The 72,089-nt window shown below is 35.7% G+C and overlaps 3 protein-coding genes across 4 annotated transcripts; 1 reads left to right on the top strand and 2 right to left on the bottom strand.

The window, feature by feature from the left end:
- Positions 1 to 13,352: 13,352 nt before the first annotated feature.
- Smp_186700 (arp2/3 complex subunit 41-related) lies at positions 13,353 to 19,726 on the bottom strand (the record flags this gene model as incomplete). Its single annotated transcript, XM_018800151.1, has 4 exons — positions 13,353 to 13,874; positions 15,786 to 15,916; positions 17,321 to 17,568; positions 19,645 to 19,726. The coding sequence occupies 4 exons, from the start codon at positions 19,724 to 19,726 to the stop codon at positions 13,745 to 13,747; spliced, it is 591 nt and encodes a 196-aa protein (XP_018653994.1). The 3' UTR covers positions 13,353 to 13,744.
- Positions 19,727 to 27,874: 8,148 nt separating this feature from the next.
- Smp_134400 (arp2/3 complex subunit 41-related) lies at positions 27,875 to 28,819 on the bottom strand (the record flags this gene model as incomplete). The annotated part of the gene is made up of 3 exons (XM_018800150.1): positions 28,465 to 28,819; positions 28,100 to 28,415; positions 27,875 to 27,930 (listed from the first exon to the last, which is right to left on the bottom strand). Exons 1-3 carry the CDS (start codon positions 28,759 to 28,761, stop codon positions 27,875 to 27,877), a joined length of 669 nt encoding a protein of 222 aa, XP_018653993.1. The 5' UTR covers positions 28,762 to 28,819.
- A 16,026-nt stretch (positions 28,820 to 44,845) lies between these two features.
- Positions 44,846 to 63,027, top strand: Smp_134410.1 (putative monocarboxylate transporter; the record flags this gene model as incomplete). Of its 2 annotated transcripts, none has more annotated exons than XM_018800148.1 (4): positions 44,846 to 46,040; positions 46,488 to 47,186; positions 49,983 to 50,129; positions 62,800 to 63,027. In XM_018800148.1, the coding sequence occupies 4 exons, from the start codon at positions 44,846 to 44,848 to the stop codon at positions 62,979 to 62,981; spliced, it is 2,223 nt and encodes a 740-aa protein (XP_018653991.1). In that variant the 3' UTR covers positions 62,982 to 63,027. The 2 variants fall into 2 exon arrangements, with proteins under 2 accessions (XP_018653991.1, XP_018653992.1); XM_018800149.1 differs by lacking the exon at positions 62,800 to 63,027 and adding an exon at positions 53,592 to 53,834.
- Positions 63,028 to 72,089: the final 9,062 nt, after the last annotated feature.

The raw sequence follows: 72,089 nt of genomic DNA, 5'->3' as shown, positions 1-72,089 counted from the left end.
CTTAGCTTTACAGTAGACTTCTCGAATTTTCTTCAGGAAGCTGCGACCTATGGAACACTGAGTTGTAAAATAAATCGACTGAGTTCAAAAATCTGGACGACCAGACTTCAAAATAGTAACCAAACTTTGTCATCCTGGCTGCCAGATCTGAAATTTTCAGCTTCGATCCTGTGTGAGTCCACTGGTACAGACCCCTGGGGAGTCGTATACAAGGACGAGTCATCTGACTACTGCTCCTTGGTTGTCCAAATGGTGTCGTTTCATGAGTAAATTCACCTTAGTATGCGTCCTCTGATCTATTCAAATTGCAACTGTTCTGTTCGAGCTATTCACACACATTTAGCAACCACATTTTGATAAAATGAATAATTACTCACAAACTGATGAAAAAAGACTTACTAAGCTTTCTTTTCATCACTTATTAAACATTTCATGTTAAAAGAACTCAGCTTGAAACGATCGCGACGAATTTTAGTCATCTATCAGCTTTTATGAATAAATAGCTCGTAGGAAAAGAACAATAGTATAACAAAGGGTAAAATCTTTTTACATGAATGATGAATCTGTTAATGTTTTCTATATATTGTTTTATTTGTAAATCGAAAAAATAAGGAAATATATAATCTGACTTTAAAAATCTGCATTACGTTAAAACACTGACATATGAACGAAGGATATTCTTTTCAATAACATTTCTTCATGTTCTACAGTCGCATATTCAGATTAATAATCCCAAAAGTGGCAATGTTTCAGGAAAATAAATTGTCTAAAATTATTGCATGTAAATTTAAGACCGTTTCTGGAATAAAATAACATTGTTAGTGTTGAAATGACTGATATGCAGTGGTAACTTGAACAAGCCCATACGTTAAATAAAATTGTGGAATTAATGATCAATATATATATAGGTAACATAAGTTAGGAGAAATAATAATGCAATCACAAATCGGATCAAATGTCTAGTCAAATATTATATCATGTATAAAGTTATGAATTAAATATGAAATAATAAAGCGCGTTGAGTGCTAATTAAACTACTCATGCGTTCATACGATTAATAGTAGTACTGAACCAGTAATAATAATACAAAGATATTTGATTAAAAATAACTAGGACAATAATACTAAGCATCCACAGTCCCGAGCGCATAATCGAACCCGAGACCACCTAGTTTAACCTCATATCATACGACAATTTTATGAATGTTAAATGGACTACATTCTCATGATGAAACTGATAATTAACCAAGCTAAGTAAATTACAATTGGTCTAGATTTTATTTGAATTTAAATACTTCAGTTAATGGAATTAATTTTTTTCAAATCATAAAATTTAAAGGACCTGAGTGATACGTTGAAATCGTACTTCTTAAATTATTCGTTACTAAACTACTTAATAAGAATGTCTTCTCATTAGATTTTCATACTGATGAAAATTTGTTTAGAATATAAATTAACAATAATTTTCTATTCACACAAAGTTTTCTTTAAACAAACTAATTACGGAAGCTGTGTCCTCCTTTTCTGCTCCAAATCCCCTACTTAATGAATAAGACATTATAACTCGATATTACCATACGAGTAAACGTTTTAAAATATTTTTTGTCGCTTTGCTAATATAGTTAGTTAAGGAAATTCATTCATTAGTGCTGTTGCGAATAAAGTTAACAGTTAAAAAGGGACTTAAACCCATTCAAAATAGCCAATATACATAGCACTTGTATTGTCTTCTAACCTGCATCATTCTGTCACCTTCCCAGTATCACCTTTCTTGATTTAAATACTGATGTATTTCATGTGTAAAAGTGCCAATTTTTAAACAGAAAATAGATAGACGAACTAAACTACTCGATAATATCTTTCCCTAAAGTCACGGATTCACTAACTGAAACATGTTAATTTATATCAATGTTGGATGCACTATGCACCTGGTGTTATGCATTTAGGCTACTGCTTAATAAATTCTACGGTTGAGATTTCTGCCGCTAGTCTCAAGTCTGTATTTACTTCTCTTATGTGCAATCACAAAATGGAAAACTGTTTTGTTATTGTTTAAAAATTTAGTTCAAACTCATCAATTATCGAACTGACGTCCTGTTATCATATAATAATTCATAATTTCAACTATGCACATAAAACAAATATCTAGAAAATATTGGATCCTAAAAAGATTTCTATCCCCTGGATCTGTGCTGTTTGACTATAATAATTATCGGAGTTTTATCTTGTTTGACCGTTTAAAAAATTTGCTCAACTTAAAAGACATGGACAAATATTAAATAGTAAATAACACTTGACATCTGTTTTAGTCTAATAGTAAGTGAGTTTGAACAGTGTGAATAATTGGATTCTGATTCAGTGAGTGAATTCTATTGTGCTGGTCTAGTGATTTGATGGTTTCGTTCATAGTTGTAGGCTAGAACCCGTAAACAGCTGTTCAGTACTTAGTGTAAACAAACCCATAATAAAAAGTAATCTCCCCAATATATATATATATATATATATATATATATATATATATTTAACAATCTCAGTCAAAAACCTAACAATCTCCACAACCTTACTCTGATAATAATCACCAATGTGCTCACTAGTGACTAACTCCAAGATGATTTCCTGGAGTTCTGATGAGAAGCCATGACCAGTGGAGTCCACTTCGTGTGTGGCAGAGACAGGTATCTACCTCAGAAAATGGATGAATGGTTTCACAGTCATTCATGGATCGATGGAAGTTAGACACATCGTCCTGGGTTCGAATCCCGCCTTTGGGAACGTGGATACGCACTGCTGAGGAGTTCAATTCTAGGACGAGATGGGCATCCAGTGCTTAGAGGTTTTCAATAGTGGTCTAACACCAGTCGATTCATGATCTCAATCAAAAACCTAAAAACAACAAAAAGCCGTTTTAAAACCTTCGTAAAATCCATTAATTCTGCATCATTTTCAACTTTTTCACTAAGAATTAATAGCTTAATCTATGTATTACTCAACCTAAATATTTTAAGTCAGTATGCATTATTCAATAGCTTTATTAGACACATCAAAAATATTATAATCTGTTTGATTAAGAGTTCTGCTGACCTATGTAAAATGGTTAAATCAATTAAAGCTGAGTAATAGGTCAGATAAATAGGTCAAAGAGGTTGGATGCTGTCAATTATTCATGATTCGATATATATGTATATACAAACTTAGTGACATACATAATAAACTTTAATTGCCACCAGTCATTAGTAAGTACGAACCCTTTCAAATATATAATGTGCTACTAAGCTAATCAAATTTACTGGAATATGATTAAGCATGTTTCTAATTAAACGTTGTACGTACTCCAATTTTATTCAAAACGCATTTCATTTAATTCTAGGTAGTTTATTTACATAACTTGAATATACATGTAGGCAATTGTCCTATTTCTTTTCCGTTTTAGAAAAGAAACTTGTTGAAATACTTTGTTCTGAGAATTCTATATTGTACTAAGTGTATAATATTGAATAAAACCATTGATAATAATAATAATAATAATAATAATAGACCGGTATAAAATATCTTCAACACAATATAACGAGACAACTTAATAAACAGTCAATTCTTTCAGTCTAAAATTAATGTTGATGACGTTTGGAAAAGCAATCAATGTTTCACTATAAAACTATTTAGCTTCAAGAAAACAACACATGTAACGGTATAAAGTTTTCTTAAAATTCGGATTATCGGAGAATCTTAGAATTTTTGAATAAATATTTCTTTTCTCCTGTATACACAAGGTGAAATGTGACTCTTCATTGTAATTATTAAAGTTCTTATCGCTAAATGATTCTATACTATTATTCGGCTAACTAATCGACTTATTCACAGTTCAAATACTGGTATTCGGGTAATCGCTTGGATAAGTTTTATGTCGGATAGCAAAAGGTAGTAAATCGGATGCTCTGGAAGTATTTTGCGCTAGTCAGCATTTATCAACAGGGCATATCTGCAATCTTTAGGGAACTTATTATCTCTAAATGACCCAAAACACCGTTGTCTAGTATCACAACCAGAGACTCTGCTACTGAGCTATCCAAGTAGCGAATAACCTACAGTATGATTGAGAAATTTACGTTCATTAATCATTACGTAGCAACCCTCAAATACCCTGGTTTTGTGGGGAGATTCAGCTCTCCCTCTCGAAATGCACTTACATGGCCACGCGTATACAGCCACTGCCATGGAAGTCCTATTCACTGCCTTCTCGCGGCGAGGGTGCTGGTTAACGAGCTTGAGAGGACGAAAAACGAATGGTCGGCGTTTTTAACAGCTTGGTGTATATGGAGAATCCACCTTGGGGGGTTAAAGAACCCTTTTTCGAAACCAATGGTTCACATGGGCTCCGGGATCTTAAGGGAACAAATGGCATATCACCTTATTGTCGGTTACTGGCTGCCATGGAAACTGCAACTGAATTTGCTCCACTGCCTTGTGGACTAGACCTTTAGATTAAGGTTGGAGGAGTGTCCCCTCTAAGAAAACCATTTGCTTCGGTTTGTGTGCTCGAGAAGTATCCCAGCTCTCACACAACTCCGATGATTTGTGCAGTGCATGTATATTCGGTGCTTCCTTGTGCCAATATTTGTTTTTAAATAAATAACTAGAATCATACTTATCTAGTCCTTAGTATTTATCAGATAATATGAACCAAGCTTTCAATAGGGTTGGAAATTGTTTTATTTGACCAATGATAACCAATTTTTCCAGTTTACCTATTAAATAAACCAGTGGCCTCATAGCAAATTTAGAAGCTGTTATATCGAAATAATTATTTAATGCCAAACGATAATCTCAATTGTCCGAATACTTGAACTTCTACTGAATTTAATAACTAGACAGTAATTAGACATGTGAGATGCTGACAAAGACGACGAAATATATAGACCAGGATTTTCTATTTTAGAAATAAAAACTGATGTTAAGAGATAAACAAAGAATCCACGCCAAGCAACGGAAGCTACATTTATGGACGTTATGTCACTCAACTCAAAGCTTATAAAATACAAACCTTTAAATTTTCCCTTATTTATTCCATCAATCTTAGGCTCTCGTTTGATGTATGATTTACTGTCATATCCTTTTCTGATCAAAAGCTATTGTAATGTGAACGTAACATTTTGTACACCACTTTTCTGACCTAATGCCCAGTTTACGCATAACTGCATTTTTCTACTCGTTTTCTAAATAAAGTAAACCAGAGGGACTAGTCAAGGACAAAATGGCAAGCAAATCACTGAGATTCAAGACCAGCGGAACAGATGGGTAGAATATTTTGAGGAATACTTCGATAGGTCAGCTCCATTGAATCCACCGGACATCGAATAATCACACACAGACCTTCCTATAAATGTCACTCCACCAACGATCGAAGAAATCAGGATGGCCATCAAACAAATCAAGAGTGGGAAAGCAATAAGACCTGACAATATACCAGTCGAAGCACTAAGGTCTGAGATAGAAGTAAATGCTCCACACTCTACTCAGGAAGATTTGGGAGGAAGAACAAGTGCCGATGGACTGAAAAGAAGGATACCTCACCAAGATACCACAGAAAGATCTGAGCAGATGTGAGAACTACAGAGGAATCACACTATTCTCAGTGACAAGCAAATTTTCCAACAGTGTTACTAAACCGAGTAAAAGATTCGGTAGACGCCTAGCTTCGAGATCATCCGGTCGGATTCCGTAAACATCGGTCGTGCACAGACCGAATCGCGACATTACGGATCATTGTTGAACAATTAATTAAGTGGAATCCGTCACTATACATTAACTTTCTTGATTATGAGAAAACGTTTGACAGTGTGGACAGGACATTATGGAAACTTCTTCGACACTCTGGAGTTCCTGAGAAGATCGTCAACATTATCCGGAACTCATACGATGAACTACGCTGCGAAGTCATGCATAGAGGACAGCTGACAGACGCATTCTAAATAAAGACCGGAGTCAGACAAGACTGTCTGCTCACCCCTTTTCTCTTCCTTCTGGTGGTTGATTGGATTATGAAAACCTTGGCATCTGACGGGAAGCACGGAATAAAATGCACAGGTTGGATGCAACTAGACGATTTGGACTTCGCAGTTGACCTGGCCCTTCTATCCTGTACACATCAACGACTGCAAGTAAAGACAGCCAATGTACCTGCTTCAGTTTGGGCATCTGGGCAGTATCACAGCCCTCACACAAATCAAATGAGATTTGTGCGGCGCATATGTATTCGGTATCCCTTTGTACTAATATTTATGTGTTCAAATAGATAAATAATAAATAATAAAGACAGCCAATGTAGCAGCAGCAGCCTCTGAGTCAGTAGGTCACAATATTCAAAACGGGAAAAGTACAATCATGAAAGACAACACAGTCAGCACTAACTCAGTAACACTTGATGGAGAATTCTGGAACAGGTGGAAAATTTTACGTACCTGGACAACATAATCGATAAACGAGGAGAATCTGATACAGATGTAAAGGCATAGATTGGAGAAGCAAGTACAATATTCCTACAATTGAATAATTTGAGGGACTCAAAACAACTGTCAACCAACCAAAGTCAGAATCCTCAATACGAATGTCAAGACAGTTCTACTTTACGAAGCTGGAACTTGGAGAACTACCACGACCATCATCAAAATCGTACAAGTACTTATAAACAATTGTGTACACAAGAAACTCAGTGTCTGTTGACCGGATACCATCAACAACAATCTATTGTGAGCGAGAACAAACCACCTTTCAACTGAAGAGGAAATTAGGAAAAGACGTTGGAGGTGGACAGAACGTGTATTGGGGAAATCACCAAATTGCATCACGAGTCGAGCGCTAACTTGGAATCCTGAATGGAAACAGAAAAGGGGGAGACCAAAGAACACATTGCACCGGGAATCGGAACCAGACATCAAAAGGATGAATAGTAACTGGAATCAACTGGAAAGGTGAGTTGATGACAGAGTTGGTTGGTGAATCATTTCGGGTAGACTGTACTTTTCGAGGTGTAACACGCGTGAATAAGTGATTCTTTGTGCGTCGTCGTCGTGTTATTCATTTATTTATTCATGTATCTATCTACTCCCATCCTAATTGAGAATCAGGAATAAATAGAGTAGTGTTGCAGTTGATTCGTCTTCTCTCGCTTGTCAACCAACCAGGTGATAGAAGTCTTCGTCTATCTTCCCAAGGTCGTTACTCTCAATTCGGACTCACGCGTTTCTATCTTCAAGGTTAAACCAGTTAGCCTATCGTGTCACGTTATTAATGTATATCGAGTCGATTTCTCTCTTGTATGTTATTGGATAGGAAGGTAAAGGGCGTAACAAAAACTTTGTCTTTTTAAAAAATTAGGTGATACATCTCATAAAGGAAAGAAAAGCATAATATAGATTCGACAAGTGCTATTGGCTAGGATACCATAACATTCTAGTGTAGAGAATCGTACATAACAAAGCATCATATTTTGTGTCAAATTCATACATAAATTTGAAAATACTATTAGTATTCTGCCTAAAAATAAATTGAATTTCATTTCCAAATAAAAAAGTATGAGTTTGAAATTTGATAAGAGTTAATGTGAGGAACTGGATTTAACCGAACGTTATTTAAATTTACTGAAAAGAGATACGGGTAATAACTAAAAAAGTGAATAATATCGTTTACAACTGCTTGACTTATCACATCTTTAAGCTAGATACTTTGCTAGTGATTGAACACTGTTTACTAAAAAACATTTTATTTACCCACCCTTGCATAGTGTGAAACTCTGGTTCAGAGAAGAGTTGTTTTTTCGAGGAATTTATTTTCAAAGCTGTATAATCGTAAATACATGCCTACTTTTCAAAATGGTACTAATTACAAGAATATGGATTATAAAATTCTGTTAAACATCGCAACAGTGATGTAGAATAAATAAAAGCATAAAAATTGAGATGAACTGTAATCATGAGGGTCATAGAAGCAGAAGTCCCATGGAAAAGATAGAGGGAAGCAGATGGCTATGAAGGACGAAATTTATTAAGAATAAAGAAAATTGTGAGAGATTAAGGCCATGATAGAAGAAGAGGTTGTACCAGTTTCTTTTGTGCATATGATTCTGGTTTTTCCAAATGTATAGCCAGTACCTCTGCAATGCTAAAAAGATGGATTATAACTGCCTTTGGCAGCCTTCTAATAACCTCGTAGATGACGCTGGACACAGAATCGGTTTCGATTGAGTGATCTGTGCTCACAAGGCGTTCGATTATCGAACTTCACATTGAGGCATTTCTGCCTCTTTTCAGCCAAGTCGGATAGTTTCCTCGAATTCTTTCCGATAAATACTCATCGAACAACCTGTATACCTGGCTTCACATGAACAGGTAAATTGATAAAAGCACATAGAGTTGACCAAATAAGATTACTGGTGAACATTGATCGGGTGTGGAGCACTAGTCACAAAGTCGCTGCGAAGAACGTTCGAGTGAGAGTCGGAAATTCTCTTATTCAGGACGTCTGTAACTACATCACTTTCAAAACAGATGTTCATATAAAGTGTTTTCTTTTCTACATAGGTTGTTTGTCCTGTAGGCGGTTTGAGTTTTATATTCTTGTCAATAAATATTGATGGACACCCGCCTTAGATATGCATTTCCCTAAGGAGGCTCATTTCGTTATCCATTAGCTTAGGACTACAAATTTTTCTTATTCGCGTAGCGGGATATGATTAAATTTCGCCTTTGATTAGTGGAGACCCAGTCGTAAAAACTTGATAGCTGGTCACTCCATAGGGGAGTCCTGTAGATGGATCTTCTTAGAGTCCCATCGTGTTTTCTTGTCACTTCGATATCAAGAAAGTAAATGCTTTGTTTTCAAACCCAAATGTGAAATTTATTGCTGAGTGGCAGTTATTATTTTATCACAAATGATAAAAATGTTATCCATGTACCTTTTATTTATGTTGTTTTAAGTTGATTGTTTTCTAGACTTTCCATGAAATAATCTGCTAGTAATGCACCAATATGGGATTCAATTGCTATGCCATCCTTTTGCTTATGAATTACGTCGCTGAATGTAAATTATACAAGTGTATAGTAATAGTAGTTCCTTTATATAAGCTTACGGTATTCCAACATTAGTCTAATTGTTATTTATTTCTTTGCAGCTGAAACTGATATTCTCTGTGGAACATTAATGAGTAGTGATTCGATATCAAGGGGAAGGATAAGTTCATCATTTACATTCACTTCTTTTATGTAATTAATGCATTTAAAGATATCATGTGAGGAATGTATACAAACACGTCTTCCTACGGGTTCCGGATCTGCGAAGCACTTTGTCATTGAGTGATCAGGGGATCTAAACATCTCAAGAATTGGTCGGAGGTAGGTCAGGTTTGTGTATTTCAGGTAAACCATATAGTCGTTGCTTTTATGCGCTCGTAAATATCTCCGTTCACTCCATGATCATTTGTCATTCTCTTAATAACTCCATTCAGTTGCTTTTCGAACATTTTGGTCTTGTTCTTCTCATCGATACATTTGAAGAACTTGGTGTCAACTGATAAGTTTGTCATTTTGTAGAAATATATCTTACGGTCTGACAGCACTAAACCTGTACGTTTATCTGTACGTGAAATTAACAGGTCATAGTTGCTGATTTCTATGTTCTTTCGTTAGAAGACTTTTACCTGTTACTTTTGTGCAAGTATACTGGCTGCAGCTATCGAGATTAGTATATTCAAAACGTTGAAGTTCCTTGTCAGAGACATTAGTTTACGAGAAGTTTATAAGAATATCGATAATTTATTGAGCGTTGTTAGAACAAACGTCTGTTTCTGTCATTGAGAGTTCAACAATAAGCCATAGAAATTATATAATGGTTGTATTGTTTTCATCTATACAAGACATTGTATAAACATTTTTATACCACAATATTTTAAGTAAATTATACAGGGAAGACTACTTTACATAAATTCGACAACTTATTAATTGGTTTGTTAAGTTCCCATTCTTTCGAAAGTTGGTGTAGATAAATTGTTAAGTGCAAAACAGATATCACCTAGGCAGATCTGTGATTAATTTAATATATTAATTGAAAATCTGTACTTATATAACTAGGTGTACCTATGTTCTAAAATTCATTGACAGATACATAAGCCAGAATCAAATGGATTGAGTTGCACGACCAAAATCAAGACTTCTTAGCTCATCTCAAGTCCCCTGTTTTCTCAGCCACAGTGAAGTGTCGAATTATTGTAAAGATGAAAAGATACTAGACACAATGTTATATATCACGAGATTTGTTATTTTTTATGAGCCGAGATTATCATCAGTCGATATCCGTCAGAGTAAACAGTACCAACCACAAAAATTAGAGTAACTCATCATTTAACATGCTACTACTGGATTATAGCACCTATCCGACAACTAAGTTTACTTATGGTTAACTTTACCAAGCCTTCCAACTAACTTATTTAACAGTGTTGTTCGAACAGTAACTGTATCTATTTCTTCGTATTATTATTACTACCATTATGTCGACTCTGAACTCACTTTCCGCTCAAATTTGCTTGTAGCTTTGTGATATGTGCTCTCTAATGATAAACTGTAGTCGGCGCTTCGTGTTGCCTTCTGAATTCATACACCGTTTGGATTTATTTATTAACGGTTATCAAGGAGATTGATATACAAAGACTACGAAAATATTTCGAAGCCAAGACACTACAAAATAGCTATCGTCAGTGCATTAGATTCTAGAAATCTTCGATCAAAATAAGTTACATCCATTTCAACTTCTCAAAGCGTTGGAGGCTCAGTGTCATTCATTCAACCAAGTGCCATATATGGATAGGTAGATTATTTGAACGTCAATTTAACTGTTCATCTAATTTACTAATTGTTCACAACTTCTGATTTGAGAGTAGATCACTGACACGTTTTCAAAGTAAGCCTCACCAACGATTGATTTTCAAAACTTGTTTACTTTATGAGTCTCAGCAAACGGTTCTTATGGCGCACTCCTTACTGAATCCAGGAGGTTTACTGAAGGTTCAAAGGCCAAAGTAAACATACAACTCATAGCAAAAAACCTGTTGATGAGCGATATAAAAGCATTAGAAGATATCAACAGCACAATTGACAGATACTTCCATCGAAATACTTTATACTAACACTACTAGGATACGGTTTCTCTTTATCTTCAGAATACAATAACGCGACAGATTTAAGCTTTGCCATCTACTTTGGTAGGGCCATTACAAACTCCATAAAAACTGAATGGACAGCTTCAATTTAGTACTAAAATCTCCTGGACTTTGTACGAATAGTTCGTACTCCATTAGTAAAAACTAACAACTATGAACCGTTTAGCTATATCATGCGAACAACAGATAACGACCTATGCATTTCAAATGTCAATGACAATATTAAGATGAGTTCTACGTAAACACACACTTAAGTTATCTAACAATAAACAAGACTAGATTACAATTATTGTAAAAAATTAAATGGGTCATCTTGATAAAATTTGACGTCAGTGATATGAATGTTAACTTATATTGTATGATGGAAATATCTAATTTCATTGGCAGTGAATTATTTATTATGAATAAATAAATAAAATTTCTAAAACCAATGTGCAAACTCGTTTGGAAATCTAGTGAAATAAAGATTCACGTGATATCAAAAACCAATGAAATAAATACTTGGATATATTTATTCACAATTCGGTCGACTTCACAGCTACTTCAATATTATAAATAAACAAATGATGACAGTTGATTTATGCGAACACTGGTCAATATTTGAATAAATAGTAGGACAGAAGTTAAGATCAGAGTATATAGAAGACATTATTTTCGAAAACTATACTTAAAATAATCGGAGATAAAAAAGACGACGGCTTGTGGGAAGACATTTAACTACGCCTGCAGCACCCTTGGATTGCTGACAACTTTAAACCTTAATAAAGGAGGAAGGCTAATTGCAGGCTCAATAACCACACCTCGTAAAAGTAACCCAATCAACCCACTTAACCTTAGTCATGGAAGTTCAAGGGTTTTCCGATACAACAGTTATTCACGCCTCATGATGAAAGCACACATTCTTCGGCAACCATCAACCCCATATCTCCTACGACAAAAAACAAAACCCAAAATTAATATACATACATGGAATGTCGAAGACTGATAGAGATTGGGACAACCATTCAAGTAACAGTGAAAATGAGTTGACGCAACCTGAATGTGTTTGGAATAAGTAAAACCCACTAAACACAATCTGAACAAAAAGACTAACTTCCACAGACCACTCATTGTGTTTCGTTCAGAAACAGAAAAATTCAATACGCACAACGAGTCGCACTCACACTATCCGAAGAACCACGATAAGCGCTTATAGGATGAGAAACACAAGGCTACAGGACCATTTAAGCATCAATCAAGACAAAGAAACGAACGACTACGATCAACGCCATCCTGTACAACGCACTTGCCAGTCACTACGGAGAACATCATAAATACCAGTTTTACGAACGGCTCCAACTCACCCTGAACAAATGTTGAAGGAAAACACTGTTTATCCTGACGTGGAACCTGGAAATCAAAGTCAGGACAGACAATACCGAACACTAACGCATCACGGGACGACATAGACTAGGAGAGGGTAACGAGAATGGTGTCTGACTGGAGAATGGATGTGCTATCAACAACATGATGGTTATAGACGGCAGCATTTCTCATGGCAAATCTATACACAAAGCACTGAAGTTTGATACAATGTTAACTACAAAGATGTTTCACGTCCTCTCCATCAAGATTTGGGAAGAATAACAAGTACATACAGACTGGGAAGAAGGATGACTCACCAATACACCGAAGAAGGGAGGTCTTAGTAATTGTACAAACTACAGAAGTAACACATTAATCTCAGTGACAAGCATAGATTCCAACAGTGTTACTAAACTGAGTAAAAGATTCGGCAGATGTTTAACGTCAAATTCAACATGTTGAATCTCTTAAGGTTCGATCATATTTTGTCCAAATCACGACACTACGGATCATTGTTGATTAATTAGTTGAATAGAACTAATTATTTCTCTGTATACATGACTTTATGATGAACATGTACCAAAACGTTAGTGTAAGTGGTTCCAATGCATTCGGTAAAAAAATATTAGCGTCAAGAAACTTAATTTATATATATATATGTATATATATATACGCAAAAACAAAGCATAAAGTAGTCAAACGTTACGATAGCGAGTGCAAGATGGAACTTGTACTCTCCAAGCCATGATAATTAAACGAATAAACAAGAGAAATCAAAGATATCCGACTAACATTAATGATCCCGCACATAGTAAAACTATTGGTTTTCGAAAAATGAATGAAAGCAACATGAGGAAAAAAGTAATGCCAAATAACTATAATTTTCTCAGTCCAATCCTCAATAGAATACTGTCATATGGAGGCGTAACGTTCACTCTCTTTTAATGTGTTCTTTACATTTACATGAAAATCAACACAAATTCACATACCCCCATGATCGAAAGAGAGAAAAACTATTTCTGAATAATTAAGTAAAAAGATTACAAAATATTTAGTTTACACACAAATTATGAAAATCATTAGTAAAAAAAAGATGACGGTAATTATGTTGTCATTTGCAGTAATCACAATATAAATTGTATAACAGAGCTTAACATGAACATCCAAATCTCCTGACTAAGGAAATTATTGAGACACATCAAACTATCTTCAAATCCGCAATTTGTTCATACAATGTTGGGAAGTTCCACAATACGAGATTACCATCTCGACCGACTGAACTGAGTTCTGTCGCCATTGAACGATCACCTTTAAGAATTCGAATTTCACTGAAGTTTCGAGTAGACAAAAAAACAAAAGTTTAATGAGACATAAAAAAGTTTTGAAACCAATGTAAACTAGGTGTGAAATTTAGGTGACAAGTTATAAATGTAAAAACTTATATTTGATTAAAATGAGAAAATGAAAAGCTTTTCATAAAACTAAACGAGACATAGCACTGTCTTCGTGGCATCTATAAGTTCTAGTTCGAATAGTCTTGAAAAAATGAAAGCTCAAAAGAATGTGAAATTAAAATAACATACATGAGCAACTAAAAATCTTTATCAGTCCCAACCAGTTCAGACTGGGGAGTTTACTTGAGTCAGTTTATTTACTATTACTTGATTATTCATTCTGACTAAAAAGCATACGAATCTCTGATCTATTTCAACTGCAGATAAAAAAATGAGTGCTATTCATTTCCCCCTTACTAGCCTTAAATCAACCTGCTTACAAAAATTTCTAGAAACACTTAAATGTTTAGTCTTCCCTACTGCATTATTTCGATTCCTCTGCTATTTAACTCGTTAATTTTATTTTGTTGTGCTAATATGGTGCTGGGCCCACGTTGATTATGACCGACTGAAAAAGTGGAAAGTTTAGGAGTTTCTAAAGCCTTGGTGTCCACCGATTACTTATTCTGAATAGAGAAAGTGGGACGATTAGACATGGTCAGAATTTTTGCCTGAGTGAAAAGATTACTTCATGGGAAGTGACAGTTAGTCAAACATTAAGACTAAAGAGTAAAACCAAACTGATATTTACCTGATGTGAACAAATAAAAAAGCCATGACAAACAACAGGAGCTACTTTTTGGGGACGTCATTTCACTTATTTCCATGCTTGTAAAATACCAACATTCAGTTTTGTCCCTAGTTCATTCTACAAGCCATAAGCTTTCGTCTGATGTATGATTTACTGTCGTACCTTTTTTGTTCCAAAGTTATTATAATTTAAAAGTAACCTTTAGTACTCTATTTTTCTACCCTAATGCCTAGTTTTGGACATATATGTATTTTCTAATTGTTTGTGCGTTGTGGTCATGTTAGTCATCTATATTATTTATATACCTGAACCGGAGTGTGAATCAGAATCGGTAAACTGAGTAGTGTTCCAATAGACTCGTTTTTTCTCGCTTATCAGTTAATCAGGTGATAAGATAGTTTTCGTCTCTCTACTCAAGGCAGTTAGTCACACTTACAACTCACGCGATTCTAGCCTCAATGTTGAACCAGTCAGCCTGTCGTATCAAGCCCTAATCTAGATTGAAACAAGTTATCTTCTGTATATTAGTGGGTAAACAGACCAAGGATGTAACACTACTACTATGCAAACTTCAAGCGATCAATTATATGCAACATGGAACCTAGCATATATGTGAATCTGTTTGAGTTGCCACACTAAGTTAGCACAGTGAAGTAAAATTATCAAGATAAATCCCAGAAAAGTGGAAGTATTGACAGTACCAGTAGTAGTATACAAGACCAGGAGTAGAATACATGGTTCTGGGGGAAATTTCGGGTTTATGTAACGAAAGAAAATCATAGGATAACTTAGAAAGCTAAGACCTAAGGAAAAATAACGAGTGAATCCACATTCCACATTGGATAAAATTCTGATTCACGTCGCCCAGTTTCAAATCACTGGTTACAAAATCCGAGTGAACCCCAACCAGGTTGTATGCACCTAAATATATGACTCAGTTCAATTGCTAATGACCTCATGGACTGATGTTACACCCTAGCTCGGCTGCCCCTAACTTTCTACTAGCCTATTACTACACTAGACATTATAACCCATCGAATTATGCGGTGGTTGCACATGGTGACATGACTGTATGTACAACACTATGCTAATGTTCACTCAAACGTAACCTTAGCATAAAATAAAAATGAAGAACAACGATCAGCTGAACTTACTTAATGCAATTTTGATGAATTGTGGGCAAACGAGAGCTAGTATTATCAGCTGTAGCCATGCGATCAATATCTTGAAATTTCTTCATAGCTGTTACCTTTCCACCATAACGAGATTCACTTTTAGTATCCAACTAGGTTGGGGAACAAAGATAATTCAGATACTGCCATGAACAACAAATATAGAAATTTACAAAACAAATATTATCCTTTTCACTAGCAATCACCATTCATTTTACGGCATTCCGATAAAATTGTTTAATTACCAGTTTACTCTGTCACTTATGAATCACAACAGTTAAAAATATAACTTACGAGACATAATCCAAGTTTTATGCAAACACTTGATGATATACTCATACAACGAAACCAATTACCAGGTTATACTTCTATTTAAGATGTGCATTATTCAATATTTTATTGACTTGCAACCATATCTAAAAGGTAGGCGATCAAACACATTTCCAAGCATTCGATAGAAACTCATTTTACCTGACTACTTTTCTATCTAGACGGTACAAATGTTAATCATGCACACAATGAGCGTAGCTTTTTCTAAAAAGTAAGGTGAAGTCATAAGTCCCCACCAGTTTCCTTTTATAAAATTTATCTAGAAAAAAAGAGTGGTTCGTTTTCAAAGAAAGTACTTCAGGTAAGAAATACGAAGAAATACCTTTTCGATAAACCTTGATTAGTTGAGAAGAATGTTTGACAGATAGCGAAAATTACGGTTCGTTTTTGTGTATATGCGCTTATGTGAGATGTCCTACGGTTCAGCGCTTATCTATGTTTGATTCAGCATTTACTTAAAGAGCTAAGAGAATCATTACTAATAGACCATAAATATAGTTTGTTTTGTTTCAAAAAGACATAAAGAACTCAATGTGAAAGGACATAACACGAAATACACCAATTCAAGTTGTAGAGCTTCACATTAGCACAGAAAGGGGGAATAAGAAGATATACTAAAAGATATATATGTATATTGAGAGCTGGAACACAAATATTAAGGATGCGTGACGTGATAATACGTAATGGTAGCACTATTAAATTATAATACAGTTTACAGTATTATAACCATTTACTTGGGTTATGCAACCAAACTATACTATGGGTTCAAAAAATTTATATCAAGCGAATTATCTTGATGGATAAATCCCAATCATTTACAATACTACATGCTTACATTTTGATTACACAGAAGTACTTATGGAGTAAAACCTAGTTGTTATTGCACAATATTATAAGTGAGACCTATTCCGAATAATAACAGTAGTACATATTTATATACATTAACATGGAACGACTCTGTTTGTATTTAGTGAATCGACAGTGACTACTTACCCTTCCTGACTGAACTAAAATATAACCATGTATTAAAATACGGAAGTGCATTTTTAAACAAGTCATACATACTACTTAAAAGTAGTTAGTCACTGAAGTCACTTAACAACATAGGACTTAGTACAGATATACACCAGTTCAAGTTGTTATAATACACATCAACCAATGGATATTTAACAATAGAATAGACGTACCTGATGAACAAAAGTGATTGATTGGTCATTATATCTAAATAGCATAGGACAACAGTCGTAACCACCTGCTACAAAGGTTGATGGTCCAATCCAAATACAACTGACGAAAGGTAAGAAATCAGTTCGTAAACGTGTAACAGTAGGTGTGGCACTAATACTTGCATCAGCTACAAAAATTGTTGAATTATGCTTAGTCCATGCTAATTTATTTCCATCTGCTGAAAATGAAACGCTTAGAACCCAGCCACCTAAAATGTAAACACATGAATATATCTTGAAACATATATGGAAAATATGAGTATCAATAAAGATGACAAAAGCCAATAATAATATTTCGTTTAGTTATAATAAAAAGGATGTTGAAAATCAATACATTTTTGCTACATTACTTCATGAACTTTGAATGCATTTTCACTGTGATTTATGTTCAGTGTCAGTTACTCTTTTTTTATGAACCGGCAAGTGTAACAGAATAATTTCGTAAACCTTAAGATATCGATTTAAGGACAGCGTTAAAATTCTGAAAAAAATGATTTTGTGTAATTAGTTAAAGTATTGGTATGTATACTATAAACCAGTGTAGATATCATTTTTTTAATTTAAAACACGTAGGTTATGGTTCACCACATTTAAAAAATGCGCTATACAAAGAAGTGGTAATATTGTGAAGAAATAAAGAGAAGGATGGCAGAATAAATAAATAGTTGAGGAGGGATGGTATTCGGTACCGTTCAGCTAAGAATGTAGCCAAGAAAGTCTTCTAGTTAACGGAGTTTATCTCATTTTTCTCAAACATTCACCAGAAAACTACATCAACACAGCCGCTGCTTTCTATTTCAAATCATATCTGATAGCATCAAAAACTACTGAGTTGAACTATATCTATAACCTTAGTCAGAGAACCGTGATGGCCAATGGATGTCATCCCTAAGCAGAAATATTTAATGCAAGGGCACCATGTCAGAAACTAATCACTTCCTCACTTTTTTCGTCCAGTCCCAGATTTGTCAGATAATGAACGATGTGGAAATCAATGAGATGACAATCGTGACACATGCCCAAGCCACCGACGTCGATGTTTCAAGATGATAATCTGAACTGAATTATTGCCACTGGGCTTGGACATAAAGTGTTGAACCTTAACATTACTAACATAGTGTTGACAATGGATATAGGCAATCCTTTTGGAGACAATGATTGCTAAATAAAGTCGCCAAACGCTAGTTTTCACAAGCTAAGCAGAAAAGCTCTTACCCACGTGTCGTAAACCCGGTTATATACAGCCAAACTAATATCACAACGTTCCCAAAGACTTTACAGATTGGTATGAGCCATTCTGGCTTTCACTATACGTAATTCATTTTCAGTTGTCATACCACCACCATCCCTCTTATGACCCAACACAAATACATGAACTTCCCGAATATTTCTAACGAGTTACCCCAAAAAGAATGAGTGCAGCACAGGTTCTTGTCAATCTTTCTAAAGTAATTTGCATTTCAAAGATGCACAGTACATGATGTACATACGTATAAGGGTATGAGTAAGCCGACAGGGACAGATGAGTCTCCACACATGTTGTACATCATGATACGCAAATTTGGTGTTACTAGGTAGTAAAAGATACTAACAAACAGCTAGGGGATACACATAAATTATAAAGCAATTGCTGTTAAGATCATCTAACTCATAGAGAGGGAAAATATATGATGGTATAAAATTTAGAGTAAGTTCACTAAAAATAACGAACAAACTTATATAGACTTTCAGAGTTTGTGATTTTGGCTTATTTAGATTAACCAATCCATAAACATCTCAGTTTGGTAATAGAAGGCAAGTAAACAATTAACGATAAGATCAATAATAATTACGGCACAAAGTGTAACAATTTGGTGTCATTTACTTTTCTAAAAAATTTTACACCTAAATACCAATTCCTTCATTTAACCCGAAAAGAACGGACAGATTTTTTTTACTAAATTTCACCTAAACATATATAGTTTCGTATGACTTTGAGAGGGTTGAGACAAAAGCTAATACTTCTCTTTTATTTGTAAGCACATATCTAACCAAAACCAAAACTCTGAAAAAACAGATTACCGTAGTAATTATCTAGACAACTTCGCACGACATGATCATTACGAGAAGTCTCACACAATATAACACAACACCAAAATCATAAAGCTTAAAACAAGGAATAATAGTCATGATTAAAAACAGGTAAACCAAACAAGATAAGTTTGAAGTCTTCATTCCCATTTAATGGTATTGACAGGAAAAGAAAGCGCGTCTGGCGCCAGCTTCAATTTGATTTTATAGCCTACTTTTCTTTGTGATTTCTGAGTTGGTATGATGAGGCATGTGATAACCCTGATAGTTGGAGAGTGAATGGCCTATACTTTTCATATTCTCCAATTATTTACTTATTAAATGGCTTTTAAACATATTTATTCTTTTGTTTAATATTCCGTATATGTGTTATTTTGGGAGGTTTTTGGGTTATAACTGTAGTGATAAGGTTAATTTACATGTTTCAGTCCGATTTGACAGGGATGACGGTTATTTCAGAAACAATTTTGACTAATCCAGATTGCAAGTTGATGTCTTACCAGGATATGAAACTGACAGCTGTGACAGAGAGACTACATTCTATAACACTGAATCAGGCTGCTGAGTCCTGAACTACATCGGCAACAGAACAAATCGTTAATAAATCTCTGATTTTTTTGTTATTACTCCCGGTACCACAGAACATGAAAAGTACTCAAACTTGATATTGCTACACTGGACAAGTGTTCACAATCTTAAAGACACATGAAAGAAATTGGATTAGATTTCTAGAAACTAGTCTTCACTTTAATACGAGATATTAATAGTATTGATAAGACGGAAAACTGAAGACCTTATCACCTACGCAGGCACTGTTAAAAGATAATATGAACGCTTCAAGTGTTTCATTTTTGTCTGTGGAATGAAATCTCCAAGAGATGAAGATACCCACAGGTTTGAAATTAAGTAAGACCTCTTGATAACGCTACAGTTAGTTAATACGGAATGTCAACGATTGATAAACCCCAAACATTGCACAGTGATGTTGTAGTAACCAAGACAATCCAGTACATTATACATGGTTACAAATTCAAAGCATTTACCCAGTCAACCCCCTATAAACCAACACCAGGAAAACATTTCCATAAACATGTTGAGACTGTCAGGAATGTCGCTGAAGCAAGAAACATTGTTGCTAACAATGCAATTGATTTTAAACAGAGATGAGTATTGCGTATAACGTCCTAACACCACCAGATCGATAGCAAAACGTAGAAAGTCCTACACGTCCAAATCTCACATGCATTCAAAAAGCCTGTTCATAGCATTCGTAGTTGATAGTAATGCTTACAAGTAAACGGATAGACAACACGTCTGTAGTTAAATACTACGTCCAAGACTATGACCATATTAACCAAATTATATAGACACATAACCATGCCCGAACTCCAGAAAACGCCCCAGACTGTAGTGAATTGTGGTAGAATATAGTTGTTACATTGTAATATTTTGTACCAAATTAACACTATCTCTGACTCATGCTACACTGTTAAAGAAAACTTTAAGGTACTTGGACATGATTCATTCAGTACACATGGTTCGTATTTGCAATCACTAAGAAGCACTTCTCAAGTACAGAAGACTCCAATGGTAAAATAAACAAATAGAATAATTTCTGAATTATGAAGCAAAGGTTGATGCAACAACCAAGAGTAAGGTGAAATATAAGACATGACAGTTCTTGTGGACTGGCAGGTGTAGGAATAGCACTAAGTACGAGGGCAGGACAAGCACTACTAGAGTGAATCTCCGTTAACAGTCGTTTGTGTGCTGTCCGGCTAAATGGCTCTGTGAGAACTCGGAAGGATAGGGACACACGTCGTTGCCTTTTCATCGTTCCAGGAACAACTGAGGTCACACTTAGACAGTTTGGAAAAGGAGGCTGACTCAGATGTTGCTTGGAAAGATAAACGAATAGCTGTGGAAACAGCAGTAACATTTATTAGTAAATTAAACCAAAAGCTTACAAAAAACCAATGAATTTCTACTAAGACTATTGCACTAATGGGTTCTCGTAAACTCATCTCATCAGCATCTGAATACAATGAAGAGCGAAAGCAAACCAGATCTAGGTTAACCGAATATCTAAGGAACGACTGTGAGCAGTGGTGGGAGACGAAAGCAAAAGAGATGAAAAAGGCAGAAGATGAAAATAACACCATACAACTCTTCGGACTAATAAAAGAAACCGGCATTAAGAAGTCAATTGTAAGCGAGACAATCTCGGTAAAAGATGAGACTCTCATCTGCTCTCAGCCCAGACGTTTAGAACGATGGGCGGAACACTTCAGGGAGCAGTTCGGCTGACCTTCAGCTACCCACCACTCCCAAACAGTCTGAATGGAACATTGAAAGTCAAAAACCCATAGCTAATCTGAAACGAGGAAGAGCAGCTGGTCCAGATGGATTAGCTCCACAGGTCTTTAAATATAGTGGTCCAATTTTAGCGATTAAGTTGACGAATATTTCAGCTAAAATCTGGGAGTTGGATGTAATCCAATTTGACTGGTCGCAATCACTGATTGTCCCAATATATAAGAAGAGATCGAAATCATCCTGTGATAGCCATAGAGGGATTAGTTCGACCAACATAGCATTCAAAATACTATCCTCAATAAGTATCGGGCGCCTAACAAAGACTCGTCAATTGCAAACACGAGAAAATCAAGCTGGCTTCAGACCTTGTCGTGGTTGCATCGACGACACATTCACCAGTCGTCAGATTTTAGAACACACGCATGCTTACCGACGTCAGACGATGATAGTTTTTCTTGACTTAAAAGCAGCATTTGACTCTGTAGACCGAGAGGTTCTGTTACAGTGTCTGTCATTGAAAAGTGTACCTCAGAAGTACATAAACCTTGTGAAGGTTCTTTACTAGAATATTACTAGTCGATTCAGAGCTTATGGCGGACTGTCATCTGATTTTACAACATCAAGTGGTGTCCGACAAGGCTGTCCACTATCTCCATTTTTGTTTAACTTCATCATAGACCTATTGCCAGAAACAACGCTCTCGTCGACTGAAATTTCGGGCATTGATCTACCAGGAGGTCCACTTATCGACTTAGAATACGCAGTCTTGTTTGGTGAAGACGCTGACAAAATGAAGTCTTTTGGTAACACTGAGTAACAATGCCAGGATGTTTGGGATGAGCTTTTCCCCCTCTAAATGTCAATTGTTACTCCAGGACTGGCCTGCGTCAATACCTGAACTAAGGATAGATAATGAGGTAGTCGAACGCGTCGACAACTTCACTTATCTCGGAAGTCTGATCAGCAATAAAGAGTTGGTTCCCGACGAAATCTCAGCACGGATTCAAAAAGCTCGTTTGGCTTTTGCCACCTTACGTCACCTATGGCGAAGATGAGATATCCGTCTATCAATTAAGGGACGAGTATACTGCGCAGCAGTTCGTTCTGTTCTACTATACGGCTGCTAAACGTGGCCAATAAGAGTAGAAGATACTCGTAAGTTACTAGTATTTGACCACAGATGTCTTAGAAATATTGCTCGCATTTGCTGGTATCACCAGGTAAGTAATGGTGAGTGAGGTTAGACCCAGGGTATTAGGGAATGATGGTAAATCAGCTGATGAGGTTGCGAATCTATATAGACTGGAATGTTTGGGCCACGTATTACGCATGCCCAACCACCAGCTACCAAAATGGGCAATGTTGACTAGTGTTGGAGACGGATGGAAGAAAGTTAGGGACGCCCAAACCAAAACGCGGCATTAGTTTGGGCACCCGGTTAGTATCCTAACCCATACACAACGATAAAGATAATTATCAATGACGAAAACACTTATACCAACCCTAGATGCCTAGATAAACGATTACTGCAACTCCTTAATTACATACAAACCCATATTACGATTTTTTATAATCCTATTCCGTAACATTTTCATTCTATGTTTACTTTTATTCTCTGACCAACACAAAAGCTCGCCTACGGTGTAAATTCTGTCTTATCTAAACGACCTTATGTTAGTAGCTAGAAGAAAGTTGAAAGCTACCACCGACTACAATTTCTGAACCACCCTCTCTGAAAGCATGTATACCATTCAAACTAACCTCTTCTAAAATCTAGGGTTCTCTCTCATCAACTGAAGCCTGAACCAAGGTTGACTACACCGCGATCAGCTACCATTAGCGTGGTTGTGTATAAAACTACCGTTCTTTTTGAAGTGCTTATCTAGACTCTGATCATGCCATCCTTTGCGTTGTTATCGTAAGTCTTAGAGGTCAACAACTTTATCGACCTAAACGGATCGATGTAGGTAAACTGATTGCCCCCAAATGCCCTGGTACGGCCGAGAGTGGGGAGAGTCCGCTCTCCCTCTCAAAATGCTCTCATATGGCCACACGTATATAGCCTCTGTCAGGGAAGTCCTACTCACTGTCTTCTCGTGGCGGAGGTGTTGATTACAAAATTGAGAGGACGAAAGGCGAATGTCCGGCGCTTTAACCGGGTTGGTGGGCACGGAAAGTCCACCTAGGGGAGTTGGAGAACCCTCATTCCAAACCAATGGTGCACATGGGCTCCAGTATCCTGAGGAAACAAATGGCGTATGAACCTATTGTTGGTCACCTACTACCATGGGACTGCATCTCCTCACGATGCTCCACTGCCTTGTGGATCAGACCTTTAGGTCAAAGGCCCCGGGTGTGGCCCCCTAAGAAAACCACCTGCTTCGGTTTGGGCATCTGGGCAGTATCACAGCCCTCACACAAATCAAATGAGATTTGTGTGGCACATATGTATTCGGTGCCCCTTTGTACCAATATTTATGTGTTCAAATAAAATAAAATAAATGAAACTGACTGTAGCTTCCTTTCAAACCAAATATTAAACCGAGCTTGATTCATGGCTAGCCATCAACCTACCAAAAAGTATAGATGAGCACTAGAAATGAAAATAGGGAGGAACGTCGTCAGTAGCTTCGCAAAACGTCCCACTTATAGGCACTGGGTTCCTACAGGCTCCTTACAGTTTACTGAAGCGCCTCGGTCTACTGGAGCAAATCGCGAGTATGACCATAAACGAAGATGCTTACTACGAAAAACTGGGCAATGTTTACGTAAGAACCGAAAAACCTGATGGTTGGAGCGTGCTAACATGTTGAAAGCAGCAGCTGTATATGGAAGTTGCCAATAGCCCTTATAACTCATCCCAGCTACTGGCTGTAAGAAACCTAGTGTGAGTGAAACAATCTATGAAATTGGAGGGACGCCGATCAACAACACCCACCAGCATATTAGACAATAAGTAGAGTTCTTTAGACAAGCAGTCCAACTAGTCTGCTGCTTTGGCCATATTGATCAGGCTGTTTTTTACTGAGTGCTCAGTGACAACTGATCCGCCTAAAGAGGCGGAAGTCCGCAAACTTCAACTTCTGAAGCACAACAAATCATCAGGCCCAGAAGACTCACCCAAAACCCTTTTTAGAGATAATGATGACGGTCCGACGAGGAATTGACTGAGTTTTTCACAAATGTCTTGAAACTAAAAAGTGTTTCAACATCCTGGGATAAGGCGATAGTCGTTCCTGTCTTTGAAAATGGTTGAACCTACCCATGGAACAACTCCGCCTGTAGCTCTTCTAGGACTGCTGCCGGTCCCGAGCCCAGGTAAAGGAAGAGGGTTGGGCATGGGGTTGGCAACCCGATCCCGTGGAAAACAACCTTGTTAAATAACGCTAACCATAATAAACAAATTAAACCATTTAAACTCTTCCCTAGGAGTTGAAGGAAGATCTATGACATCTCGTGATGAAAGCCGAGATTATTCGAAAGTCATGAGGCCGATGACACTTCTAACAACCAGAGTAACAATTAATATAGGTACATGGAACGTCCGGGCAATGTGGGAGATCGGGAAGACCAGTCAAATAGCAACGGAAATGAGGAGATACAAATTAGCAGTATTTGGAATCAGCGAAACTCATTGTACCCAAGCTGAACAGCAAAGGCTAGATACGGGAGAGATGCTGCTGTACTCTGGTTACGAGGAGGAAAATACTCCACACACTCAGGGACTTGCTCTAATGCTGTCCAGAGAAGCACGAAATGCACTTATTGGGTGGGAATCTCATGAATTCAGGATCATTAAGGCATCCGTCAAAACAAAGGAGGGAGTCAAAAAGAATGTTATCGTGTTATGCACCCACCAGTGATAGCAACGACGACAATAAAAATCAGTTTTACGAGAGGCTGCAATCAATTATGGAGTGCACAGGAAACAACCTGACCATCATGATGGGAGATCTAAACGCCAAAGTCGGAATGGACAACACCGGATATGAAGATATCATGGGACGACATGGACTGACTGGGAGAAAGGAACGAGAACGGTGAGAGATCTGCAAATCTAGGTTCATTCAACGAAATCGTTACAGACGGCACAATATTCCTTCACAAACACGCACACAAAGCTGCATGCGTTCACCGGATCACACTACAAAGAACTAGATCGAAAAAAGCTGGAAGAGAAGGAAATATCAGACAACTATCTGACACGACGAAGAAACTGACAGGGAAATATTGTCAACTAGAGTGATTAGTCAAGGACAAAATGGCAAGCAAATCACTGAGATTCAAGACCAGCGGAACAGATGGGTAGAATATTTTGAGGAATACTTCGATAGGTCAGCTCCATTGAATCCACCGGACATCGAATAATCACACACAGACCTTCCTATAAATGTCACTCCACCAACGATCGAAGAAATCAGGATGGCCATCAAACAAATCAAGAGTGGGAAAGCAATAAGACCTGACAATATACCAGTCGAAGCACTAAGGTCTGAGATAGAAGTAAATGCTCCACACTCTACTCAGGAAGATTTGGGAGGAAGAACAAGTGCCGATGGACTGAAAAGAAGGATACCTCACCAAGATACCACAGAAAGATCTGAGCAGATGTGAGAACTACAGAGGAATCACACTATTCTCAGTGACAAGCAAATTTTCCAACAGTGTTACTAAACCGAGTAAAAGATTCGGTAGACGCCTAGCTTCGAGATCATCCGGTCGGATTCCGTAAACATCGGTCGTGCACAGACCGAATCGCGACATTACGGATCATTGTTGAACAATTAATTAAGTGGAATCCGTCACTATACATTAACTTTCTTGATTATGAGAAAACGTTTGACAGTGTGGACAGGACATTATGGAAACTTCTTCGACACTCTGGAGTTCCTGAGAAGATCGTCAACATTATCCGGAACTCATACGATGAACTACGCTGCGAAGTCATGCATAGAGGACAGCTGACAGACGCATTCTAAATAAAGACCGGAGTCAGACAAGACTGTCTGCTCACCCCTTTTCTCTTCCTTCTGGTGGTTGATTGGATTATGAAAACCTTGGCATCTGACGGGAAGCACGGAATAAAATGCACAGGTTGGATGCAACTAGACGATTTGGACTTCGCAGTTGACCTGGCCCTTCTATCCTGTACACATCAACGACTGCAAGTAAAGACAGCCAATGTACCTGCTTCAGTTTGGGCATCTGGGCAGTATCACAGCCCTCACACAAATCAAATGAGATTTGTGCGGCGCATATGTATTCGGTATCCCTTTGTACTAATATTTGTGTTCAAATAGATAAATAATAAATAATAAAGACAGCCAATGTAGCAGCAGCAGCCTCTGAGTCAGTAGGTCACAATATTCAAAACGGGAAAAGTACAATCATGAAAGACAACACAGTCAGCACTAACTCAGTAACACTTGATGGAGAATTCTGGAACAGGTGGAAAATTTTACGTACCTGGACAACATAATCGATAAACGAGGAGAATCTGATACAGATGTAAAGGCATAGATTGGAGAAGCAAGTACAATATTCCTACAATTGAATAATTTGAGGGACTCAAAACAACTGTCAACCAACCAAAGTCAGAATCCTCAATACGAACGTCAAGACAGTTTTATTGCACAGAGCTGAGACTGAAACCATTATCAAACAGTACAGGTACTGATTAACAGCTAACTACGCAATATACTCAACACCCGTTTATGAAAATCTATGGGGTAAGATGAGGTGCACTATTTTTAGGGCTGATCCTTGCTAAACCCCTCCTTTCTTTATGAGGCGGCATTATTGCAGATACTGGTTGTTTAAGAGAAACACCTTACTACTGCCACATCTATCTACACCAGTAGTGCGATATTGCTCTCAAACTTTGTTGCTTTTAGTCTTGCTGTTCTACAACCAGCTTGCTTAGTATGATAGGACCTAAAACAACGTGCCCCAATATAGTTTGGTCGCGCTATTGCGGTAGGCAAGCCCGACTACTGTGTCTGAGTAGCAGTTACGGTTGTCTCATGCTGTCACAAGGGCGAAAAAGAACACAACCATCATATGATTAAATGATACTCATGATTGTCACGAGGTAACGTCCCGTCTATTTGGTAGCCTCTATCATCGAAGCTATGTTTGTGTAATACTAAGAGATTTTACGTCCCACATAACACGTGAACCCGCGACTAAAATTGGACCAAAGATGACGACGATAAACTTATCAGTAAACATGACTTGTGTTCCAAACATTATCGTTTGCTTCCCAAGCATTTTACATTAAAATGAGGCAACTACATTAGTTGGGAAGTACTCAAAAAATGTACATAGATTCCAAATATATAAAACACCACTCACCTTCCCCATCCGAATGATCAAATAGCATGGCACCCAAAGGAGAGTGTTTGCCCCACACTGATTCCGAAGAGTCTGAGCTTGTGAAGGTCGAAAATATTCTCGTGTGAAAATCGCTTGACCCACAAGCTAGAAGAACATTATTTGGATGCCAGTCAATACATGTGACGGTAGATCTTATAGGTTTTTTAATCTTTTTGCCAATCCACCAATCACTTTCCTCGTCAAACCAACACACTGCCAAAAGTTTTGAACCACTGCCCACAGCAAAACGGTCCTCTAATGGAGACCACTTTACGCACACTGCGGCTCTATCGATCTTGAGAATAAATTGGACGGAAATACAGAACTTGGTAGATACAACGTACCATGAGCAAAACCAGTGTTGGCTTCCATTTATTATCGGACTGCTTATTCCATACGTAGGCATTACGATCAGCAGAACATGAAACAATCCTATTTGTCTGCGGTGCCCAGTCTATACTTGTAACTAAAGCACTATGCTCCCGTAGGACATCGATAACCTGAAACCTTCCACTGGGTGATTCTGGAACACTCAACAAGTAAACGTCACTAGTATTGACAGAAAGGGCGAGCTCTGTGCCATCTCTATTGAAGGCATGACTAACAAGTGAGTCAGTCCCTAAAGTATGCGAAATGGCCATCTGAACAAAATCAGGCTTGTTTAGATTTCCCTCTCTTTTGTTTCAATGTCCTTCAAATGGTTCAAATGGTTGTGGACGGAATAGAAGAAGCTTTCGCTTAACAGGCTTCCGTGTCTAGTAGCAGTGGATCACCAATACCTACAAGCAAGAACCTAGGTATATTAACGATAACAGAGGAAAAAAGAAACTGGTTTATTATGATAATACTAATAATGAAGTACACCATAATTCTACATTGGTAAGCCCGGCTAAAGAAACTCAGCCTATTATTAATCCTCATTTTCTCTAACCTTCTGTCAGTCCTCTAAATAATGCTCACGTGTATTATCGTATTGTTATTTTGATTAGTACTCATAACTCACTAGTTCAGTCGATACTGATAACAGCTCATCCATATTAATTATTAATTACGATGGTTGATTGACAAGCTTTAATATAATTTACATGCTTCAGCGAAATAAACTTGTTAAAGCATCAAGCTCTAGAGAATATTTCCATTAAATGCCTTAAATAGACATTAGCTAACAACGTGAGCAAGGACTGGACGGTTATCTAGACCTAACTCTTCATATCGTTTCTTCACTTAACGTTTCGCTCTGTTTTAAACTATAGATTATCCTGTATTATATTTTCTTCTGACCACTACCTGACTAATTTCCAATCTTCCAGTTCCATCGCCAAACAATAAAGACAATACTTCGGAAACATACGGTGAGTTTAAGCTCTAAATTTTCTGCAGGCGCAAGGTTATTCTAGATGGTTCATACAGTGACGGCCACATAATTATCTGGACTCTTTCATTTGTTCTGACTCGAGCGGGCGACAAAAATTTTAACAACACCAAGCGCCCTGGAATTAGTTGCAAAGCTGTGTGTTCAATCTGGTCGCGTTGGGATCATTACTACCTGTCACAACTAGTCTTATATAGGTCAAATTTATTAGGTGATCTAATTCCGAAAATGACTCAGGCGATTTTAAATATTTTGCTGGACGATTTACTGTTTTTGCACCTAGCATGTATATATTGTAGCTGTAAATAATTCCGCAAAATCAATAGCTCTTTAAGTGTTCGACATTGGATGCTGACCACATTATTTTAATTGGACTTGTTTAACTGAAGGCTTTCGGTCATGCATACGCACCAGATCACGTTACGACTCAGCGTGGGAAGCAGCTCCTACGTTTCTTTAGCCAGATTAGAGTAACCTCTTCTCGATATATTGATAACATATCAAATATATCTTTCCTACCTCTTCTCATCTGACTTCTGATTTCAACCCAGTGGGGAACGCTTCGAATATAGGTGTTACTGGTTGATAGTTGTCAAACTAGAATGCTGGTCGTATCTTCAATATTTTCGCTTAGACTAGCCATATATATTTCATACGAACCACTCCCGAAGCGCTTCTGGCATAAGATATATTTAGTAGCCTTATAATACAACATACTACTATGAAGTAGTGTGTTGTTTACAGACGAAGCATATTATATTAAAAATTGTTTGACATTTCTTAGTTCTAATTGTCTTTGACATGTTCAAAAACGTCACCAAGCTAACTACAGTAATTTCTTATGAAAATTTTGTATTATAACTCGTCATATTCCTAACTGTGGTCACTCAAGTCGCCTAAACTTAAAATTTTTTTGACCAAGTTCATTATTTTTAAATCGTTATATTCCTCACTGACCAGCATGTTAACCTGGCCTGTACATGAGTCGCATCATATCTCTATGCCTTTTTAATTTAACAGTCATTTGAATCGCCTTCAACATTTTACACCAAACCCCTAATAGTCGTCATTGCTACACGTATTTGTGTTAATGAATTGGGCTATCATAGTTGCCTAAAAGGATGTTGAACGTAGTTCAGATAATAATGGATTATTTTTTCTTGGAAGCACGGGAGATAACTGAATTCTGAACATTTAACATTTAAACTGAGAATTTCATGCTATATGATAAGATCTGAGCTTAACTTATTCATGGTATATATGGTCATATTCATTCAGTAGTTCATGATCAAATACATATTCATTTCGGCTATACAGTCAAACCATGCTCTGTCATTTTTAAAACCATATATAATCATATTCGACGAAGAATTGCATTTCACATTTGTATTCCATACCTTATATCGTGTTTAGGTGCCATAACCCACGTGCTTTATATATTTTCGGGATCTATTCAGACCTCTACCTAATATTAAGAAATGTATAGTCGTGTATGATAAAGCGCTGTCCTCACTACTTTATATGCTATCATTTAAATTGTATTTGGATACCATAACTCAGTTTATATATTTACCACATTCTGTATCGACTTTGATTGTTTGTTGCTAACTATTGACGTCCCTAAATTAATTTATTATACAAGGCTATCTCTCAGTGTAATATATATGTTAAAACTTACACAACGTACTCCTTTATGCTCTATTTTGCCTCCACACATTTACTGGCATACATGCTACATCTCCACTACTATCTTTCTGCTATTCTCATCTCTTGTTTTTGACACCTTCACTTATCCTCACGATATATTCACTCTCGTCTTAAACATAGGTTTTGATTTCTAGTCTTGAGCCCCCAGCATTGACTTTTTCGCCTATTTCTACTTCCAACATTTTGTTCGATCCATCTGCTATACGTCACTTTCTTATCATGCCACAAAATAAAATGAAGGCGCCTGCTCCTAGGCGTGCAGCCAAACGTAGGAAAACGACGCAATCTAACACTACTACTGGCGCGATATCCGACAGTCTCAAGGAGACGAGCTACACCGTTCATCCGGAAGCAGACAAGCTTGTTTCCATTCCAGACATGTTAAAAACTCTGTTGGTAAACAGTGATGATAATCACAACTGCAACCATAGGGATGATACAAAAAAGTTGCAAGTTGACTTGAACGTTCTCAATCCGCTTAAACATATCGTCAACCCCAACCTCACAGAGACTCCAGATCAAATGAATGACATAAATAACTTCCTAGTTCATGTTGCATCTGAGGTATTTGAAAGAATAAGACGATCTAGCAATGCAATTGTGTTTAATATAATGGACATGTATGCCCTTAAAAATATCAAATCTAATCTGCTTAGAGCCAGTAATACGACACACGCACCATGCGTATGCACAAGATTAAGAAGTCATCCTGGCATGCACTCACCTATCTTGTTCAAATCCAACTTATCAGTAGACGCCAGTGAGACTTGAATTCGACTCTATGTATTTGTGATGATGAATTCGATAACGCAGTCCAAATCACAGTTACTGCAACAACCAGTTACAGTAACTGTGCAACGGATAATAGGAAAACTAGTCATAACAATTATATAACTGACCACACACTTGACGTCGATATATTTGAACCTTGAAAAACATCGCAAGTCTGTTTGACAACACACGATTCCCTCCAAATTACGAAGGAGCCAAAATTAACAACAAACCTTGTAAATAAACGTCTAGAACATGTAACATATACGTCTTGTACAAATAGTAATCGGAATTGTATATCGCCACTTGGTCGCACACATAGACGTCATAACCTTCTTGGTCCGGCCCCCAATATGTACATTATGCCTTTATCGGATGTTATATCCAATAGCAATGAGGAGACTTATTTTGTGATTCCGCCGGCTTTTCTGCCGGCAACGGTAAACATATTTCAAGTGATGACAAAGTTGTTGAATCTATTTCCTCTCGCAAAACAACTCTTACCTTAGTCAATCCTACGAGTATTAACGGGACTACCAATTGTGATTTATACTTTAACCTGCTTCAGCATGATAACTTTCAATTTCTTATTCTTTCGTCAAATGCCCGTTCTCTGTCCAATAAAATTACTTATCTTAATACCCTTCTATTCCTTGTAAATCCAACCATTGTACTTATTACGAAAACGTCGTGCAATTCACCTATATCCGATCACTCCTTGCATGTCGATAACTACGTTTTCTTCAGAATCGATGAATGTTATGGATTAGGGGGGGTACAATTATCTATGTCCTTTCGGACATTCAGGAAGGCAAATTTGAGGATAAAGCTCTTGATGCTGTAGACGACTGCACGTGGGTTACTGTAAACTGTGGATCCCAAAATTATCTGTGGTAAGATGCATATACAGACAATGCGGATACTAAGTTTGATGGATTACTAACAAGCACCCCTTCCATTGTTTCGCACCAACCGTATACATTTAAAATCATCGGAGGTGATTTTAGTCTGCCAAACATTACATGGGGTTTAACTCCAGTACCAGGTCGATATTAAAAGTTAGCTGAAACACTAGAACTTTGTGGATGGGTCCAACAGATCCGAAAACCGACTAGAAGGAATAATAATATAATTGATTTATCGTTTACAGCCAACATAAACTCTATCTCATTCCATATCAGTAGCGAGTTTTTTATTGGTGACCATAGATTTTTATTGAGTATTATTTATTCTTTCAACGCCATGATGTACCAGAGTAGACACTTTGGTCAACAAACCTGGAAACGAACCGAAACTCTTAATCGTTCTTTACCACAGGAAACTTGTTTTACCACAAATAATATTGACATTGCGCTTTCTGATCTACACCACAATCTGATATATTGTCTTGACTGAACTGCTCCAATTATTGGCCATGTGGCTGATGACGCTAATTGGGGCAAGAATACTTTTAAAACTTTTAAAAGAAAGCTGAGGACATTAAAGCGCCACTACCACGAACATAATGACTTGTATGTACTTCAGACTATACTTAACTTCATCGACAGAAGTGCTTCATCTAAACGCAAGTATTTTATGAATATAGAAAATAAAGCACTAGGTAGTAAAAGCCCAGAATTATCAAGACTTCAGCTTTTTAAATTCCATATGAAGTCTAATTTTCTTGGCACGACCAAATTCTTAATAGTTAACGGGAGCATTGTTGAAGACCCTGATATTATTTGCTAACAATTCAGCCAGCATTTCTCGCAATGCTACAACACTGGAACTGAAAGCTATACCAATACATTTCCAATGCTGACATCCAGACACCTATCGAAAATCGATTTCATGCCCTCCGAAACCATGCTCTGAAAAAGTCTTATGACGATGGACCTGACGGGATTCCCTCATCATTTGTAAAATATGGTAGTAGAGAATTCGCATTATTTTGTTTAAAACGTTCCAACCTATCTATGGAATATGGGACCTAACCATCTGTGTGGAAAACATTTCTCATCACCCCCAGATTTAAAACAGGATCAAGTAGTGTTATTGTTAACTGTAGACCAATTATTTGACATCCGTAATTTCAATAACCATGGATAAAATCATCCACAAATAGCTATTATCATTTTTACTTTCGGTTGGTCTGATTAGCCCATCCCAAAACGGGTTTATGACTAAACGCTAATACTCCACATCGCACCTAGATTTTTATTAAATTACCCAGAGAAGAGATATTGGTCAGTCCATGATAAATTTGTACTTCGATTTTAGCAACGCTTTCGAAAGTGTCTCACACAAACTTCTTCTTAACCTCTCTTCACTTGGCATACAGAATCGCCTTTTATCTTGGCTCAAATCATTGTTAGAAGAACGTGGTCAAACCGTCCGCTTCGGATCTTGCTACTCTAAACCTGCGAATGTAACCAGTGGGGTTATACAAGAAAGTGATCGGCTCATTACTCTTTCTCCTTTTTATCCATGACGTGTGTCCCTTCTTTCAGTATGGTAAACCTTTTCTTCCTGCCGATGACCTAAATGTGGTTTATTCATTCACTTCTCCCACCAGAGAAAGCTATATTTCAGCGGTAATCCAGGAAGAAATAAGCAAGTTATACGAATGGGCTGTTTCGTGGAACTTGCCACCGAATGTTGACTGAAGCAGATTTATCCACATTGACAGCTGCCTTAATCTAAATCTAGATATACACAAACATACACTGAAACCTCTCAACACTGTTCGTGACTTAGGTTTAAGATAAAGCAACAGTTTGAACTTTTCCCAGCACATTGCACCTCAAGTATCTAAAGCTAGAAAGCTCATCGGATAAACTTCAAAAATATCTAATCCAGATTATTATTATTATTATTATTATACAAAAACTATATCTTACCCATTCTTGAATATGGTATCTTAGTTTGCAGTTATTGCAAACATATTGACCTGATTAAAAATGAAGATGTTCAAAGGAGGTTCACCAAAGCTGTCTTGGGGTATTCTGACAACAAAGACTATCACCAAAGACATCAACAACTCAACTTAGAACCTATCTGAATCAGGCGTATCAAATTAAACCTTATCTAACGGCTTATTAACGGTATTTCCTACTCTTCTGTATCCACCCCTTCGCCCCCTATGATATCCCACAATTTACGCGATAAAGAAAATATTACAGCGATTCCAAGAACCCACACAAACTTACACCAGAATTTTTTTCATCACTCGCTACTCAACCACATGAAATATACTACCAGTGAACCTCTGTTGTAGTGAAACTACAACCCGGTTCCGAAGTATCCTTGATAATTTTCTTTCCGAAAGTGGACCCTGTCACCTGCTGAACATCGACGTGTTTAACAATGATTTATACAAATGTCCGTCAACTATCCAATTGACTGAAAAGCGAAGTGAAACCTTTGAAACTTTTCACATCTATTTTATTTTATTTTTATTCATTTTAACATACGAAGTCTGCTTATGTTTGTATGTATAATTGTTACTGTTATTAATATCATTATTGGTCCCTCGACACGTTAGATATTCTTTTCATTTCTTCTTGTCTTATTGTCATATCTTACCGCAATAATAAGTTATTTACTTAATAATTTATTTTTTGTTTTATTTTTATTGCTCATTTGGCGACACGTACATAGTTGTTTATTCTTGTTCTGTGTTCATAAACACGCTTAATAAACCGTTTGCGTATTTCGCGTCTTCTTTATTTCCATTACCCCTAGTTTCTTCACTTCCTTTTTTAAAATCAATTCAATATTCTTCTCAGTTGCACAAAACCTGATTCGTTATTATTATTATTCTATTATTAACACTTTCTTTTTTTCTTTCTTTTCTCTTTTTCAAATATGGCAAATATAATGCTGACATTATTGAAACTTGTGTATTATTGCATTTTCGAAGAAACACGAGATAGTTTTTTCACAACACCTATGTACCCATAAGATGCTTGTGAACGATAATAATAATAATGGATAAACTATCACATAGTCAAGCAACATTCAAAATAAACTCCGCAGCCTACTATTAAAATTAACACTATGTGGACGAATATTTTTGAGTTGCAATTTAGAGCATAATAAAGCAGCTGGGATCCGCTAATTCTACAAACTTCTGGTATTTCAGACTCGCCTAAAATAATAATACCTATTTCCCACTGGTTAATCCTCAATCGACATGGAGCATTGTGATGACTTTGCAATCACTTAACATGCCTGAGAAAATTGATGAAACTATGAACATAATTGGTCAACAAATTGACTTGTAATTATCATGAAATAGTGTCGTTTTCTCGATACCTTCATCCATTACAGATGATTTCAGTATGTTTCTCTATCAGTTGCTCTATCAGTAACTATTTAAAAGCCTTGCCAGTCTAATTGGATGTTTAGCGACACAACAATGCATGCAAATCAACAGAATAAGCAGTTGATCAAACCTCCTGCATACTTAAAATATCACTGTCGAATTTACCACAACACTGACTCAGGTTCAAGCCATTGTCATAGACATGACTTGGTTAAGACTTATGTTCTCCCTGATAAACGCATTAACATCACTTACTGTTTATCATCTTGTAAAGATTTATCTAGCCGGAAGCATCGTATAACACTACATCACCTACATTTGTGGCACATGGGCCTTGTTGACTTCAATAATTTTTAATCATCATATTTCAGACAAGTGGTTTTCTACCTTATGCTAAACTCTATACTTGCGACTAACGTATATGCATTATCAGCCGGTAAATATGCGTACAAATAATTGGTTTATTGTACAACAAAACATTTAGTCTAAAGGATGTCTCTCATGGACGCACTGATACTTGATAAACTGCTGTTAACGTTCTATCCGAATTTCATATAATCACCACTATATTTTACGTATTCAAAGAATTTTTGATAGCCATTCCTATCACGGTTAAATAATAATGAGGTCGAAAAAAATCTCTCGGCAACTAAAGAAACCATGTTAAACTTAACAAACTAACTGGAACACTGGTTGGAATTCTTCCCCTCCACGGCGATACTTTAGTTCCTTCAGTTAGCCTACTAATGCAGATGCAGTTGGATATCAACTAATACGGACAGCATGCCAATATGAACGTTAACTGACTTTCTAATTTAAATCAAAAATAGTACTCAAACCAACAATGACATAATACTGGTTGTTTTCATATTTTTAAACACAAAATACTTGTACTACCTATAAGCTAAGCTATTAATCAACGGCTATTACTACTCATCTTATTGAGGCTTAGTAAAATATCTGTACGCGAAATCATTCCTAATTATTATAATCCCACTCTGTCTAACGATTAAATAACCACGCGTATTTCCATTTTTATGTTTTAATAACTAAATCAGGAATTTTGGAATGGTTACACGTGTTTTTCGACCAGTTACTGCCGCCTTCTTTTAGACTTAACTTTCAGCTTATGAATATGCGAAAGATTCTTATTATTCTTTTGGTAACCCCTGATGCGTAACAAACTCACTCAGTATGCTATCAAACCAACGTCACGGTAATTCTGATGGGAGAGTAGTGTGCTGGTATTAGTCTTAACCACACAACTCTCAAAACTGAACGTCAGATAACTGGTGAAATAGACTTCCATGTAAGATCTTATTGATTAGGCAGTCACATCATGACATATATACACTTTTAGAATTAGGTTTGTTATTATTATAATAATACTGATAACGAACGAAACCATAGTTCTACTAGCTCGCAGATGTTTTGTGATTAGACTAGATCTCTAAAGAGATCTTTTACTACTGGAACGACGGACAATTATGGACGATTTGATATTAAGTCTCTTTTACGACTATCGTCAACGATCTTCTCTTCATTCCCTACTTCACCACAACATCGACACCGCGTAATCCACATCTGTTGATAAATAAAACTTGAACACTGGCAATAATCACGTGAGACAATGAGTACGGAACCTTCAGCGTTGTTCGAAGACAGATGAACATCCTGACACCTGAGTTCTTGGAGCGATTAGAGCAATTGCAGTGAGTGTGCAATAAAGTGGGTGATAAGATCAAGGACAAACCTTCTCGTGACCAACTTCACGAATGAGCGTTGTACTTGCTGCGTTTGAGAAGAATACGAGGCAAGTGGAAAATTGTGTAAAACATACTACAGCAGTATATAAATCCCAGATTTCAATATATCCGTAGGTCCTCGACACTTGATGCTAACCAAATTAGTTTTATTGAGATCACCTATCTGAATTCCATCGGTCATACATCCGCACCAGATCACGAGTGAGTACGCGCTGCTCAACTTCTCTTACAACCACTAAACGGATTAGAAAATTCACTTCTCGATGTATCGATAGCATATCAAATATATCTTCGAAATTCTTTGTTCCTAACCTCTGATCTCACTGGGTTGGCACGTTTCGATTATAGGTCTTCATGGCTAGTGTGTTATCAAACTTTAAACACTTGTGACATCTTCGGTGGTGAGCCCTATGTGATCCGGTAAACTTATTCGTAAACTGTAAACCTGCTCCTTTACGGAACTTTATATATCCTTTCCTCACTTTAATTTTTGTACACTGTGATTTTCTTCGTATTTGTGGTATTTCATCGTTCATTTGCTATGCTTTATATTTATCACGACTGAATAAACTACTAAGTTATCTAAGATCAATGCTTTTACTTCACCCTCATTCAAGCTAATGCCATTCTGGTTCGACGACATCGGAGACTGGTTCTGCTACGCAGAAGCCGACTTCCACGAGCACGACCTGACTGATCCACATGCAGTAGTAGTGAAGGCACCACCGCGCGTATTCAATAGGTACGTCACACCTTGTATGTTCAACTGTGATTTTTTTGAACCTTTTGAAACTGTAGAACGGTCTATTCCTAAACGTGAAGATCTAACAGATCAAGCAAGGTTAGATCAACTCCTCAGTAACATCGATCTACAACAGAGCTCAACAACGAACATGTTATGAATGAGAGAGGTCATTGGCCAAAGAACCTTCGACGGTGGCCTGTTTAGACAGCATTTCTGGCCTGAGCTTCCTCAACAGGTGCACTCAGTGCTTGTCTAATTTCAAAACAATGCTGCAATTGACTGCATCAGCCGACCGAACTTCGGAGATCACCAGAATTTCTAATGCGGAGGTTTTTTCAGTGAAAAAAAGCCCCAAACGGCACAATACAACGTTATGGAACTCTGTCATGCTCTGACACGTCACCTTAGTATGCGTCACAACCGTAGACATTCCCAAACTCTTCTAAAGAGTACTTCAAGTAAACGGTCTGTCACTAGACTACAAGAGTCAGATAACCCTGATCAGTGCCGATATCACAATCAGTTAGGAAAATCTCAAAATTTCAGAAAACCCTGTGATTTTTCGAGCTTCAAACTGACAGACGCGAGAGACGTTTCGGGAAACTTCCCAGCCCTTACGCGTTAACAGGATCAGTAGCTGGCGAAAACTGTTATACATCACTGATTACGAAAGTTTGCAACCTCTTTGACACCAGCTCAGACGTTAGCGTTTTTGCAGCGAATTCTAACGACCGACTGAATGAAGCAGTTTCCAACTTACAGGTGGCAAATAGGCAACCGATTGCCACATATTGTGAGCGATATATTAACATGAGTCCACTTAAACCCATACACTGAGTTCCCGTTGTTGCGGATTTTTTTATGCTAATCATTGGTATAGACGTGCTACAACATCATAATTCACTCACTGACACGTGCAAACGGAGGTTAATAGACGGAAATACCAATTCATCTGTTTGTGTAACTTCTTTCTCTGGTTGTAGACTATTCCTAGTCATAGTAGAACACACGGTAGATCCATACTATCGAAAAATACTCGATAAATAGCCTGAGATATACCAAACGCAAGCGAAATCGCTCTGTGTAATCAGCAGTGTTACGCAACTTATCACAACTACAGGACTGAGGTTTGCCATAAACGAATTCGACCGAATGATAAACTTAGGAATAGTTCGACCGTCAAACAGGCTATGGGCATCTCCCTTGCACGTGGTCCCCAAAAAGGAAAAAAATGACTTGTGTCCAGCTGGTGACTATCAGCGATTGAATGCGAAAAACATTTCCGATTGTTACTCGTTGCCTCACATTCATGACTTGAGAGTTACCTTGAAAGGTTCAGCTGTTTTTTCAAAAATCGACTTGTTTAAAGCATAAAACCGAATCCCTATGGTTACTGAAGACACTCCTAAAACTGCTACCATCACGCCTCTCTGGCTCGACGAATCTTCGTGCATGCTTTTCGGCTTCAGAAATGTTGCACAAAATTTCCAGAGATTCATGACGTTTATCGAGATCTTAACTTCATGCATGCTTAGATTGACGACTTCTTGATTGCAAGTCCGGACAGAGAATCTCGTCTCCAGCATCTAGACCTCGTCTCAGAACGACTTCAAAAGCATGGTATTACTGTAGACATCCAGCAGTATCGAATCGGCACAAATTCCTTAGATTTCTTCGGACATATTATTGATGTCCAAGGCATCTGCCCTCTGAAAAGTAAAGTGGTGGTCATTCTGGAGTGACCCAGAATCAACCATAATCAAGCAACGGTTAATAGTCTAGTAAGTTTGTATAGACTATTTATGCCGAATCGCGCGTCTTGTATAAGATCTTTAACAGATTAACTCCGTGGAAACGCGAAATCCAACAATTTGGACGATATCCCGAAAAATGCATCCTCCATAGTTAAGGAACTAATCTCCAAGGCAACATTGTTCGCTCATCACGAGACCGAAGCACCCGTTAGAATCGCAGTAGACGCATCTGACTTGGCAGTCATAGGAGTCTTCCAAAAATGGGTGGACAACACTTAACAACCATTAACATTTTTCTCGACGCGGTTTCTAGACACTAAATCGAGGTTTAGCACTTTCGGTAGGGAGTTCCTAGCTATGTCCTGTACTGCATAGTACTTCTGATACTCAATGTAAGGTCAAAAATTCACCCTTTTCACCGATCACAAACTTCTTACCTTCTCTTTTGAGCCCATCTTCAGACAAATACTCCCATCGAGAGTCCCGGCAACTGGACTACATTTAGCGGTTTGCTCCAAATCTACGACACATTTTTTGGGCAAACAATGCAGTTGCAGACGATTTTTCTCGTATAACTTCATTGAACAGTTTCCAAAAAATAAAAATTTTTGAGCTTTCTCAGCTTCTAAGAGAAAACACTGATCTTCAGTATGAGTTATCTTCAACAACCCTTCGGCTGCGTATTGAAGAGATGGGAACAGGTAAGGAAACCTTACTGTGACACATCTACAGTAGGGATCGCCCAATCGTGCCGAAACATTATCGACGCAACGTCTTTCATACGTTGCACGATCTTTCTCATCCAGGTGTTCGTGCAACCATCAAGCCCGTAGCATTACGATTTTGCTAGCCTGGTATGAATAAAGACGTGAGTGGGAACGCTCCTGTGTAAGCTGCCAGAAATCTAAGGTGACTAGACAACGAATGTCCCTTAGTCTCTTTCACAACTCCCGATGCTCGTTTCTACTATGTTCATATGGATTTGGTAGGACCCTTGCCAGATTCAAATGAATACTCTTATCTCTTAACTTCTGTAGACCGTTTCGCTTGATGTTCAGAAGCATTACCCATCAAGGACATTACTGCTGAAACAATGGCCCACACCTTCGTCAAATGATGTGAAGCAAACCTCGGCTGTGCTACAATTAACACCACAGACCGTGGATGCCAGTTCGAACCTGTACTTTTCGGTTGTCTGACTACACTGTTAGAAATCGCACGATTCCAAAAGACTGCCTACCACTCACAAGCAAGCAGATTGTTGGAGCGCTTTCACGGACAGCATAAGGCCTCACTCTCAGCCGCAAATGTTTCACAATGGACCGACGCTCTTCCATTCGTTGAACTCGATATTCGCAATGCAATGGAAGCTGACGTTGGATACACTTCATCTCAACTCGTTTGTCGAATGACACTCCGACTCCTAGGAGAATTCGTGAATCCTTCATCTTCTTCAAGGAACATGGATCTAAACTCTTACACCAGCAAGCTTACAAAAGCAAGGCATTCGGTTAAACCTGTCTCCACCCGACCGAAATCCACTGATGTTTTCGTTCAACCTGCCTTACGACAAAGTACACATGGTTTTGTGATTTGCGACTCACTTTGATGATCTCTCGAAACGGCGTACGAGGGACCCTATAAAGTCCTTCAGCATGAACCTAGGTACTATATCACCGATAATAACATAACTAACGATCGTCTCAAAGATATGTATTTAGAAGGAAACCCTAGTTATGTCGATTATCCTTCGGTAAGATCGAAAGACACGAGCATCATAATTATGATACCTCACCCGATAGTCAACAATCCCGACGACACCAGTGGTATCTGACAACCGACTCAAATCAAAGCGTTCTAGAAGAAGACTTAGGTTTCCAGAACAACTAGCCGATTGCTGCACGTAAGACACTACATATCACTGTTTCGTTTCGATTATTTTTTATCGTGTCAAAATAACAAAATATTTTTGATACGTTCATATATGTATATATTTTTATCCCAAAAAGACAAATTTTTTGTTGTTAGTATGCTTGTTCATGTGCCTATATTTCTATTTTTTCAAAAAGACCCAAAAACCCTGTCTGCAAAAATTGTTTCTATGCTATTGAAAGTTCACGAAATGCATGTATATGAGCTTATTTTCTTTTTCCGCCCACTTTTTGTCCACCCACGTACAAGTGCGATATGACATGTAATTACATATCCTGTCTTTTCTTTTGCAGGACGGCTGATAAAGATGCGAAAAAATGATGAAGTTTACGATGAACCGAAATTTTCATTGTACATGTTTTCCATTACCATATTGTACAACATGACCCCTTATGGTAAGAAAAGACGACCAGACGCTGCTGAACATAGTAAGCTATCAGGAAAGTGCTTACTGACGACAAAATCGTCGGGTTTAAACTTCTAACTGGCCACGTCTCAGAGTCATCACTATATCATTTACATACATTTACGTATTCCGCGACTCCTTTGTTTCTATTTCCCTAGTTTCTTCCCTTCCTCCTTCAAAATCAATTCAAAATTCTTGCCAATTACGCAGAGCCTGATTTATTATTACTATTCTATTATTAATATTTTATTTTTCCTTCCTTTCTCAAACATGGCAAATGTAATGCTAACATTATTGAAAGTTGTGTATTATTGCATTTTTGAAGAAACCCGAAATGGTTTCTTCACAGCACTGATGTACCCATAAGATGTTTGTGAATAATAATAATAATAATCACTAGGGAGGAAGTGATCTGTAGCGGTAAACAAACCCCCAAAATCAATAGATCCATAGAACTGCGACACTTGATGCCGACTGCATTAATTTCAATGAGCTCACCTAGCTGAATTCCCTCGGTCGTACGGCCGTGCCGGATTACGAGTGAATAAACTCTCCTAAGACCACCAAACAGCTTGGATTTGTCACTTTTCGATATATCAATATTCTATCAAATATTCAATGTCATTGGGCTCTAAGCACACAATCCTCAAAGCTGAACACGAGACAACTGGGAAAATAGATATTCAGTATTTAACACTGAGAGAAACCCAACAATGGAGACGGTGGAAAGAGGGAATTCATTTGAATCCAATCAGGTGGCAAAACTCAACCTCGCAGGCGTAGTCACTCTTGTATGCTGTCTTATCACGTTTATTCATATTAAATATATTGTTCTATCTCCAGCCTCAAAGTGTTCTCCATCATATTTTGGTAATGATTACTTAAAGATGAGTCAGTGTAGACAATGATGTGACCTCTACGTAAGATCTTATAGATCAGATATTCACATCATGACAAATCTACAATTTCAGGATGAGGTCTATAATTAGAGCATTACTAATAACGAAGTAGACTGTAAATTCCAAAAAATATATCTTCGAGCCTCTTCAATTCTGACTTCTGATTTCACTGAGTTGAAACGTTTCGACTATAAAGGGTGTTACTGGTTAAGGCATCGTCAAACTCTAGATATTTATGGTATCTTTGGTGCTAAGTACTTTTGGGTATACCAATAAAAACGTTCCTACCACCCTCTCTCTGGAGTAGCAGCACCTGAAGCGTATCTCGTGCTTTTTTGTTGATAACATTAATACTGCTATCATTATTATTACTATCTATTGTAACCCACCTATGCTCACCTCACCTATTTTCATCCCTATCTACTTGTTAATCGTTGACACTTGTCTGCTCATTCTACCTGCGTGAATTATTGATTTACCCATTCTGACCTTTCCTTTTTACTCGCTCCTCTACATCCTAATTTTATGATCTTTCACATTGCATTCAGTAAGTCTCTTACTCAACTATGTAATAACTGCTTGTCCTAGCAACCATACTTCCCAAACACAAATGCACTCATTCATACTCAACAAAACTAACCATCAAATCCACGAAGATTCGTGAAGCCGAGTGATTACGCTCCCACACTCGATGATAATGAAGACTTGTAACTGTACCGTTACATCAAGAAGCGGAAAGATATTGTGTATTGAATTAGAGGCAAATTTGGTGTGTGCGCTTCTGTGCTGACCGTATGATATTTCAAAGTATTTGTGTAGGTACTCTAGTTTTGATGGAAACATCCGCAAGCGTTGCTGATCCTTATCTATTCTATGAACAATAATTCTCAATTGCCATTTGTTTTAAGGATAGTCATTTATGTTACTGGTCTGCTTGGGTGACTTGCATATTCTGAACAAGCTTGTATTAACTTTTTATCTAACAATATTCATCTAAAACAGTTAAAAGGTTTGGCATATTTGAAAAATAGCCTTTGTTCGATATACATAAGGATTCAATATTTTTGATGATGGATAAGGAAAATACCAACGCCTTTAAAACCTCTCCTCAAATGGATTGCTTAGAAAAATTAGCAGTTTCTCTCCCGTCGGCTGCTTTCAGCTTAGTTCCGTGTAGTGAAAATAGGGACTTTGATACACGTTTCTTAAATAAGTTTCAGTCAGGAAGGAAGGGATGTGGTATGATTAAGTCGTCACGTACTCTTTCAGAACCCACTTTACCAACATCTAAATCACTGAAAAGTATGACAACATCCAATTTCGTTTCTCCTACGTTTGCAAGGTATATGCCTTACTTCTTGTCATCTCTCAGCGATCATTCAAGCTCTTCAACAACGATGTCTTCTATCTCTGTGTCAAATTTAAGTGATGCATCCAGTAGTGTGCGACTTCCATTGTCTCCAAGTCAACTGTCCTTACCAGAACCTCCAGATGGAGGTTGGGGTTGGGTTGTTGTAATCGCCACATTTTTCGTACACATGATAACCGACGGGGTAATAGTATCGTTTGGCGTTTTTATTGAATCTCTCGTTGAGGAATTCCAAGACTCAATGAGTGCTACTTCGTGGATTGGGTCATTTTCGTATGGTATTCCTGCGCTCGCTGCCCCTTTGTCTTCGTTGCTGCTTAATCGCTTTGGATGTCGAGTAACGTGCATGGTTGGTGGTCTGATAAGCGGTCTAGGATGTTTTGCTGGCGCTTTCACTAATTCTATTATATCAATGGTCTTTTCGTTCGGTATCTTATCTGGTCTGGGTGCGAGCTTGTGCATCACATCAGCTCTTGTTGTTGTTTCAATGTATTTTGATAACAGACGAGCTACTGCCACTGGTTTGTCTATAGCAGGTACAGGTGTTGGTGCTCTTGTATTTGCTCCAATGGTAGACATGCTACTGAATATTTATACGTGGCGAGGGGCTATGATGATACTGTCTGGATTTTTCCTAAATATGATAGTATGTGGTGCTCTGATGCGTCCTGTTGAAACTGACGTCGAAAAACGACATAGACAACGTCTCGCTTGGTTGGAACACCTAGCTCGCGAGTCGGGTTTACCACCTTTCGAAAGTGCAGACTACTTGGATAAGGATGTGCTTGGTCGTATAAAGTTGCTACGTGACCATATGTTAGCCCCTCGTAGAGTTACAATGAGCTATTTACACTCAACAAATGAAATTAATGACAAGTTGATTTCAGATGTGCGTGTATGTCCCTCATCTAATAGAAATTGTTTCAAAGTTCTGGAAAACAAGACAAATTTATCTAAAGATTTCCCTCAAATCTCTCCGATCCACTCCAAATCACAACCAATAGATAAGAAAGCACAACAAACTCATGATCAGGATGTATGGAAAGACGGTGCATCTACATTTAAACCTCGAAATAATGTGTCAGGGAACAAGAAAGTGTGCAGCTTCATACTCCAATCTCCGGAAGTTCGGTCCGATATCGTTTCGTTCCCACGTTTACTTCCTATTGAAAATTTTGATTGTGGTATGCAAGATAAAAACTGTGAGGTAAATAATAGATGTGAAGTTTACAATACTAACGGAAGTCCTAAATCGTTCACGAACTCTATTCATTGTAACCATGAAGACACTGTTTGTCCTAAGAAAGATGAAGCATGCATCTTAAATAATCTCTGTCAAGACAATCAGACGTATATGCTCAACGATTGCTGTGAAACCACTTCCCTCAAGTTTACACATAATACCTCACAGAGTTATAATCAGAATAACATTCCTCGAGGTTCTTCATCTAGTTTGCTTGAGTGTTATCGCTCCGCACATCAGAGTTCAGTGAGTCTGCCGGATCTTCATCATCTCAGAAGGGTGTACAAAACAGACAATTCTAGTGAATCTGGTGTGTCATCTCAGTGTTCACTGGGGTACAAATGTAGTTGTCTGGCGAGTAGAAAATCAGAATTAAAGTCGGTGGATGAAGGTGAAAAATGTCAGGATAAGGAAATATATTGTTGTAATTGCTGTACAGAAATGTGTGCCGACAAACATGATATTTTTCACCGTCTGTTCGATCTGCGACTGTTTAGAAGACCTACCTTTGTTTTGTTTATGGTTTCAAATTTCTTACTCTACTTCTGGTACAATGTTACATATTTTTTTATGGGTGTGCGTGCTATCAACTATGGTCTTAGTGAGACACTTGCAGCCCTTTTGTTTTCTGTTCTTGGTGGTGCTAACATGGTTGGCGAGGTTTTGGCTGGATTCTTGGCTGATCGTGATGGCGTCGATTCTCTGACTTTATATTTCTTCATGATTCTTGCATGTGGTGTATCAACGTGTTTGATGCCGTTACTTACTACATTTATGTCTATGGCAGTTTATTCTAGTAAGTATTTTCTTCAAGTTTTCCATTGTTTCCACTTAATATTAAACTGTAGTGTAACACTCAATTACTACCAGACGTAGTTGTTTTAGAAGCAAAACAGGTCCAACTATTTAACCAAATATGTGTTCGTAGACTCATCTACTAACTATATCAGTTATTTATTGACAACACTTTGAATAACACCAATCCCACACCTTAACTGTTGGACTGCTTCTGATTACTGTAGATATTAATCTTTGTTAGCAAACGAAGTTGCAACTAAAGAAAACAATTTTAATGACCAAATAAATGTATTTGTCTATCTCCAAATACTGTAAAATTATTTGTAACTACTATATTAGCGTACATTTTTAGTCCACTCCAGTAACTTTGCTAGTTGACTTCCATTCGAGTTCATTAAGTTGTGTGTGGCAGTAATTCCTTAGTCCCCGATTATAATTAAACTTCCAAGTGTCCTAATGTTTATGTCACCATATTATATTATGCATGATACTCAAAATGTGAGATCATTATTCTGCTTGATATACCAGCAGTGTGCAAAGCGTACGCTCATAATATAAGGAGCGACTATAATAATTAAGTAGCAGCCCTAATTTATGACTTTGGGGAAATTAATATGTTTACTATTTGAAAACGTCTTTAAGTTACGTTAAATATATTCAAGGATCAACCCTAAATATAATGCAGTAGTTGGAAAATTATTTGGAATTGAAGTTTTCATTCTGTGGTTTGGCTGGCTTTTTAGTTACTTAAACTGGATTTGTTTTATGGATCAGGCTGTACATAACTAACTGATCATACAAGAGCTCCGGCAGATTTCATTTATATGTTTATAAATCTTATATTGAATTCCGAGTATTTCATCTTAACTTCTTTTGATGAATATTTGAACTAGGTTCTTACACTACTAGTGACCATCGCTTGTCAGTATAGCTTTCCATTCTAACAGTTATATTCAAGAGATAGGTTTGTTAACAGTACTTTTCAAATTAGATGGTGTATAAACAAGGCTAAGGGGCCTCATCAAGCGAATGTTTTACCTAAAATGAAAAAAGAGCCTGAAATCTCTTGTCAATTTTCATTTTAGAATACGTTTGGGTTGTTAGTATTTTCTGCCTGGTGTTGAATACTGTAGGCTACTGAGCAACAGAACTTTACACTTCGTTAGTAACCTAAAATTGAGGTTTAAAGCTCATAAATACTGATACTTTTCCTTTTCACACACATACCTTTCTGACGATTATCTTGAAGGATACATACTATTTTTCATACGTTCGAAGTAAGCTCAGTAATGACTGATGGTAGTTTCGGAGTTACTTGTTTTTAAAATTTAACATCTTTGCAGAATTAACAAAAACGCTACTCAACATCATCAGTGTTAGCTTGACGGTGGATATATATATATATATATATATATATATATATATATATATATAACGACCGACGCAACCAGCTTCAAAAAGAATCATTCGGTCACTGAACGTTCTGCCGCACAAGTTTGAAATGCAGTTATTTTGTACGAACATAGCTGGGAAAGTAAGGAAAGAGGAAAACGTCTTGGAGCTTATTCCAAAGACGTGTCACGGATGTATTTAAAAAATTAGGTGCTTGATTAAGGATGAAGAAGGTTTACATTTCCAGGTGTAGGCCAGATATAAAAACACAGTTATACGAACATATCAATAATGAATGCTAATAGCTACCGGTGAAAGTCTAGAAAAAGTTAGTGGATTTCGACACCTTTCAAACTAGCAAATGTTTTGTAACCTATTCGAAGGTTGTTCACTTACTGTACATAGTTTCGTTATATATTTGCCTCTAAAGGTCATACATTTTCGTCCTATTTTTCACAAATTAGTTTGCTGCGCTAAGGGTTTTGTTTATTTACTGTGCGTAAATAATGCAGTTCTGTTTTGTGAAATTGACAGAAAGCAGTCTTGTTAACATGTCATACGATAATTCAAGAATATTTTGAACACACTTCTTCAAGATTGACCTGAGTTGATATTTGGTTCTGTAGCAAAGTGAAGTAGCTGAGCAGTTTAATCACTTTATTTACCTCGGAAGTCCTGTTAACCCTTGTGGGCTGGTGGATCACATAATCGTTACAAGAATATAAAAAAGAATGTATCTTTTATTAACTTGCCATCTATGTCTGTCTGCTCAGCAGTGGTAGATTACGCCGAAAAACAGTCCTCTCTGTTATTACTCAGGACTGTAAGACATCGTTAGTCAGTAAAATATGAACTGGATGTATATGTTCGGTTGTAATCGTTTTTGAAATATTGTTCGTGTTTGGTAGAAGCTTAAAATGAGAGATGCGCATATTAAACTTAGAGAGTTACATAAGTTTGATAAATCATTTCAAGTTATGAATGTTTGTCAACTAAAGTGGTTTGGAGTATGTTGTGCATTCCTCTGCTACTCTTATTACTATGATGTAATTTGTTGTTTGTCTGAGTCATCCTTGGAGATGCAGACATCGTGAGTGTTATTCACAAGGTAACCGTAATTTATGCTTGAAGGCTTTAAGTAATATGGGCCAGATTCATCTCTCTTTAAGTCCTAAGATTGGTTTGGTTACTTTACGTTGGATCCATTTTTTGATTAATTTCGTTCCCCCTAGTTTCCCACTGTCATTGGTATGATTACAATCTATAGCGTGTCTTCCCCTGGCTACTCCGTTGTATTTCGGCATTTTGAATCGACAAGCTTTTGTATTTGACTCTATACTGTTTACGCCTGTCTGCACTTTCTATACAGTTAACAGTGTGTTTCATTTTCATTCAAATCTAGGCGTGTTTGGTATGGGACTGGCCGCTAATGATGCTCTGTGCACTGTTTTGTTGGTAGAATTTGTTGGACTACATCGTCTTACAAATGGTCTTGGAATTTGTTTTTTTTGTCAGGGTGTGGCCAATATTTTGGGACCGCCTCTTATTGGTAAGTATGTAGCTGTTTAAAATGAACTTCAGTTGTTGTAACGCTTTGCCTGATGTAAAGTTTGTTTCCTATAAAATGATACCTTAAGGAAGCTGTCAAGTATTCTTAATCTAATACATTGGTGTGTTTACCACATTTTCCCATACATATTTGCATATGTATTTAATAGAAAAATGTGTCACATTCGAATACTAATATACTTTTGTTAAAATATTTTCGGGAATTTTTTGGGAGTAATTAACGTCTTTGATTTATGCTACTTATCATCTTATGTTTGAAATCTACTGTGTAACTCCAAAACCTAAAACAATATTTGCTTAGTTTTCCCCTACACTTTCATTCGTCATAGTGACAAATCATACTAGTCCTGGTTATCTTGCGGTCGGAAAAGTCACTAAATTTTCAGGGTTCTTATAGGTTGAAGAATCTAGGTGTCATTAACGTTTCACTGGCGTACTGGTTTAGTGGCTGAGGAGTTTGACTTTCAGTCATCTTCATTTTGGGCGACAGGGTAGTATCAATAAAACATTTCATCGTTAAAAATTAGTAATGCATTCTGTCCTATTCTATGCTACTGAATCTCATAACTGTTCTTGTTTACAGGAACTCCCACAGCAAATATATGATTGGTCCATATTAGCTTACTTGAACTGCGACTAGGATGAAAAGATGTGTGATTTTGATCCCTTCCTATGTATTGGGACAATCAGTGATTGCGACCAGTCAAATTGGATTACGTCCAACTCCCAGATTTTAGCTAAAATGTTAGTCAACCTAGACCACCATTCTTAAAGACATCTGGAGCCAATCCAAATGCTCTTCCTCGTTTAAGATTAGCTAGAGTCGGTGGGCCTACTTCAATGTTCTTCCATTCAGGCTGTTTGGGAGTGGTGGGTAGCTGTAGAGTAGCTGAAGGTCAGCCGAACTGCTCCTTAAAGTGTTCCACCCATCGTTCTAAACGTCTGGGCTGAGATTCTCATCTTTTTCTGAGATCGTCTCGCTTACAATTGACTTCTTAATGTCGGTTTCTTTTACTACTCTGAAGAGTTGTATGGTGTTATTTTCATCTGCCTTTTTCATCTCTTTTGCTTTCGTCTCCCACCACTGCTCACAGTCGTTCCTTAGATATTCGGTTAACCTAGATCTGGTTTGCTTTCGCTCTTCATTGTATTCAGATGCTGATGAGATGAGTTTACGAGAACCCATTAGTGCAATAGTCTTAGTAGAAATTCATTGGTTTTTTGTAAGCTTTTAGTTTAAATTACTAATAAATGTTACTGCTGTTTCCACAGCTATTCGTTTATCTTTCCAAGCAACATCTGAGTCAGCCTCCTTTTCCAAACTGTCTAAGTGTGACCTCAGTTGTTCCTGGAGCTTACTTTTGGCTTTCTTGTCACTCAGTTCAATTATAATGGGTCTTCTTATTGTAGTTTTTCTGCATCAAGTGAGTCGCAAACAAATGCATGCTCGTACGAAAGCGTGATCATAGTCGTTTCAAAACGATAGTTAACCATTTAGTAAGTACTTTGCAGCACATTTAATGTTAGTTTCTTAAGTACTGTAGCTTTCATCATGGAATGCATGTGCTTCTGGCTGCACCATTTTAAGTAAAAGAACTGTTAAGATAAACTCAAGGAAGTCTGATTGGTACGCTTAGAAAATCTGTAATATTTATTATTGCAATTCCAAATCGATTAATTTCCTAGTGAGATTTGTTTAAAACCGTTTATTTTTACAGTATAACTGTTTATCGTTAGGGATATCTAAATAAATGTTTGCGCATATATAAGTAACCATAAATAGTAGCGAAAACCCAAATAAATACAGGTTGTAGAGCAGTAGTTAAAACATATGCTTTTCAAACCTCCAGTTACACGTTCAAACTCAACTCAACTTTCTTCAGTATGTTTCAGTGTGTAATACCACTAGCTTTCACGTGAAAAGTATGTCTCATTGCCGAGTACATGTGACCTAGAACTACTTGAACTTCCAAGTTGAAATTAATTTGAATTACAAATTACATAAGATTTATATGATAAATGTTTTAATAACCATCAGCTTCTATGCAATATAAAAATAATCATTATAATGGTATAAAGGTCGGCTGATATTATCAAAAACTCTTGTCTAAACAATCGAAGCTTGTAATTCATTTTCATTTAAGCAATTTTTGTTTTACATCTTCATTTCAAAGTATAAATAGTCTTTGTTTGAACTTATGAAACATATATATATATATATATATATATATATATATATATATATATAGGGTGAACGTTAGGGAGGAAGAATAATATTTCTACTTACTGATCAATGATTAGTTTTTCCTTTTATAAATCATTTACTGGTTTCATTGATTTTGTAGGAAACGGTTGTAGTAAAAGTTACCACTGATATTTCCTGATTGCTTACAGTTACTTTATCCAATGAATGTCTATTAGTTGGATATTTTGTTTTAGATTTGTTATTTTTACATTATACTAGTGGGATATTTTTCATACATTGTAACTTTGTTCCAGACTGGATAATACTAATCACTTTTAAAAATATCAATAGAGAGATCCTGCTATACTTTCGTAGGCATTTGAAACAAGCATTTTTTTGTCGAATCATCAGATAGTAGGTTTTCCATATAGCATTATCGGTGGTTGGAATGTGTCTCAACTCATCTGAATCTCCAATGACAAAAAAACGAAGTGTCAGTGCAATAGTTGGTAACATATTGATCAAGTAATCTTTAAGACGTTTGTGACTGAGCCTTCTCACAGCAATAAAATATTTTTTCCGAAACTTCAACCATTGTTCCTTGTTTCATGGTTTATTGATTATATCAACCTATGTGATACAGCAGAGGTTTTTAGGAAAGCTCTCATTACAAAGTCATCTAATCAGATCAACCTACTTTCAGCTCTGTTCAGTATGTAGATGCTATTCTAGCCAGACGAATAATTAAAACTTTCAGGGTTGTATAGCAAATAGTTTTTTGACGGTCGAAAATGAAGCCTCTGTCATACTCATCTCCGAAAGATATTTTAGGAATGTAAATGTAAAAGGTATCATAGTGTATACCTGTCACTTCTTCAATTTCACTTGTTGACTAGCGTAATAGAAATCAAACCGTACAAAATGCCGGAAAAATGAATTTTGCCCCAACAATCTACTTTGGCTTGCTTACCCAGGTAGTATTACTACACCACAAAGCAGAGCTAACTGCGATGAGCAATATGAGTGACCTACTTTATAAACGCCTGCTCACAAAAGTTAGCTATGATATTATAAATACGCTCGTGATATACTACCTAATATATATCTCTGTTCTCCTGTATACTCACTTCTTTTGTGCTTTTTCTTGTGTTAATTTCCATATTTAACTCTGCAGTTCATTTTGTTTTGACCTACCAAACACGAATTAATAAATGGTTACTTTCTGAATCCTGCCTTTCACTCCTATGTTTTACCCAGGTATTTCCGAAGCCGTACCTGCTGTTCAAATTGACCGCTTTCGACGTTCTCTCCTCTATGTAGCTCGGACGATAGACATGTCCGACTAGGACTCTGGAAAGTCCCATTGTTGTTTTATTCTGTATCTTATAGGTTTATAATCAAGTTTCCGGTTCAGCGCTCCAAAGTTCTTCTTACCACAACATTCGGACTTGAGTTGTCGTTGTTGAACTGAGCACTAGAGCAACATTCACTCCAAACATCTGGGTTTTCACTAGCATTTGTGTACTGTATTACGGGTTACACTGTAGATTCACATACTTATACAAATGAAGCTGGTAGAAAAACGACGCGAATAAGATAAAAGATTGAATCATGTGTCGCAAATAAATGTCTTATTCAAGAGAAGACTCTACAACACGAAACATGGTACTAACAAAACACTAAATGATTGTACAGTAAAATAACTGAATACAGGTTAATATCAGTAACGAATAACATGAATTAAACTCAGTTAAAAATATAATTATAAACAAGTAAAGAATTGAGAGGTCATGTAATCGAAAGAAGAAGGAGTTAAAAAAACATACTGTAATGTAATGAAACAAGAGGTATTTTTCGAAGGCAATAACGGACTCATAACCATTTCTTTTTGAAAACACGTTGTTTTCGCGTTCAGTAGTTATGGATTCGGCAACTTCAACAAGACTAAAGATTACTTTTTTAATAATCACCTGGAAGGATATTAGGGTACATACTTCATGCTATGTGTCAAATGAATATCTTGAAAGAGCAGTCCTGAAACTCTTCATGACATTCGAGCGAGTATATTAAGGTAGGGCCTTTTTTCTTATCTATCAGCCTAACTTATTTGTGAGATACACATAAATGAATACACACAGTTGGAAATAGCATGAAAGTCATATCGGTCGATTTCTGATTGTTTTAGGGAGCATGTAGCTTTACAGAAAACGATCGTTTTGGGTCCAGGATATCTTAGTTGATATTGGAGCATCAACACGTCTAAAGTCATGGTAAACATGTAATGCGTTATCTGGTGACTGAAGTTATTTTAGGCTTTTTATACCCCGTTTTACTGTATCTGTTAACAAACTTTTATGGATACTTGTCGTTTATTGGGGGCCTTTTAGAATTCATAAGTTTCTATTCTAGTTTGTTATTGGTAAATATTTTTTCTTCTCTGTAAAATGGTGTCTTGGCCAGTAAGTTTTGTAACAGGCTGAATAAAAGTTATTCCAGTTAAAATACACTCTTTGTACCTTGTCAGTAAATCAAACTTTAAACTGTTTCATCTCTTCTCTGTTGCATTACGGTATAAGAGATTGGATCTTCTCGTCCTTTTTGTGTCCCATAGTAAGCTAGATATTCGTTTCCAGAAAGTTATAAGGCTGTATATAGGCTGCATGTTGATTATTACTTACCATAAACATATCCCTAAATACTTCAAATAATACATCAGTTTATCAACTACTTCCGTAAGCTCGGTCTTCCAAGCTTACCCACAAAAATATTTCCCAGGGCCGGACTTACTGAAGTTGAGTTTCTACAATGTGATGGTATGTGGTACTGTTAAACCGGAACTGGACAGCCCTCATCCATGTAATTAAAGTTGTTTCAAATAATATACTGGCAGAGGTTAGAGGTCAGAATGTCGGTAAACGATTTCTGTAATTTCAGGAAAAGGCACTTTGGTAAACAAAAAAAACTATTAGGCTACCAAGGTTGTTTACATCATTCAGTTTGACAATAAAGTCAAACAGATCTATCAAGATATATGTAGCTGATTGCTAGCACCGTGGCTCCAACTTTTGTGCTATTCAGAGTACAAACTTGTTATAAGGTGACGTAATCACTGATAATATAAGTCTAATTAAGACATTATGTTTATGTACCTTTGGTAGATCGTATATGTAATAAAAATGAAACCACTGGGGCCGTTGAATATTGTGCGTTACGTTATCAGTGAGCTTCTTCCTTAAAAGTCTTTTGAGTGTATTAGTGATTTGCTTTTCCCGAGAATCAATGAAATCTTCATTTCATTTATCTAAAATCTTGATCATTTCGAATTAGTTTCATCTTAGTAATACAATCAACTGTTTTCATTAGCACAACATGTAAACCTTCGGCTGACCTCTATTACCTTATCATTTTCTCGATACTATCTGATATGTTTTAGATAATTCGTGATTCCTATTAAGTTGTCTATATATTCCTTATTTCATCATTGATCTGAATAAAAAAGTAACGTCTCTGTCGAATAAAGTTGAATATGTTACTTAATACATCTTAGGTTAATTAATCTGAGAGCTAAATCTCTTTGCATCAAATCCTGAGGAACTTGGTTAGTTTCATTTGTAGGGTCTTCTGGTGAGTATATATAATATGTAGAATTCTTTAGTATTTTTGAAGATCAATTCGTCAGGAACATCATATTCTAGTTATCCAGAAGTCATTTTCAACTATTTATTTATTTAAACACAAACATTGATACAAAGGGGAGTCAAAATATATATGCGCCACATGAAATTTGTGTGAGGGTTAAGATACTTTCGGGTACCCAAACCGAAGCAAGCGGTTTTCTTAGGGAGCCACTGCTTAAGCCTTTGACATAGAGTTTTAATTTCCAAGGCAGTGGAGCAACGTTAAGAGATCTCATGGTAACCGGTGACCAAAGATAGGTTCATACTCCATTTGTTCCCTCAGGATCCTGGAGCCCATGTGTGCCGTCGATCTGGAATCGTGATTTTTCAACTCCCCTAGGTGAACCTTTCGTACCCACTAACCCAGTGTAAGCTCCGGATATTCGCTTCTTGTCCTCCTTCGTAAACAACACCCCTAACAAGGGAAAGAAGTAAGTAAAATTTCACTGGAAGTGACTGTATATACGTTTTCAAACTTCAGATGTATGAATGCAAATTGATAATCATGTATCGTTTTAACGATACTAATTACATAGTTTGTGTATTTCATTCACTATTAATAACTTTGTTGTTAATAAATCTAATTCATTACTACCATTATAAGTTGTAGAATATTCTGAAGTTTTGATTAACTATTATTTTAATAAACTAAATAAAATTAGTTACATTATTGACTGGAATTTAGCGCATACAACTGTAAATTGTATACATGTTTTACCAAAATGATTAGTTTTTTTTGTTTATTATTACTGGGTAGATTGATATACTTTGTCTCATGTTATTTATATGCCTGGTTAACCGATTGAATTTGTCGATCATGCGACAATAATTGTAAGTGTATCATCCACAGTTGTAATAATAATTGACAAATAGAAATCGAAAATATCCGAACATACATTCATTCATGACATTTTTGATTGTTTAAGAAACTATTTTTTCTCAACAATAATCTTATTAGATCCATTTTATTTTATTAACCTCATCAAATGGTCACTTGTTTAACCCATCACGAATGGCTTTTTGATTGTATTATTTGTAAAATTCCCATATTGTGATATATATATATATATATATATGTTGTACTATTTGTGTAAATAATTAAAGAAAACCAACTTTGGTACCGAGTTCTGGTAATGTTGGCTCTGAAAATAAATACAGTCGTTAAATTCAGTTGTAGATGTTGTTTATTCATAAAAATGATATGCGAATTCTTAGCCATATGTTTGTCGTGGTTTGTGTCAGGACTTTTATATGTTCCGTAAAATTACAGACTGAAAAGACTGTCTTATGTAATGTATCAAGAAAGCGATTGATTCAGAGGTGCACACGACAGAATACTAGTAACAACATTACATGTTACTGTAAACGCTAACAAAGTCAGAAGGAAGAAGGTAAGGTTTTTCTATCTGGCACTCTAATAAGGACGATAGTAGAAAAAAAAATTCAAAGTGGAAGTGTAAACTCATGTATACTTTCGATCGGAAAAGCATTTAATGCTATACTTGATTGTATTTATGAGGTTCCATAATTAACTCCGCTCTCTATGCAAATATTTGCTCAAGAAGTGAAATAATGAAACAGTAACCATGAGCTGTATTTGTCCTTTGATAACCATGTTCGATAAGGGTAAGAAGTATGTTTGATTCGCTTTTCTTCACTATACTTCTTTTGATTCTATCCCAAGACAACTTTTACTTAACAAGTTATATCATCTGGCGGCCTGCTTGAATATCTGAACTACCTGTTCCTGCCATCTGAATATTCTCAACAAGTTATCTGTTTTTTTTATTTTGTTTTAACACCTCATTATGTCTATTAATCGCATAACCTATACGGGCGCGTTTATGAAAAGCAAATATACTCTATAACGAACAGGTTGTTAGAGTTGGCCTAGTCAATAACCTGTATTCTTAAACATGTCTCTAATTGATAAATTGTAAAGATTCAGATCTTTTTTCACCTTTTTCTGTTTTTGTGAAAGAAACTTGTTGAAATACCTCGTACTGAGAATTCTATACTGTACCAAAATATAATATTGAATAAAGCCATGAACAATAATAATAATAGTTATGATAATGTTTTATACTGTCCTCGGGGTATTAGATAGCTAGTAATGTGAAATGTTAGACCTACGTTTTACACATGTTTATATCTGTCAGTATTGTATTCATTTTCTCGATCTCAAAGAAACTTATCGTTTCTCAGCATTTTTATGTAGATGACTGAGATGAAAACCGAAATTCGTGATGAAAAGTAAAAGTAACCAACTTCAACAACTAACTTTAATGTAAATATAACAAAAATGAGTAACTATGGTAGCATAATAACTAATTTATAACCATATATATAATCAAGTGATATCTAACACTATTTAGTTACTAATTATTATTTACTCACATTATTTAACATATTCCTTTTGACACCACTTATTTGACGATATTCAGTAGTGATTGTACTACCAAGGTTTTTGCTAGTTGCTAAGTAATCATATGAAATACTTCTTTCAAGTGGTTGGTAGTTTTCAGTTTGGCAATATGACTATTGATCACAGTACTTACCTGTGACCTAAAATAATGATATTTTGATCAACTAAAGAGAGACCATGTGTTGTTACAAAATCTTGATAATTACATGCTACGTTTATTAACACTTATGTTTCGGTGGTTAGTAGCTTGTGGTTGATAGATGGAAACATGGTATATATTTATATTATGTGTATGTATGGACCATGTATGTTTCTCAAATACAAAGTATTCGACTTGACTCAAACATATAACTCATTGACTTAAAATCTGTAAACTAAACTGGTGAGTTGTATCTATGACAAATTCTCTTTCATTTTTTCAGCAACATGTATCTTGGTTGGTAATAGATTTCGTTTGGACAATCTGCTTTTTCAAATGTTTTTCTTGTTATTTTATTTTTGGAAATTTTAATGATGACGAACAACCATGAGCGTAAGTATCACGAGCAACCTATCTAGTAATTTTCGTCGTTGTATCATCCTGATACTTGTTTGTTCGGTTGAGGTTTAGTATTCTCTGAACTTCATTATTTGATAGCGAATTTTTCATCAGCAGGTTTGGAAACTACTCCAAATTAACTACATTGTGGTGTTTAGAAAATAATTTTCAAATGCTTCCTTCGGATCCGGAAATTTGACTACCTTGAAAGATCAATTGACTTGGTCTCAGAAATCTGATGGAATTACATCTGATTTTCTTGATATCAATATAGTTTTAATTGAATTTAGTGAAGCTAAAAAATACATTCATACTCTTTGAAAAATTCAGTGGCTTCCTGGATTCAATGCCTCAATGGACAACGCGTTGACCCTTGAAGCGAAATATATTGGGTACGAGTCTGTGTGAGCGTTAACACTGGAATTTAGTTACATCCAGCTGACGAGCCAAAAACAGGATGAAACTCGCATCTTGCATTCCACTTCTAGTTAGCTACAGTTCAACTCTACTGAAATGTGTATGTGTTTCATAAAAATTTGCAACTTTGCCTTACTTTAATATTAACGTCAAAATTAAATTCTTGTCACATCCAATATATTTATTATTATGCAAGTTTATACACCATGAATTGTACATGACTACGAATTAAAAAGCGATTAACAGGGATTTGTAGAGCTAGTTTTTATCGTCAAGTTGATAATATTCGTGAGTAGTAAAAATAGGATTTGATTTTGATTAATGATTGACAACTTTAATGTCCGTAGCTGTAGTCACAACCATCACAAGTGGATTATTTGGAGTTGAGATCACTTCATATTAAAGAAATGGTTTAGTGGATCGAGCCCCTGACTTTCAGTCAATGAATAGCAGATCTGAATACATTGAACACTTATTTTGTCTAGTGTAGCCGGATAGTATCGTTGATTCTTAAATCGAAAATGTGACTTAAAGCTGAGTACGTTACATCATATACTTTAATAGGACATCATGAATTTGTGGATTTATAGTAAGTGAAGTAATATAGTGACATATAGCTTCTACAGGCATAACCACTTCAGAGATAAAGAAGTTAGGTTATTGTATTACTACAATAAAAGTTTTATCATGTCTACGTGCACCTCTATTAATAAAAAATAAAAGACTATACATAGAGTCGCTCATAACTTTTTGATTATATCGTAATAACAATTGATTTTGACTTACTTTCATTGTATTATCAAATGAATGTATGAATACATTAATCAAACACTCATATACACAAACAAGAAGGTAACAGACCAGTTAGAAAATCATATCACAATTCTCTTAACTATTTCCAAACCTTCCTTTAGATAATGTTAATTGTGATTTCTCTATTCTTCTACTTCATACTCCCATTCTAACACAGAAACAAATAATACAAATAAATGACTAGAATGAATACTAGAACTCGCAATTAAAAAAATAAAAGCAGTCAATTTTAGCAACGAAATAAGATGGAAACGTAAAGAAAACGGGTAACTGTGGCAACCGACTAACTTATAACCGTATGTATACAAGGATACATATATTAGCTATCGACTTGGTGACAGTTAAAAGTACAGTTAGGAAATCGTATCCTAGTGATTAGCATGTATGGGAAATTTAAGAGGGAGAGAGGGAGTATATAAAGTAGTCACGTGCAAACGACTGATGACCTGAACACATGAAATTCTTGAAATAATATAGTAAAGATTCGCTTTATTTGTAGTAAAAATAGGAAAAAGGAGTTTTGAATTGGCTAAGGTGATGGTAATCAAAGATTAGCTTTCAGATTACGCAGATTAGAATGCACAAAAAATTATTTTTGTCTTAGATTTGCATTTATACGGATACAGAAATGAGCAACATTGTATACTATCAAAGGATATGTACATAAGTTATCTATATGATCGGCTAATTTAGTTAGTATGGCATAGTTTTACACACTGAGCTTCTTATCAAGTAAGACTAGAAACTGAATAATAGCTTTTTTCCATTTGGACTGTTAAAGATTAGTGTGATAATAAAACTATGATGTATGAAAACATTCTGAAATATTGTCTTCATCTTTTTTTCTCGAACTTGGCAAGACACATTTCTTATAGTCCATATTATAAACCTGAATTACACCGTAATGTACTAGTGCTTCTCACATTATTTACTATAAGACCTTACTCAAATAAAATCAATATTGACGATATATATTAACATCATTTTCATGTACGCTTGAACTGTATTACTTCTTGAAAGTATTAAAAATTTAGCTTATTTTTTAACTAATTAAAGAACGCTAATCGTATGTACTCTTAATTTTTTTTTCTATTAGTAATTTACATGCTGTTACTTCTCTTGTGTTTTAAAAGTTGATAGAAGTTTCGTGTAAGTTCGATTATTATTTTTTTTATTCAACGTGAAAATACTTTGTTTGTAAATGTTAAACCTTGTTGTAAACACTTGTGTACCATTCTTCAGTAAGTTGGTTTCTTTGTGATTTATTTGTGAACTTTAATGAGTTTGACTATTACATTTTTTTTAAATGCATCGTTGAAGACAGTGGATCGGACTAAATAACTAATAATATAAAAAGCGTAGAATAACGTCATTTACGTAGACTCCTCACTAATCGTTTTCATGTATCGTACTTAATTGTGTAATGGTAGTAGGTGCTTAACGGTGTTTCAAATGTCTTTATATCATCCCCAATTCATTCGACTCAAGGGTTTTTTGTTTAGGAAAATCTTCATATGATATTATAAACACAGTAGATAAAAGTATTTTAAATCTGTCACATAACTATTACTTTAGGGACTGTGTGAACTGTTGTCTTGAATATCTACAGTCTTATTTATTACCACCAGAAATGTTTTACGTATGTTATTGTCAATTTAACTTCACAAACGTGTACTAGGAGTAACATATGTCCAGATAGTCTCGTTGGCTAACTGCTCATTTACAATAATTTCTCAACTTTGAATTTTAGGACAGTTTTGGTGATTCATTCACACTGACCACCCTACAAACGTCCAAAAATTATTTTTCAGTTTAAGTTAACAAACGTCAAATTAAAAATTGTCATTACTTATGCTTAGTAAATACTGTATATGCTTTTTTGTTAGTTTGTAAAGCGTTGAATTATCTCCCCTTAGTCATAGAATTGTGTTTTTACACTGATCTAATAAGAAGTTTGCCGATTTATCGTGTTCTATTATTTTCCACTGTTTAATGGTTTTTGATTGCTTATTTGTGTGGTGTTCACTTCTTTATATAACACCTTTCTAACCAATTCTTGTTTTTAATTTGAATTGACAATTTTTCACTTGTGCCAATAATCTCTCTCTTCATTAATTACCTAAACCTGTAGGATAAATCCTAATTTAGTTGTAGAACCTGGAATTAGTTAACTTTACAGAAAGCTTTTATCACTCAGTGTGTTTGTTTTTTTCAAAGCTTGAACTAATCAAAATGAAAACGTTGCTTCCAATTTCTATTTTGCTTATGAATATATGTTAAAAAATTGTGCAAAATTAAATAGTACTGGGTTTTTATTTCGGCCTTTTTGTTTTTCAAACTCCGAAAGTCTTCTAACTGATTTTATAACTACTCGCTTAACGAAGTACACAAATTCTTAACTAAGTTTATTATACTGTGGTAAAAAAAGAACGTTATTTTCATGTATGGCTAAGAATTTATCCAAACATTTGGCCCAACTATGCTTGTTTAGTTCTGCGCGATCGAGTAGTATTGAGTTTTTGAATGTTAGTGCAAAATGATTGAATTGTGACTTGTTTCCTTTCATTTCCTATTTGTCTTTTCCTGTACTATCAGGTTATATAATTGATCTAACTCAATCACATGATCCAGCCTTCATTATTTCTGGTTTGGGTATGGTTTTGGCAGCATTTTCAGTTGTTCCTATTATTATACAGCATTTTCGAAGAAGGCGTGCGCGTCGATTACGTCGTTTACAACAAAATTGTTCTGAAATTGTATTAGAAGCTCAAACGTAACAACGATACTACTACTACTAACAATAATAATGGTTTTTCTATGATTTATCACAATGACCACTACCTTAAAAGTAGATGATGTAATATTATCTTGCTCAGATTTTATTGGTAGTTGTCTTCGACTAATTCGTTATATTTTGTTTCCTCTCTGTTCTTCTTGCATTGTATCTTACATGTGTCGAATGTTTATTTCAGACTTGGTTCTATCTTTTTCTTCGAGATTACTTTTGAAGTCGACTGCTATTATTATTATCATTATTATTGCTATTATTTATCGAAACAAACATTGGTTTTACTTATCAGTGCAGTCTATAATGGCTGGTTTAATTTTTATTCGTTAAAATTTATATAGATATTTGTTAATTAGCTATCTGTTTATTCATTTTTGTTTTAATCCGACAGTTTTAAACGTTGTACACCAATTCAAAAAAGTGCATTAGTCATAAAGATTATTTTTTATTTTGTTCAACAAGATAATTATAGCATTTTCCTCTGTTTATAGAAGTTCAAATTACAGTTACTCTATTTTTAAATAAAAATCAAATACTCATACATATACACAAAGAACTCTACATTCCACTCAGAAAAAAAGAGTATTGTTTATGAATATCATTACTCATCCACACACTCTTTCCTCACTATTGTAAGTGTGATTCGTATTGGCATTCTTTCTTCTCAAAACACTTATCGTTTCGTTTTTGTTGTTATTTACATGTTTACTTCCTTTATATTAATCTCAGCCTTTCTATTTACATTATTCTATACCTTCCATCTCTTTATTTTACTTCTATAAACACCAGATGTAATTGTATAACTTATTATTTCTAGTCATTAAATATATATGTGTGTATATTCAATGTACGTGGATGTGTCACTTCAGTGAGAGACAAATGGTGCTTTCATGACTCAACTCTTTCTATTGGTTACAGCTTATTATTAATACCATTGCAACTAATACAGGTGCTACGATTATTACTATCAGCAATTATATTTTTCATTACAACTGTTAATGTAATTCTTCTTATTGGTATATTAATATTGTTGTCATCCTTACTACTATTATTTTTGTGAAACTTTACTAGTATTTAGATTCACAGATAATGTCACACTATTTTCATATTGTACGCATTCAAACATAGTTATTTTGTATGTGGATGTGAAAAAGTAGAATTTACTATTCATAGCCGGTTTTGTTTCCCATCTTCTTTCTTGATCTTCTTCTGAGAGAGATATTTTTATTCAATGTACATTTTCTTCAATTGTTTGTTCACCACATATATACGTTTATTTTATCATAGGTAGCAAAACATTTGATATATATAATCGTTATTACGCATTGAAATAATGAGGAAAAGGTGTACTTAACAGGGAATGTAGAAGCTTGTTTGTTTTATGTCAACCTATATGAAAATGATTGTGGACGAAAGAATAGAAATGAACATCCTCTTAGTGTATGTCAAGTTTTACAATTGACTGTACTTTGGCAAATAGCCAAATACCACTTTGATGAAACTGATTCTTAATAAACCTTACTAAATTATACGTTGTTCTATCAATAAGTTTTTAATCGAATACTATCTGTCATTACAATGAGTTTAGAATATGTATGTTTACCTATTTATTTTGTACTGATCAATCAGTTGAATTAAAAAAATAATTAGTCTCAAATATATGCGATAAACATTAGCAAAAACTACATTTGTTTATCTACTGAATAACAGCTTGTTTCATAGTTATAAAAAAAGTAATACTGAATTTACTAGGTAATTAAATCCAAACGATTTACCTGATACACAATGATTAGTTATCGGTAATGAAATCTTACATTTATTATTAACATAGTCACTGTTTTGTCTAAGTCGAATTGCTCCAGTTAAACAACAGCCAAAGTCTGTCTATTGTCAAAATGCAAGTAGATGGGATTGTATTACTTTATGACTATGAATGTTGAGGATATTCGTGATTTAGTATTATTTGAACTCACGCCTTCGAATTATTACTCTCATCGAGCGAAATACAACGTGGTTATTCGTGGAGTACTTAATTGAGGATTATCATTAATGATGTAAACCATCGATTAATTTGCTTGGATCATGTATTACACATACGAAGCTACTTTCAGCACGAATTTGTTACTCTGGTTACTATAAATAGTAATGATATCAGTTCACAAGCTGTTAGAAATAATAGGCATTTCAATTTATGATGTTATCTTATTGTTGTAGACTTCAAATGTTGTGGGTTAAAATCGGTTCTTGAAGCAATTCTGTCTATTCTCTATCTTCCTCTAAATCTTAGTTTTCTTTGCAGTACTTTATTTTCCTGTTCTTCTTCCCTGGAAAACTGCTCACGTCCCTATTGAAACTTTAGTTCTCAACCTAGTTCGTTCCTGATTTTTATTCCTGTAATTTTTATTCATTTTAAGCGTTCTCTTTTCTAAACATGGTAACATTTATTTCATTTTATAGGTAGCTCCTAATAAATTAAAAGTTTTTATTGAACTCAGAATTTCGCACAAAAATTCAAAAACCCCTGTCTCAAGTCTGATGGATATGCTGGTATTGTTTTCTTCTGCTATAATCCACACGTTCGTCCACACTTTTAATCCATATATTTTACCTTAAGTGCTTCACTGTGGATGGTACCAGTTTTTCGTTCCTGTATTTCATCTTGTTTGATTTCCCCTATGCTAAAATGAAATATGATAATTTAGACTTATTCCAGATCTTTATACGTTTATTACTGATAGTTTATTTTTTATGATTAGTAAAGCATATGACTTGCTTTAATTAGGAACCATGTTGGGTTTTGAGATGTGATTATTTCTATACCTACCACTGAGTTTGTGATATTTTAGACCACCTGCGCTGCGGAAACATCATAAATTTCATTGTGATGCAATGTAGTATCTATTGATTATTTCTTAATAATTAGTCGACAAATTGCCATAAAATAACAAAATCATCTGTTTAACTAGCCTCTGATCAGCAATAAACTGAGATTTACAATTATATCAACATTTATGCGGCGTGAAATACGACATGGGATTACCAAACACTGATGTTGGTCAAGTATTTACAAACTGAATAAGAAGAGAGTTTTTCATTCATATGATAAACTAACAGAAATGTGGAAAAATTGATGTGGTAGTACTGGATTCATTTGTTCTATAATTTTGGGTATTGAGTTCACATTTAGTTAAAAGTTGAAAGAAATATCAAATATCTACATTATTGATTTAAAATTGTACTTTTTATCAATGTATTAAGAACAAACAATCGTTCATCGCAAATAAATGGTAGTTGATATTCTTTCTTACATAAATGTTTCTGCCACTGTTAGAATCTCTCAAATTTTCAGTTCTAAATATTTGGTATATATTGTCCGACTTTTAAGTGCTCATAGTATGATGATTGGAAGTAATCAACTGAAAACCGTGGACCCAAGTTTCACATTTGTTGATGCTCGTCAAAAGGATGTAACTGTAATCTTGAGAGAACTGTTGCTCCCTAGGTTAATTGACCCGTCTTACTAAGTCTCACAGTCTGAGACGCTACCACACAGACTATGAAATCATAAATTTTCGATCTGTTTTACTATACTTCTGTTTACCTATTTGGTTTTATTTACTTACTGGTTTTAGGATTTATGTTATTTAAATCTTACCGTTGGTATAAAGGTGGATTAGTGATAAAGGCATTCCGCTATCGAACGTTCGACCATAATTTCTAGAACCGTCTCACACATATTTAGATAGAATAGTGGAATCATTAGCCCAGCTACAAAATGATGACTATGAAACTAGAGTACATTCTATGTAACTTATTGTTCTGATAACTTTTAGTCCGACTTGTTGTTTCGTATAACTGTCTTTTTAAATCATATGGATGAGCCATTGTAATTTGTTTAGATATGTGTTATAGGTCATTCGAAACAATGAAGTAAGGTATGTTACTAATACATGTTGGTATTCTATTCAACTGTATTAAGATGAAATAGTCTAAGTTCTGCTTCAAGTTAGTCCTGATTTAGTCTTAATGAGCTGGAAAGAAACACTATAGACATCTTAAATTGGGCAGTTAAACTGTATCTCAATTACGTGCCTATATTATTGGTCAACATCATCGAGTGATAATAGTGACGATGATAATACGGCAAGCTTTTATCCAATAGTTGCATATTCATATGCGAATTACAGAACAGCTGTTCTGAAATCTTATTTTTCAAGTCTAGGCTTAAAACGACAGGTATCATTTCTTGTCACTATTCTGTATACTACATAGCATTCGATTTGTCGACTAAAGTACTTCATTAACTGAAACTAATGAGTTACTTTATTGTAAATATCAATAAGGGAAGTTATTTTTAATCAATTTGCATGATATGTTTACTTAAGAGTTAGAATATAAACCAACTTGTCAATTTTTTAATAATAATTTCAGTATCTCTATCATGTCAACAAATCGAAATCAGTACACATTGGCTGTCAGTCATATAATGTGGCTCAAGCGATTTTTAATTATTGTTAGTTAAAGTACAATATCTCAATTGTTTTCGTTTTTTATTAATAATAAATAATTGACGTTTTATGATTAAGATCAGCGAAAAATCTGCGTAAAAAACTCTAACGTACATTTATCTGTCTTCTTGATCAAGTGAATTCGCATATCATCATCTCGCACTTATCCTTGAGCTGCTATATTTCTGATTGAATCAACCTTTAATGGCCCTATATCTGATTCTAGGTAGAGCATATGAATGATTGTTATTGAAATATACATTCCGGCAATCCTCGTATACTATAATCGACTTAACCCGCGTTAGGGAATAACGGAATTAAATAAGTCAAATACGAGAATGAAGTTTGAATGCATATATTTCATACGATCATTGATCTGAACAGACAATCGATCGGAGAAACGAACAGAAATGACATGATGTGGAGAAGGCATGTAAGCCAACTCGATTTAACCAAGCGTGAATCGATGTTTATAGTCAGACAAAAATAATTTACAGACATGTGGTGAATAGGTAAGGTGTGCAGACACATACGCTCATATAAAAACAGTCAAGGTCGATAATTAACAAGGTCAAAATATGAGTGAAGAAGGATGAATAAATTGGTATGTCCGTAAGCTAGAATAAGCTATATGGGCTCGACATAGCAACCGACATTACAAACCGATCAATCTACATTTCATTTACGAAAATATTTTAAATCCGTAAAATTTAACAATTACGACTGAACTAGACAGCATGATTATGTTAGGAAAAAACAACTTAACACGTCCAAAGTCTCTATCGTTAAATGACGTCATCGCGCATCTGTTTTAAAAATATCTCGTTTTATTTCAAGGAATATTATTTATCCATTGATATCCTTACGTAAACAAAATGTAATCCTGTACTGTGGTTACCAATGTTATCCAGAACCAGGGTTTTTCTCACTTTGCAATTCATTGACTAGATGTACCAGCGATCCAGTGTTTATGCTGAGACTCTAACGCTGAATTAGATTGTTGAGCCTAGATAGCCGCTAACTCCTTAAATCGGTGTGATAATTTTTTGTTTGTAGGAGTTTGTATACTCCGTCTTTAATATTCAGAATTATGTGCAGTTACTTTCTTGTGAAACTCGGTTCCCCGAAGGTGGTTCTTCGATATTGCTCATGTCTATAAGGTGATCATGATTTTACACAACTGATTAGCAGTAGAAATGTTAGCGGAAAATAAATTATTTAATCTATTGTTTGGTGAATTATTATCCATGTGATCGAGGTGATTGTGAATTACTCTGGTACATGCATGTACATAACGTGAAGAATGCGATTATTTGTTAAGTGGATGGCACGGAGTCTTTTGTAACTGGTATATCACTTTGATAAAAAGCAAATTAAACCTATTTTCCTGTTATAGAACTTTTGTACACATTTACTTTCCGCACATTATAAAGCACACGAAGCCATTTGAGTAGCTATCACATAGTTTACTTTCCTATCGTTTAAAGGCTTATCTTCACTCATAAATGTGTTCGTTTTGATGTTTATTATGTCTGATGATTTTCCGTATTATCTCAGTAGAATAATTCGACTGGTTTTCTCACGAGCCTGAATCATAAATATGTCTAAAAGTGCATAAGCTGAAACGTTGATAATTGACTACACCAATAAGTTTTGAAAAATAGATTGGAAAACACTATCCGTTTCCTAAAAGTGACCAAATTCACTTATGACCATCTGTTGCATTTTTTTCAGAATAACTCATTAAATGATGTATTTATTCATCAAAAAGTTTTAGTTTTTATGAAAAATTCATTTTAGATTTCAGTTATCTGTAAATTTTGTTTTACCATTTTTACTTGGTCTTTGAATTCAACAGATCTTGTAATTTGATCATTATGACTGGTTTTATGTTTCGAGAATACTTCATATCAACTTAGATTTTACTAGGCGGAACGTGATATTTTTACTGGAATAACTTGTTGTCTTGTTATATCTTGTCGCCTGAATCTGCAACTGAATATACCATTTAGTTTAGTAGGCAAATATGTTTGAGTCTGTGTATTATCTAGCTGGGACATATTTATCAAATAAATGAATAAATAAAACGAATACACTTTTATTTGCCGAAAACAGGAATAACATCAGAACTATTATTTCTAATATAAGATTATCTTAATTCACGTGGTTCATTTGTTAGAACTGCCTATTTAATTTGCACGAAATATGAGCTTTATTATTAATCCTTAAGAATAAAACGATCAATGCAAAATGAGTTATTTGATAGAAGAATTCTTAAGAGGTTTATTCAAGCGTTATTAAATAATCCTCGAAAGTCAAAACGTGAAACGTCGTTTAAAAAGAAGAACATATGTCGATAAATGACTAAACTCAATTCGGTCAAAAATTTTCATAATTAAGGTTGATTTTAAATGCTCAAATGTTGATTAATTCATTCTATTGAGCTGGTGCGTTCGCGAGTGAATCGATTATGTTCTCATCGAGTTTGGTAGTTATCTTCCTGTTCTGTTAAAAAGTAAACGTTACAAATTTTAAAACAATTTCTAACAATTCTTTTATTTCTACTTTTGAATCTGATAAGATTTAGGCTTATCAAACAAATAATGTTTATGCCACAGTACCGTTAGGTAACTGATTTCTTAGTAGCCATGTTGATTTTTCTGAATTCGAAAATGGATTACACTGATTCATCTACTTGATTGTAAATATATATTTTTTTATAACTCTTATGGTCAACCCATGAAGATATTGAGGTTTATTCCGTGAATTGTGTTGTTAGGAGCATACAAGCAATAGAAAAAAAGTTTTGAACAAACTACATGGAGGTCTTTACACATGAAGATTGGTTAAGTAGTAATATTTTCTTGGCTTTTCTAATATTTACAAAGACCTTATTAACATCATTATGAAATATTTTAGTCAGCTGTCATAAAGTTGCTTTCATAAGTTTGATGTTGTTTCTATAATAACATTATTATTAATTAGACTTTGTTACAGTATTGTATTTAGCTTTTTTCATTTCTTCTCCGGCTAGTAAATTTTACATACAGGGCCGAACACTTATAATGTTACGAATATTGTCATACTGACCTCTCGATATTTATGACTTGTTAGTTATATAGAGTTATTATCTTTACAAATGAAGATAATATGATCGACAACAAATATTTTCGTCACTCAACATCAAAACGAAATCATTCACTTGATAGAGGGGATATGACAAGATGCTAGATAACAAATTGCAAAACTCTGTGGCAATCAAATGAGATCGTTTTCGTTTAGGTATTGCCATCCAAGGTAGGTATATTAGAAAGTAGTATAAAGGAAAATAGTTAATCCTTAGTGCTTAATGTGCTCGGAGGTGTTTCCAGTCAGTTTAATTAACATGTTGAAGGTACTATGTAAGTAATTAGACTCTTTATCATTTTTTTCATTCTCGTAGACGAAAAGGGTTAGGACATACTGCGTTCCCATCCTAAACGGTAGGTGAGGGATGATTAACAAAACATGCTACTGGACATAATAGGTTATACACTAAGTCAAGCCCATAGCCTACATGTTCTTATCTAGGTTACAGAAACAGTTGTATGTATCTTCATATTTGTGTATACTATTCGGTTTGTCAGTTACAAATTCTTGGTGATTGTTAGTCTTCTCACTAAAAAAGTAGGTGAAGCAAGCTTATTGAAAGCGTGCTTATTTGCAGATAAATGGGAGGACAGCAGAAAACAATAATAATCCACACAATCCATGTTTATTCTCTTAATCACCAGATCCATTTGCCTACCTCTAATATTCACTCATTCATAGTAATGACTTCCATTTTTTCTATTTATTTACTTGATCATAAGTGAGAACTAGTACCATTCCACGTTTAGGAAATTCCAACCTTCCTTTGTTGAAGCCATTCAATATTCATTATTTGAAGATTGTATAAGTCAAGAGTATAGACTTCATTCCAGAAACATGTAATTCCAAGGATTGGAATATTCATAATCTCCTTATAAAAAAATCCATATTTTCACATGATCTCAGCTAATTTATAAACAGACATCTCACTAGATGGATGGATGTAAACTTTATAAAAGCCTCCCATGGTATCATAGCTGTCAGGTTTGAAAATAGAACTGGTATCTGAGAACTGTACTTAAGTTGATAATGGTAATCATGGAGTCGGTTTGATGGGATTATAAAAACTTCAGAAGAATCGAGATGTTTAAAGTCTAAGAGTTAAAACTAGCAACTGTTAATATAAAATAGAAGCACCAAAGCTTTCCACCTTCTTCCGGTAGTTGAATGGATTATGAATACCTCCATATCTCAGGGGAAGCATATGACACAATGGACAGCTTGGATGCGACTAGAAAATTTGGACTTCGCAGATGACACAGATCATCTATCCCATAAACATGAACAAATGCAGGTCAAAACAACCAGTGTAGAAGAAACCTCTGTGGCAACAGGCCTCAACATACACAATGGAAAAAGCAAGATTCTGGAACACAATACGGAGAGCGCCAACTCAATCACACTTGATGGAGAAGCTTTGAAACAGGTGAATACGTCCACGTACCTAGACAGCATCATCG

This window comes from Schistosoma mansoni, chromosome W (genome assembly GCF_000237925.1).
Source record: "Schistosoma mansoni strain Puerto Rico chromosome W, complete genome".
NCBI classification, from domain to species: Eukaryota; Metazoa; Platyhelminthes; class Trematoda; order Strigeidida; family Schistosomatidae; genus Schistosoma; species Schistosoma mansoni.
Note: the sequence above shows the minus strand (reverse complement) of the source record. Positions and strands in the feature narration are given on the sequence as shown.